Source organism: Heptranchias perlo, chromosome 6, assembly GCF_035084215.1.
Source record: "Heptranchias perlo isolate sHepPer1 chromosome 6, sHepPer1.hap1, whole genome shotgun sequence".
NCBI lineage: Eukaryota > Metazoa > Chordata > Chondrichthyes > Hexanchiformes > Hexanchidae > Heptranchias > Heptranchias perlo.
This window is the reverse complement of record NC_090330.1, coordinates 10,248,139-10,309,086: the sequence shown is the minus strand read 5'-3', so window position 1 is coordinate 10,309,086 and position 60,948 is coordinate 10,248,139. Positions and strand designations below refer to the sequence as shown.

Here is a 60,948-nt window from a genome sequence, read left to right as displayed (position 1 = left end):
GCATTCCACATTCTAAAAACCCTTATGAATAAAAAAATGAAATATTCTAACTTCCCCCTTTATGCTTCTGGTACCAATCCTAAACTTATTCCCCCCCCTTCTCCCCCCCCCCCTCACCTCCCCACATTACTGATTGAGGACGGGTGGCAAGTTGAAAATCTGACACATCATCTGAACAATGACAACGAACACTCCTGGCTCCACATCAAAATTTAAAAATTTTTTTGCTCTGCTCAGGGGCCACAAAATTTCCCAGCAGGGGGTGTGAAACAGATGTTAGGCCTCTCGAAAGCATATATAAGGGCCCAAATGCCTGTTTCAGGCAACTACCTCAGACGCTTTAAAAATGAGCCTACCCAATTCAGGCGTCCTTGAGGCACAGGACGTTGGTCCTGGAATTTGGCAAGGTCCAATTACTATCCGAACATTGCTGTTTCAGATTGTGGGCAATACTGTGGGTTTCCTTTCCCAGACAGTGATCGAGTCAATGAAAAGTGAACAGCACAGTTCTCTCAACAAGCCGTGAACAGCAATTAGAACTGGGAAGGCAAAGCTAGCTGATTACTCAGCAAATTACTGGAGTAAGGAAGGAAGGAAGGAAGGAATTAATCAACAAGTAAAGTCTGCTTGACAAACTAAGAGTTGCAAAAGCCTTATTCAAGGACTCAAAGAGGAAAGGCACACAATTTAGGGACTGATGTTTAACATTACCCCAAAGCAGCAGCTACACCGGACATGGAAAGAGGTCCTTAAAGCAGGTAACATTAGCCAACCAGTCAACTCAGACGTGGCTAACTCACAATCCACAGCCCAGAGGTCTAGGGCAGCAAAATCCCAGCAGGCTGTCAGTGAATCCCCGAAGCCAGCCACACATTTATTCCTTTGACAAGGAAATCATTTAAAAGGTGCAATAGGCTAACTGTCATACATCTGAAGCAAAGCACAAGAATTAAGGGGCAGCACCGCACAAAAAGATGGGCAGTGATGGTAGTGAAGGAAGTGCTGAAGATAGTTTTGCTGATGATGTTTTGGGCTAATTTCTTTGGTACATATGGGTAGTAGGGTTCATTAAAGGGGCAGCTTAAGCAATAGCTAAATGTACCTCTTCACAATGCTTGGCACACCAGTGATGCAGGCTGCACTTGTGTTTCTGGAACTAGTGCAGGGGAGTTCGCCCCAGTGTCCTGGCCAATATTTATCCCTCAACAAACATCACTAAATCAGATGATCTGGTCATTATCACACTGATTTTGTGGGACCTTGCTGTGCGCAAAATTGGCTGCTGTGTTTCCTACGTTACAATGGTGACTACGCTTGAAAAGGTACTTCATTGGCTGTGAAGCACTTTGAGATGTTCAGAGATCATGAAAGGCGCTATATAAATGCAAGTTTTTGCATTCTTTTGTTCCTTATTTTCATTGATTCCCTCTTATTCTGGGATGCCTTCTGGTTTCTGCTGCTCTATCTTCATGGTTAGGTACCTTTGCAGGGCAAAACTGTGGAGCATGCTGCACGTAACAATGATGATCTTGGAGATTCTCAGAAGGATGTATTGTAACATGCCCTCGGTTCTGTCCAGACATCTGAACATTGCTTCAGCATACCAATGGTATTGATCCTGCTGGTTGCATAGGCATTGTATGTCTACACTCTGCTTCCAGTCATGACTGCTGTAAGGATATCATTAGTCAGCACTGAAGAGGGTAACTTTAATATCCCAAGGGCCATCCTTACACTCTACCTTCCCCTTCAAATAAGAGTCGTAAAGATGTTGCAAAATTGATGCATGGTGGGTGTTACCAGGGAACTGGGCATTAACCAGCACTGTTCTGGTGGTTTTTGACTAGCTGGGCATTGAGAGTGTAGGACACCATTCTGATGTTACCATTCTGGAGCCTGGACTGTTATGGACAGGGGCTGAAAGGATTACATGGGTGCAATCAATCACTCCTTTTACCCATGGAAAACCATGCAATTGTATCTCACATTGCTGTTGCTAGTCAGTGGTGATGGGATGTACTCACTGACACTTCTGACTTACCTAATGCATCTTTTAGTATCAAACTGGGTAACATTGCAGTATTAGCTTGGAAGGAGTTGGAAACGTTGAGCGCTAAATTGGGCCGTGTAGCGCTCGTTGTTTTGGCGCTACACTGCCTGTCCGACATCCAAGATGGCGTCTTGGATGCGCACGCATGTTTCCTCTGTGATGTGCGCCGGAGGCCATCTTGGTATAGGAGTTAGCGCAGGCGCAGATAACGAACGCTGGAATCATGTAAAGTAGGGAGAAAATGGCTTCAATCAGTGTGCAACGCTGATTTAAAGTGATCGACACCATTTTGGGACTTAACGCTCAACTCAATGCGCAGTCTTAACCACGACCATCTGAACATATCTTAGAGTGCCTGGAGGACCCCCCACCAGCGCTATTTAAAGAGACCATGCGGGATTTACAGGTTAGTGGCTGGATTATTGCTTCTGGCTGCCGAGACATTTTAACTGTTTTTGGAGATCTCCTCGGCTTGAATACTAAGACGCGGGGACATAGCCTAACATTTAGAGCCAGGACGTGCAGGAGTGAAGTTAGGAAATGTTTCTACATACAAAAGGTGGGAGACGTTTGGAACGCTCTTCTGCAGACGTCAGTTGATGCTAGCTCACTTGTGAATGTTAAATCTGAGATTGATAGATTTCTGTGAACCAAGGGTATTAAGGGATATGGGGCGAAGGCGGGTATATGGAGTTAGGTCACAGGTCCACCATGATCTCATTGAATGGTGGAACAGGCTCGAGGGGCTAAATGTTATTGCCACCTTCTCCTGCAAGAAAGCAGGACACGTGTCTGGGTGATGTGCCTGTCATGGTTGAATATCTAGTTTGTGTGGACTGTGAGTTGTGGATGGACGGCTTGAAACAGTGGTAATGTGTAAGGGTGAGAGGAAGCATCTGGTTGGAAGAGCTGAGTACTGATGGAAAGAGTGAGTTTGTTGGTATGTGGGTGATGGGGGGTATAGTGTGTGGTGCAGTTGGTAGGAGACGCCACTTGACAGTTGACCTCACTCACCATAACCACTCATGTCAAAGCATTGAACTTCTTCCTGCACTGCATCCATGTTCATGATGCTGTGCGGCCTGGCATTGACTTCGTCCCCCGCTGCCTCCCACTGCCTTTTGAGTATATGTCTGGAGGGCCTCTTGCCCCTCCTCCCCCGGGGGATATAGGATGTCCCTCCTTCTGTCCACCTCTTGCACCAAGGTCTCTAGTGCATCAGCAGAGAGCCTTGGTGCATGCACTCTCGCAGGCCTGGTACCAACTCAGATCGGCAGATTGGTGAGATCTGGTGTGCAGGTGGAAGGATGTGGGATTTAGTAGTGCGCAATCTTTATTCAATGTTTTAACATAACTCATCAGTAAACATAGGGATGGGGCCTGCATCTGCGTTTTACGTGTGCGATGTCTGACCTCCGTTTAGACGTTGTGCAGACAGTAGACTGTTATTTTCAGCAAATAACAGGTACCAGATACCTTTAAGAGATTTCTAAGAAACATTCTCCCTTTAAGAGATTGAGCTCCCTCTGGTGGTGGAAAGTGCGAATTGCTTTGATTCCACATACAAGGCCTGGAATGGAGCGCTGATTGCAGGTGTGTCCGGGGTCTGGCCGAAACTTGCGTCCTGCTTGCGCAATGGGTCATTGGGCGCGGGGTAATAGCGCATCGTGCTACCTACGCCCAAAAACGGCTCCTATCCAATTTTCCCCCATAAACTTTGAGGGCTGTGGTGACTTTGACTGCCGCTGGCAGGAGTTGGATGGAGACCTTCCCTGCTGCCTTAAAGAGAGATTGTGCATTTATATAGCACCTTTCATGATTCCAGGAAGCCCCAAAGTGCTTTACAGCCAATGATGAACTTTGAAACTGTTGTAATGTTTGAACTGTTGTAGGAAACGCGGCAGCCAAATTTGCACACAAGCCCCACAAGCATCAATCAGGTAAATGACCAGATAATCTGTTTTAGTGATGCTGGTTGGGGGATAAATATTGGTTAGAACATGGGGGAGAACTCCCCTGCTCGTCTTCAAAATAGTGCCATGGGATCTTTTATGTCCATCTGTGAGGGTAGACGGGGCCTTAGTTTAACGTCTCATCCAACAGTGCAGCACTGCACTAGGAGTGTGCTACCGACTAAGCCACCGCTGACACCTTGCAGCTGGGGCAGCCTGTTCCTACTCTTACACACCTTCCTCTGCCAAGCTTAGTGCTGAGGGAGCACAGAATGCAATCTTTCACTGTATTGCGATTAAAGAAAAAATGTTTTTGAACAGCTTCTTCCTGGGGGCTTTCCACTGCTGCAGAAATAAATTCTTTCTGGGGACTCCCCACTGCTACAAATGCAGGTTCTGCTCCAATACCCGAATGACAGGCAAGAAATTGCTGTCCTTATAAAGCATTATGTCAGCGATAATTGTGCAGTTCTGGACAATAATGTCTGGAGTTTGTGCGATTCTTGGCTGTCGTATGCCTGTCATTAAATTTCTGTAGGGCATTTAAGACGACAGCGTTGTATGGTGCACAGACTCCATTAGACTTGTTGAGGGTGGGCTCACATAATTGCTGCCTTCATCCATTGCACTGGCTGTGCGCTAATCTCACCCATAAGAAATAGGCATTGGAACTTAGGGGATTCTTGCTGGTCAAGAATCTGAAGGCAACAGCAGCATTGACAATCGTTTTTTTAAAAATTGATTCTTGGGATGTAGGCGTCACTGGCAAGGCTACATTTATTGCTCATCCCTAGTTGCCCTGAGAAGACAACTGAGAGGCTTGCTAGGCCACTTCAGACGGCAGTTAAGAGTCAACCACATTGGTGAAGGATTAGAGTCACATGTAGACCAGACCAGGTAAGAACAGTAGAGTTTCTTTCCCTGAAGTACATTAGTGGATCAGTTGGGTTAGTCTCTTACTGTGTCTTTGTTTCTTCTGTACATCCCACCCATCTGACCAAATAGTTTACACATTGGTCAAGTGACATGTTATTTTCTACCTTCAGAGGCTATCCCACATATTCTCCAGTGAGTGATTTACTGTGAATTGGGGTTAGGTGCAAAATCAAGGCATGCTAACCCATACACAGAGATTAGTGACGCAGATTTCGGTTAATCAGGAACACTAGTTTTTGGACACCAAGGGAATCAAGGGATAGGAGGATAGGGCGGGAAAGTGGAGTTGAGGTAGAAGATCAGCCATGATCTTATTGAATGGCGGAGCAGGCTCGAGGGGCCATATGGCCCACTCCTGTTCCTATTTCTTATGTTCTTATGATCTGCTTATGAAAACTGTTATCTAGGCATGAATACGAATAAAGGCGTTGGAAAAAAGTTTGAACTGGAACAGTGGCCTATTCTCTGAATGGAGGAAGCTTGACTTTCATATTATGCTTGTTCTGCTTCTACAGATATATTATGTAAGACAAGTTTTGTTCCAGTGGATATTTGTACCAGTAGAACAAACATTACCTTGTGTTTAAGGCGCATGTTGCATAGCCAACCCAACACTATTCTCTTGTGGAAAGGTTGTGGGCCTCAGACAGATTTGGTTAAAATGATAACCCCCAAAAACGTGGTAGCTGTGCATCTTTGTCCCATGCCTGCTGTGCCTCTGTGTGGCTGTGGTTGCTGCAGTCTGCAATCAAATTCTCTATTCTTCACCAAACCTCCTTTCTGACTACACGTGCTGTCCTACTTAGCTGCAACACCATTAAACACTGCTGCTTTGTGGTAAGGAGGAGCAGACACCTCTTGGCTGAAGTGGTCAACTCTAAATTTCCAGTTTCACGATAGCAACACTCAACATTTCTCAGGTGCTCCTCATGTTAAAATGAACACCTCAGACACTTATTATTGGGGTGAAGAAGGACACCAAGTGGAAGGAGGAAAGATTTGGGTGGGGAGGGGGGGAGGTGGGGTGGGATGGAAGGGGGAGGCTGAAAGCATTCACTGTAAGAGGTATAATCAAAGAGGAATAACCTGCACCCACAGCTTCAAAACCATTATAGGGGGAATGTTAAAAAAGAAACGGACTTGCAGTTACATTGCAACACCTCTCAGAAACATCTCAAAGCGCTTCACATAAAAGAAAGAATTTGCATTTCTATAGCACCTTTCATGACCTCAGGATGTCCCAAAGTGCTTTACAGCCAATTAAGTACTTTTGAAGTGTAGCCACTGTTGTAATGTAGGAAACGCAGCAGCGAATTTGCACACAGCAAGATCCCACAAACAGCAATGTGATAATGACCGGATAATCTGTTTTTATTTAGTGATGTTGGTTTGAGGGATAAATACTGGCCAGGGCACCGGGGAGAACTCCCCTGCTCTTCTTTGAAATAGTGCCATGGGATCTTTTATGTCCTGGGCAACATAAGAATTTCAAAACAGAAGCTCCTTCCTTCACTATGTGGAAGAAGTTGTACATACTCTTCATGTTAATTTGCTGGTCCCGTTTGTGTATATTTTCTCTCCTGCTCTTTTTATAGTAGGTTGATTTTGTCGACTCTCTGTAGGAGCAGAGCAATCAGAAATGAGAATCAACCACACAAAGACTTCATACTAAATCTGACATTTTGAGTCACAGCTTATACATCTCTAAGGAAAAAATGGCATTTCTTTGCATTGGAAGGGTAGACGGGGCCTCGGTTTAACATCTTATCTGAAAGACGAGACCTCTGATAATGCAGTGCTCCCTCAGTACTGCTCCGGAGTGTCAGCCTAGAGCATGTGCTCAAGCCTTGGAGTGGGATTTAAACCTATAACCTTCTGCCTCTGAGACAAGAGCGCCAACTCCTGCGCCAAGTGGACTCAATTTTACATGGATAGTAAAAGTAAATCGAACCAGAGTGTCATTTCTTTAATTGAATTTTTTGGGAAGAATTAAAGTTTTAAAAAAAAATCACACAGCACCAAGATTTATTTGAGTTATTACTCAGTGTTTATACTTCATAGGATACAGACCTTTTATATAAAAATAATTTCAAAGTGTGTAAATCTGACTGGAGTTGTTATAAATTTGCATGTGAACAGCCATCATCAGGTAATGAATTAGTTAAAAAAATCTTTAACAGTCCTCACGTACATAGATATAAACAAATTCTGACAAAGTTTTCTTTTGGTAAAAATAAAGGTGCATCTTCCAATTATCAAAAGAAAATACAAATGGCAGGAGACCCTGTATTTGCTTTGAACCAAGTTTTTTGATGTAAAAAGCTTGACACCTTTTTTTGAGACCTTGTAGAACCCAGTTACTAATAGTGAATTTAACACATTAATCTTTGGCATTTTAGAGCATAAGAAACTCACCCATCTCCTTCCCACGCATCATATCATGCTGCATGTGTTAGAATCGGCAAGAGGACTTCACCTGTATAAAAGAAATCTGGAAATGTCTATCATTTAGTAAGGGTTAAGAACACGCACAAATAGTAAAGTATAAATAATTGTACAATATAAAAATACACATTCAGAAACATGAATTGTACGGTATAAACAAACAAATTGAGAAACAGAAACTGTGCAACATGAAAATGCAATTCCCAAGTGTGATTTGTACAGTATAAAAACACATTCAGAAGCACGAATTGTACATTGCAACAATATAAATTGAGAAACATGAATAGTTACAATTTAAAATACACCTTCATAAAGAAAGAATTGTACAATGTACAAATACAAATTCAGAAATAGGAACATCACAATATGAAAAATATGCATTCAGAAACACGAATTGTACAGTATAAAAATATACATTCAGACAGACAACTTGCACAGTATATAAATATACGCACATAGGAACTTAAATGACACAATTTAAAACAGAAATGTGAATTTTGCAATCCAATAAATCTGATATAAATAGACACACAAACATAAACTGTACATAATAAAAATATACATATTCAGAAACATGAATTATACAGTATAAAACCATTCAGAAACACAAATTGCACTGTTTAAAATACTCTATCAAGAACAGAAATTGCACAGTAGTTAAAACACATTCAGAAAGATGAATTGTGCAGTATTTGTTCAATCATAAATGTTAATCATACAATCCATTATAAATATATGCACAAACATGATCTGTATGGTAATAAAAATATACATTCAGAAACACAGATTGTAGAATGTAAAATATACATTTGGAAACAGGAATTATACAATATAAATATACACATTTAGAAATGTGAACTGTACAGTATTAAAAAGCACATTCAGAAAAATGAATTGTACAGTATAAAAATACACAGATTCAGAAACATAAATTGTGTGAGTTGCAAGCTTCATGGTAGGTTTTTAAGGGATAAATCTGCAATGATATTTGGAGAATGACTACAGCCCAATCCATATATTAACCAAACTGAAATTCGGTTGCATTTATTAGAATAATGGTGCAATTGCCAAACAAATTAATATGTGCAAAATATTTTTAAAAATCCACTGGAAAGTTGTTTCCAGTTTTGACTGAAAAAACACCTAATAACAAATATAATTATTTTTTCCATCTATCTAGTCACAGGAAGACTATTGAATGGTGACAATTACCACACCAACCATCAAAATATTTCAGTGCCTACAAACTACTGTACTGCTTCCATTGGAAACATAAAGCTCTGTGTGTGTTTCTCTAATAGTGAGAGAGATCAGCAAATATTTTCTTACCATGAGCAATAAGTGTGACACACTGCAACAAAATGTTCTTAAGTTGGTTAAACTCTTCAGTACAGTATGTGCTTCTCAGAAGCTCATTCATGATTATAGTGGGTAAAAGATGTTAAGAATTTCAACAAAGCTTGACTTACACATGTGCATTAATTCAGGTAAATGCATGAATACATATTTTCAATGTAAATATTTCCCACCTCTGAATCTGATTACATTTATCATCGTACACTGCCATTTGAACTGCTGAACAATCCACCCACTTGTTCTGACTGATTGATTTTATCCGTCATTCAGTACTTTTTCACCTCTTTACTTCTTTTTAAAAACCTACTCACTTGTTACTATATGACAGGAATCAGCACTCTTAGTTTTTGAATTTTACTTGTTGTTCCCCCTCCCAGTTTTGTTCAGTCCCATAAAAGTCCCAGTTTCCAGTTCTGATGAATGGGTCTGCCAAAAATGTCAACCTGTCTTTTTACAAGTACTGAGAGAGCTCTTGTTTAGTTCCAGCATTTTCTGTTATTATTTCAGATGCCCATAATTTGCAGTTTTTCTTACAACAACTTGCATTTATATAGCACCTTTAACATAAGAAAAAGGCATAAACTAAGTACATAGACAACAAAGGAGAGGATGACAAAAACGAACACGAAAAGGTTAGGAAAGAAGTTGAAAAAACAATTAGGAAGATAAAGAGAAACTATGACATTAAATTATCAAGGAATATAAATCTTTATCGCCAATGGTTTTTTAAAACTATTTATTAGAATTTTACAGCAAGAACCCAGACATTGCATATAAATTACAAATTCAAAGAGAAAACAGTCAAACATTTAACAGACAAGATACCAACATTTAGATATGAATCGTTTACATATCTTACCAGTCAATCTGGAGCACTCAGAGGATGCAGAATGTTGCAGGACACAATATTCACAAGAAAGGTTACAGAGAACTCCTCATGGGAGATTTTAACTATCCCCAAATAAAGTGGCAAGAAGAGGTGGAAAGAGAGGTACAGGGAATGGAGTTTTTACAAAGTGTGCAGGACTCCTTTCTTACCCAGTATGTAAAAAAAAACAAGAAGGAAGCATTGCTGGGTTTAGTACTGAACTAGAACAGATACGAGAAGTAAGCATAGGGGAACATCTAGGCAATACCGGTTACAACATAATAAGGTTTAAGATAAAGATTGAGAAGGACAGAAGTAAGACAAAGACTAAAGTAATAAATTGGAAAAAAATCTGGTTTACAGGGGATGAAAATGGAACTAGGGAAAATAAACTGGAAAAAATTACTGATTAACAAAGAACTAGAGCAACAGTGAGACACATTTAAAATGGTGATCAATAAAGTCCAGGAGAAATATATCCCACTAAAAAGCACGAACAGACTAGCCAGTAATGATACACCATGGATGAATAAAGAAATAAGAGCAAAATTAAAACTAAAGAAAAAAGGCATAAACTAAGTACATAGACAACAAAGGAGAGGATGACAAAAACGAACACGAAAAGGTTAGGAAAGAAGTTGAAAAAACAATTAGGAAGGCAAAGAGAAACTATGAAATTAAATTATCAAGGAATATAAAAAGAAATAGTAAAGTATTCTACAGACACATAAATAACAAAAGAAAAATCAGGATAGAGATAGGGCCATCAGGGACACTCATAATAAACTCACAGTAATGACAGCAAAATTGCAGAAATTTTAAATAATTACTTTGCCTCAGTATTTACCAGAGAGACTAACATGGTGGGCATGACATTAGAAGAAGAGATCAGAAAGTATTAAGACATTTAAAATAGAAAGGGGGGAGATAATTGATAAATTAATCAAATTTAGAGAGGATAAATCTGGATGGATTGCATCCATGCATATTAAAAGAAGTTAGGGGAGAGATAGCAGAGGCACTATTACATATATATAAAAATTCATTCGAAAAGGGAATAGTGCCAGAGGACTGGTGGACAGCTAATGTGATTCTTATATTTAAAATGGGAGATACAACCAGTCCAGAGAACTATAGACCTGTTAACTTAACATAGTGGTAGGAAATATAATGGAATCCTTACTCAAAGATGTAATAGAAAAACATCTAGAAACTGAAAAAATAATAAAGAATAGTCAGCACAGATTTCAAAAGGGAAAGTTATGTTTGATCAACCTTATTGAATTCTTTGAAGAATTAACAGAAAGAGTAGACAAGGGTAATGTAGTAGATGTAATATATTTGGATTTTCAAAAGGCCTTTGATTAGGTATCACATAGTAGACCCATGACTAAGGTCAGAGCATGAGGAGTCATGGGACAAATAGCAGAATGGATAGCAAGCTGGCTACAGAACAGAAAACAGAGAGTGGGGGTTAAAGGTAGTTACTCAGACTGGCAAAAGGTGGGAAGTGGTGTTCCACAGGGATCGATGCAGGATCTGCTGTTGTTCACAATTTACATTAACGATTTGGACTCGGGAATCGTAAGTACAATTTCAAAATTTGCAGACAACACCAAACTGGGGGCGATAGTTAATACAGAGGATTGCGACAAAATACAGGAAGACATTAATAAACTTGTAGAATGGGCATGCGATTGGCAAAACAATTTCAATATAGATAAGTGTGAGGTATTACATTTTGGTAGGAAGAATAAGGAGGCCACATACTGCTTGGATAATATGTCTAAATAGGGTAGAGGAGCAGAGGGATCTGGGGGTACAGATACACAAATCACTAAAAATAGCACCACAGGTTAATAAGGCCATAAAAAAGCAAACCAAACACTGGAGTTCATTTCTAGAAGGATAGAATTGAAAAGCAGAGATGTTACATTAAACTCGTATAGAACCTTGGTTATACTACACTTGGAGTACTGTGAACAGTTCAGGTCTCCATATTATAAAAAGGATATAGAAGCATTGGAGAAGGTGGTAAAAAGATTTACTAGGATGATACCAGAACTGAGAGGTTATACCTATCAGGAAAGATTGAACAGGCTGGGGCTCTTTTCTCTAGAAAAGAGAAAACTGAGGGGTGACCTGATAGAGGTGTTTAAGATTATGAAAGGATTTGTAAGGGTAGACGTAGAGAAGGTGTTTCCACTTGTGGAGAAGACCAGAACTAAGGGCCATAAATATGAGATAGTCACTAATAAATCCAATAGGGAACTCAGGAGAAACTTCTTTACCCAGAGAGTGGTTAGAATGTGGAACTCGCTACCACAAGGTGTAGTTGAGGCGACTAGTATAGATGCATTTAAGAGGAAACTAGATAAACACATGAGGGGGAAAGGAATAGAAGGATTTGCTGATGGGATTAGATGAAGTAGGGAGGCTCGTGTAGAAACACCAAAATGGACCTGTTGGGCCGAATGGCCTGTTTCTGTGCTCTACATTCTATGTAATTCTATGTAACTAAAGAAGCACCTGAAAGATAAAGTAACAGATCCGGTGTCAAAATGGGGAGAGCAGAGCCTTATCATCATAGGGAAGACAGCCTCCTTTATTTTAAACTAATTCAGAGGAGCTGGTGGAATTATTTTGGGAGATCGATCATGAAGTGAATATCTCCCATGATCTGCCCCATTATTCTTTGAATTAAACAAAACCTTTAGAAGATTTAAACACACGGCAAAACAAAGATAAATGATTTTATGAACATTTTTATTAAATATCATAAATAAATCTTAGAGGAAATATGAACAATCTTTCCCTGAAATGTCACTTTTTTAATGTTAAAAATATCACCTGCAAATAGTCAACTGCGAACTAGAATCACAGTGTGATTTAAAATGACTGTGTTTCTGGTAATCTCAAAACCTAAATATTGCAAATACATCTGGCTTGTAGGCAAATAAAGCACACTTCAGATTGTTGCATCTAAAGATTAAATTAAATTTTTTAAAATTAAAACATAACCTGAGTGAGTACAGTTTCACTTGCATCAATGTGAATCAATGCATCATTAATGTGGCAGATTTACTTTGTTTTTTTTCACTTTCAATCCTAGTCGATAAATTTGGGAATCTTATATTTTGAACTGAATTGTTGTTAGGGAAGGTTTAGTATAAATCAATCTGTGAACATACATTTCACTAGTTTTAAGTTTTGCACATGCAATGCAAATACGCTCTTAGAAATCATTTTTTTTTCATCTTCTGTCTTTAAATTGTCCAAAAATTACGTATATAAGTTTTGTACCAATACATCTTGTATGTATCTTACCTCACTATTATCACTTTGACTTTCTTGGTTTCTCAGAATGTTTAGTCAGTCTACTACAATAATAACGACAACAACTTGAATTTATATAGCGCCTTTAACATAGTAAAACGTCCCAAGGCGATTCACAGGAGCGTTATCAAACAAAATACTACAGTTCCACATAAATGCCACAAACAATTGAAAAAAAATCAATATACATTCAGTACTTGGCTTTGCAAAAAGTAGAAAACAATAAAATACTGAGTCTCCTGGGAGGCATCTGTAGCTAAATTAGCAATAACTGATTTGAACCACTTTGGGTATAAAACCAACAAGCTTGTTGTAAGATGGGATCCAGCTGCAGTTCCAACTGAATGTCCTACTTTTTACTAGCTAGTTCTTCACAAGAACCATTCATGCTGTTTAGTGACTCATTGCAAAACCACATGCAGAAGTTTGTTATATTCTTGTCTTACAAAGATGCTAAAACACCAGCCTTTTCTGTTTTACCTCCTCCCTGCATTTTCCTTGTGCTGAAATCAAGACTCATTACACTCTCTCCTGCTTTCATCCTTTCCCCAGAACTTACCCCTCAATATTCCCTTCAATTAACAGTCCACTTCTTGATTCATTTTATTTTCTCTCCCTCTGTCTTCTCCCCTTGGTGGGATCCAAAACTATGGACATTTGTCCTTCACCAATAAAAATACAGCACAACTCATGCTGTTGATTCCTGCACATTTGTCACATGAATATTAACAGATATGAAAGAAAGTACTTGCTTTTATATAGCGCTTTTCATGGCCTCAGGGCGACCCAAAGTGCTTTTCAGCCACTTTTTGTTGGTCCTACCTCATATTATCACTTTGACTCTCTGGGTTTCTCAGAATGTTTAGTCAGTTTACAGATGAAGTAAGTGATGTGTAGTCACTGTTTTGATATATTCAGTATGTGATTTGATATAATATACATTGTCAGTATGTGTGTAAATTTTTTAAATTTGCATTTAATGCTTTATTTTGGGCTGTTGCATTTTGATAGATAAGAGAAAATCGCCCCTTCAACTGCTCTTTGCACAGAGGACCTATATATTGGGGCTCAGCGGTTTACCAGAGTAAACCACCAAGTATTATCAGGTATCCAGCTCATGAGCCCAAAGGCTTCAGTGAATCAATGGTTTCATTAATGTAAACCACCAAGTCCCTTCCTGTACCTTGTTTCTATGCTGCATCGACTGATGTTGAATTTATATAAATGTTTTTTAAGCAATGAGCCAAAAGAATCGTTTTGTTCTGTAGAGACTTACCCTGATGAAAGGCTGGTGTATGCTCCTTGATACACAGTCACTGTTGCGATGAAGCCATTTGGCAGTCGGTGGGTACAGTGCAGTGGTGGGATGGGCAGCTCCCCACACGGCAAAACAGCAGTAAGCAGCAGTCCCAGTTTTCACCTTAGGTCTTCGGATGACAGCATGTCTTCCAGAAGTGGGTGTTTTAACAAAGATTGCAACTTTTGGTGTGAGAGAGGCTGGTTTAAGTCTGTTTCATTGGGGTTTACACATTGTGGCATGCAGGGAACATACTCCAGCACGAGTCCACACCTCCAGGCAGGAAAGAATAAAATGTGGGAAAGATATTGTTCAGTATCTACACACACAATTCAGGACTTACATGATGCATCAGATGATTTCAGGAGATGGGAAAGAAATGCTGGCTTGAGAACCAATCCACCGCAAATAAAAAATAAATCTGATATTCATTTCAGACGATGAGTAATCTGAAGTGCCTGATAAAATATCTGATCTTGCTTAAATTAGAGCTTAATTGGCAAGAGACAATACTCTTTTTTTTCTCAGTAATCTACCAGCAACATTTATCCAGAAACACCATCAACTGGGCTATTAAATGCAAACCCACGATATGTAAAGTAAAACGCCCATTCATTTTACAGACGGCATTGTCAAACATTTTCCACTGGTATGAGTTGAAGCTTTTGTTCAAGGTAACTATTATTTATTAAGCAAGTGTAAATTCATTTACATTTTTTGATCTCCCACACATGAGGCGAAATGTACCAGATGCTGTGGGACTGTTTCAGCTAAGTAACTGAATTATTTGCTCTTGCATAGAGCTGGCATGGACTCAATGGGCCGAATGACCTCCTTCTGTGCTGTAACCCTCTTATGATTGTTCAAGCCATCCAGTCCTACTTTGTGTTATTCGCAAACCATAGATAGTTTCCATTTTAATAACAGATTTTATTTTTCATAACTGCATTGATTTATCTAGTTATTACAAGTACATGAAACTATCAGGATGTCAGCACACATTAGTGTACAGGACCTTCTGAACTTTCAATCTGATTTTTTTTCAATCACTTAGCGATGCATTAAATAGTCCAGAGTTTCAATGTTCCTTTACATCACTCACACCAACAGTGTTTCCATTTCTCTTGATGTATAGTCTGGTTATCATTTAACTCCTAGTATGCTTGTACTGGTCTGACTAACTCAGGGTAATGTAGGAGGACAATGTCTGCAGTGCACAAAACAAAATCGTGAAGACCCCCCATTTTGACAAAAATGACAACAACAAAAAAAAAGTCGATTGAGTGCTCCCTGGGTCTTGACCAAGCTCTAGGTTTTGATGTTGTGTCTATGGCTGCTGCCTATCTCCTTCTTTCGAATTGTGGCTACTGATTGAAGAATTGGATATCTACTTGTAAAGGAAGAACTTGTAGGGCTATGGGAGAAAGACTAAATAGATAGCTCTTTCAAAGAGTCAGCACAGGCACGATGGGCCAAATGTCCTCCATCTGTGCTGTAAGATTCTATTTAAATTTGATTTCTCACAGCATGGTGACTAGTTTCTCAAGATATTGCTATCATCGTACAGGAACTACCATTGTATTTTGCCTATACCTGCCACGAGAATTGCTTTTCGGCACTTTTACATTTGGAGCCTTTTTAGTTCAGATTGCTGGAGAACGAAGTCCTTGCACTCACTCCCCATGTTTAGTTTGCTCAAACCGCCTCTCTCATCCCAATAGCAGAATTGTAGACACATAAATATTTGGGCCTAAAACTCTGCTCTGGTAATAAGGGAGATGGTTTCTACAATGTAAGTGGGGGAGCCAGTGCGTGGGCATTACACCCAGACAGTCCAAATTAAACTAGTGCCAAGTGTGAAAGTGCGTCTTGTTCCTTACTTTAAGGTATTTCCTCCCATTCCTATCACTGGGGTCTTGTGCCACGCAACATTGGGCGAGCAAGTGACAAACTCCCAGACTTTTGCCAGTGATGCCATGAAATCTTCACCAGATGTGGCCATGAAGGCAGCATGCGGTGACTCTTCTTCCAACTTTATTTCCCTCCCTGCTAGTCAAACTAGAATGATTAGAAACATAGAAACATAGAAAATAGGAGCAGGAGTAGGCCATTCGGCCCTCCGAGCCTGCTCCGCCATTCAATATGATCATGGCTGATCCTCTATCTCAATGCCATATTCCCACTCTCTCCCCATACCCCTTGATGCCTTTTGTGTCTAGAAATCTATCTAGCTCCTTCTTAAATATATTCAGTGACTTGGCCTCCACAGCCTTCTGTGGTAGAGAATTCCTCAGGTTCACCACCCTCTGAGTGAAGAAATTTCTCCTCATCTCAGTCCTAAATGTCCTACCCCGTATCCTGAGACTGTGACCCCTCGATCTGGACCTCCCAGCCAGGGGAAACATCCTCCCTGCATCCAGCCTGTCTGGCCCCGTCAGAATTTTATATGTTTCAATGAGATCCCCTCTCATTCTTCTAAACTCGAGTGAATGTAGGCCGAGTCGACCCAATCTCTCCTCATAAGACAGCCCTGCCATCCCAGGGATCAGTCTGGTGAACCTTTGCTGCACTCCCTCTATGGCAAGTATATCCTTTCTTAGGTAAGGAGACCAAAACTGCACATAATACTCCAGGTGTGGTCTCACCAAGGCCCTGTATAACTGCAGTAAGGCATCCTTGCTCCTGCACTCAAATCCTCTTGCAATGAAGGCCAACATACCATTTGCCTTCCGAACTGCTTGCTGCACCTGCATGTTTGCTTTCACTGATTGGTGTACAAAGACAACCAGGTTCCTTTGTACCAATCTCTCACCATTTAAATAATACTCTGCCTTTCTGTTTTTCCTTCTGAAGTGGATAACTTCACATATATCCACATTATACTGCATCTGCCATATATTTGCCCACTCACTCAACTTGCCTAAATCGCCTTGACGCCTCTTTGCATCCTCTTCACAACTCACAATCCCACCTACTTTGTGTCGTCAGCAAACTTGGAAATATTACATTTGGTTCCCTGATCCAAATCATTGATATATATTGTGAATAGCTGGGGCCCAAGCACTGATCCCTGCGGTACCCCACTAGTCACTGCCTGCCACCCGTAAAAGACCCATTCATTCCAACTCTCTGTTTCCTCTCTGTTAACCAATTTTCAATCCATGCCAGTATATTACCCCCAATCCCATGTGCAGATTGAAAGTTCAGAAGGTCCTTTACACTAATGCGTGCTGACGTCTTGATAGTTTCATGTATTTGGACACTAAGGGAATCAAGGGATATGAGGATAGGGCGGAAAAGTAGAGTTGAGGTCAAAGATCAGCCATGATCTTATTGAATGGCGGAGCAGGCTTGAGGGGCCCTATGGCCTACTCCTGTTACTATTTGTTATGTTCTTATGTTCTTAAACTGCATTCATTAACTCTATGGCAGAAGGGTGGTAGAAGATTGGAACTCTCTTCCGCAAACGGCAGTTGATTCTAGCTCAATTGTTAATTTTAAATCTGAGATTGATAGATTTTTGTTAACCAAAGGTATTAAGGGATATTGGGGCGAAGGCGGATATATGGAGTGAGGTCACAGATCAGCCATGTTCTCATTGAATGGTGGAACAGGCTCGAGGGGCTGAATGGCCTACTCCTGTTCCTAAGGCACGCCATAGAGCTAATTATCCAATCAGATTTAAAATGTCTTGTGCTCCTAACACTCACAGGCACATTTGTGGAGATAGAGGGAAGACTGCCTCACCAGATTCTGTGGAGTCAGATCATTTACCCAATTTTACTAAGTATCTGTGTGTATTGTTTATGTTCACAGCAGATTTGGAGCAAGGAACAACGTGCAGCAGTGCTTAAAGGGCTGTTGCGTTTACAGTGAGGAGGACCCTGTTTAGATGGAGGCTGACTGCTATTCAAAGAAGATGGCTTCAAGAACTGCTCCCTTTGAGGAAGACAGCCTGGAGGTCTACTCTAGATGGCAATGACATTTCTGGAGCCGAGGAGAACCTTCCTAATAGAGTATGTGCGTATTAGGCATAGCAGAATGTAGTGAACAGAGCGAATACATTCTCCCATGTTCATCGATCATGGGAGCAAATGCACAAAAGTTCTTGGCACCGAGGAAAAGTGCCAATATTATGAAGGGTTTTTGATAGAGTGAATAGGACAAGACTATTTTCCATGTTTGGGGATTCAGTGACAAGAGGTCATCAATTTTAAATTTTCACTAAGAGAATGAAGAGACAAGCGAAGAGAAATTTCTTTACACAGCTGGTTGTTGGTGCATGGGATGCTTTGAAACAGGGAAGGGTTGAGGCAGAGACTATTGCAACTTTTTAAAGGGAAATTGTATAAACATTTGAAGCAGAGGAAGATACAGAGCTACAGGGAGAGAGCGGGTCAGTGGGGTCAGTTTTGGATTGCTCGGTCAAAGATCCCATTTATGGCCCTGGACTGGCCGCCTTCTCCATGATGACCTGTGCCTGGGTCATGTGGTATTGTACAGATGCAGGTTGTGAACTCCTCCATTGATGCCCCCAAATTGTACAGACCTCTTGGCAGACTCTCAAGTGACTCCATGAAGTAAGTTTGTCGGTAAGCACTCTGAGGTTCAAATCACTGGGCTCAGCGGCAAAAGGAACCCTCGAGCTCACCCTCACCATCTGACTAGCAGGTTGCATCTCTTGCAATTGCACCTGAACTTGCTCTTCCTCACTTGTGTTCTTTTGTTACCGAATGTTTCTTAGTACATCTCAGTGGAAGGGGGTCTTCACTAGCACATTAAGGTTGGATTAATTTTCATTCGGGGCATCCAGTTGGGGACTAACTAAACAGACAATGTGATTTCCATGGCTTGTACACCAAGGCGGAAGATTTCATAATTCAAGGTGGCAAACTTCATTCGCAACTTGGCAAGCCAATCATTGACACAGAGACATAGAAAGGCTTGCATTTATACAACGCCTTTTATGACCTCAGGACATCCCAAAGCGCTTTACAGCCAATGAAGTACTTTTGAAGTGTAGTCACTATTGCAATGTAGGAAACGTGGCAGCCAATTTGTGCACAGCAAGGTCCCACAGTCAGCAATGTGATAATGACCAGATAGTATGTTTTATTGAGGTTGGTTGAGGGATAAATATTGGCCAGGACACAGGGGAGAACTCCCGTGCTCGTCTTCGAAATAGTACGATTGGATCTTTTATGTCCACCTGAGAGGGCAGACAGGGCCTTGACGGTACCTCTAACAATGCAGCACTCCCTCAAGTACCGCACTGAAGCTCAGATTTTGTGCTCAAGTTTCTGAAGTGGGACCTGAACCCACACCCTTCTGACTCAGAGGTGAGAGCAGTACCACTGATCCACAGGGGTGAAACTTTGTCATTCTCTTTGGAAAAGGCAATCTCAAGAGAGTCTAAAACAATCAGAGCGATATATGAAAGTTTTTTGTTCCCAGATTAGTGGCAGTCAGTTCAGGGAATTCTTAGTTAGTTATTTGATGCTGTGGATTTTACTATCCCATTCAAGATGTTATTTTATGTTCTCAGGTCTCTCTTGAGATAATTTTATGACTTTCTTCAGCCAGGTGCTGGTTGACTTGCACCCCATTTCTCTCTGGAAAGCCTCTCACCTCTGCTCAGCACCTTGGCCAGCATGGCCTGCCTGAGAGTGAGAACTCTTCTCTTTAGAACCTGCTGATGATATTGCTAGAAATAGAGAACAGTGAATCTTCACAAACACATTTACAATGTTGCTACATAGAGGAATTCTTCCCCACCCTCTCTGTGGGCAATCTCCATGGCACACCAAGACACACCATCTAGTGTTTTAAATAAATGTTATTGCTTGTTAACACCATTAAAACTCCACTACAATTGGACACTATCATATGAAAATCCAAGAATAACACATTACAATAAAATATAGCATTGAACTTCCATTAAAAACATTTATTACACAAATATTAATGCACCCTTAATAAAACTTGCAAACTCAGGGGTTCTGGCTCATTTACAATGAGTAGCAAGCGAAATCTGTAAACAACACATACAGATGCAGATACAGCAGATACAGCAAGCACAGCAGATACAACAAGCACTGCAGATACAGTAAGCACTGGGTGAAGGGAGAAGGGTTATGCAATCATTTGTTTTTTCACAGTAATTCAAGCTGATTACAGATGGCTGCAATGGAACAGTAGAGTCATTATCAAAGGGTAAGTTACATAGAATTACATAGTATTTACAGCACAGAAACAGGCCATTTGGCCCAACTGGTCTATGCTGGTGTTTATGCTGTACACGAGCCTCCTCCCACCCCTCTTCATCTAACCCTTGACTTGTAGCAGCTCAGACCTTGAATGTTTAATGCAGACTGTGACTAGTGGGATCGGTGCTTGGGCCCCAGCTATTCACTATCTATATCAATGATTTGGATGAGGGGACCAAATGTAATATTTCCAAGTTTGCTGATGACACAAAACTAGGTGGGAATGTGAGTTGTGAGGAGGATGCAAAAAGGCTTCAAGGGGATATAGACAGGCTAAGTGGGCAAGAACATGGCAGATGGGATATAATGTGGAAAAATGTGAAGTTATCCACTTTGGTAGGAAAAACAGAAATGCAGAGTATTTTTTAAATGCTGAGAGATTGGGAAATGTTGATGTTCAAAGGGACCTGGGTGTCCTTGTACACCATTCACTGAAAGCTAACATGCAGGTGCAGCAAGCAATTAGGAAGGCACATGGTATGTTGGCCTTTATTACAAGAGGATTTGAGTACAGGAGTAAAGATGCCTTACTGCAATTATATAGGGCCTTGGTGAGACCGCACCTGGAGTATTGTGTGCAATTTTGGTCCCCTTACCTAAGAAAGGATATACTTGCCAGAGAGGGAGTGCAACAAAGGTTCACCAGACTGATTCCTGGGATGGCAGGATTGTCATATGAGGAGAGATTGACAAGACTAGACCTGTATTCTCTAGAGTTTAGAAGAATGAGAGGTGATCTCATTGAAACATACAAAATTCTTACAGGACTCGACAGGGTAGATGCAGGAAGGATGTTTCCCCTGGCTGGGGTGTCTAGGACCAGGGCTCACAGTCTCAGAATAAGGGGTAGGCCATTTAGGACTGAGATGAGGAGAAATTTCTTCATAGAAGGTGGTGAATCTTTAGAATTCTCTACTCCAGAGGTTGTGGAGGCTCAGTCATTGAGTACATTCAAAACAAAAATCGATAGATTTCTAGATATTTAAGGCATCAAGTGGTATGGGGATGGTGCAGGAAAATGGCATTGAAGTAGGAGATCAGCCACGATCTTGTTGAATGGCGGAGCAGGCTCGAGGGGCCGGATGGCTTATTCCTGCTCCTATTTTTTATGTCCTTATAAAATACATCCCATCATTTTTGTTTCCATTGTCTTTCTCCATACAAGTTGCCCCAACAAGCCCATCCTTCTTGACAGATCGCAACCACTAATTATGCACATTCGCACTATATCCCTTAATTCCTTCTCTTTGAACCCACCTGAGTTGGCTGCCCAGGTAATTTATCTCACAGCAGTGTTATCTGTGACAACATTCTACCTGACTTCCCTTCTTAGTCCCAAATTCCTAATTTTTTACTTGTATTCCCTGGTATGTGAAATTTTAACCATAGTCAATGATTTACTTGCAATGATTTTGTCAATTCCCTCCATAATCTTGGAAATTTTAATTGGGCTACCTTGAAAGAATACACAAAGAAACATCATTTACTTCTAAACTGAATTTTATCCTTCATTTCTGCAATATTTTGTGATAGGTCTCTCGCCCCCTTCCCTCGAAACTCTGACTGGAAGGTTAGAGAGTGACGTCTCTCCGACCTCCATTAATGCCGTTCTATGGTCAGTCAGTGGTGGCTGTACCTTGACCGATGCAGTTCTAAGGCCATTTATTCAGATGTCTTTCTCTCTCAGGGAAGTGCGTCACTTCTGGTTGATAGTTATCCCACTGAGGAGTAAAAATCCTGCCTCTTTTTTCCCACCCTAGCCCTCTGGAGTTGAAGCCAGTTATAGTGCCCCTACTGACATCCCAGCTGAGATGAACTTTCTGAATATAGACCAGGCATCAAACCAAGGTCCTTCCTAGTCTTCATGGCCCAGTTACAGGTAGTCTTGACCAACTAAGTCATTAGGGGAGGTCTTTTTGTTTTCTTTAGGTTTCCTGAATGCTAGATTCGGCTGCTTGATTCACCCAGTCGTTTTACTAACTCCTAAGGGCGACCAACCTTGTCATTTGAAATGCTAGTGTGTCCCTCTGACCGGGCGATTGCCTCCGACCTATTAAACGGTAGAACCGTTTGTTAAATTCTGCAGAAGCAAAACAGAAAACAAATGGGTTGAGACAACTGTTCAAACAGCTTAGTGACAAGGTCACCTTGTAAGCTGTGTAGCACCCCGTGTTGTACAAAAGTCTCAGTATAATGTGAATTAAGAGAGTGATGTTGTTGGGCGCAAAGCATGTGACAAAAACCAAGAGCACAATAGCGGCTAAATAAACTGCTCTTTTTTTCTGCTCATTGTCTGCCGTGTGAGAAGTTTGGGAAAGCTTTAGTATCACTAGCGTGTAGCAGACGACGGTAATGGTAAACGGGATCAGGAAGAGGAGGACAAATAGTGTGAAGAGGAACAATCCCCATGCATTCTGGTTGGGAAGCATACTTTTTTTAAGAACATCAAAGCAAGTAGTAATTTTGAGCTCCTTGACTCCAAACGTTAAATCGCTGTATTCCAAGGGCAATAAGACAATTATTAGAATCGCCCACATCCCCAAACAAGCAGTCACAGCATGCTTTCTTTTCCACCTTCCAGTATACCATATTGGATATGCCACCCCGACATAGCGCTCAACGCTGATGCAAGTCATCGTCAAAATGGAGCAATACATGTTGGCATAAAACAAGGTAGTGACGAATGTACAGAGGCTCTTGCCAAAGATCCAGTCATTGTGGTTCAAGTGATATGCAATCTGAAAGGGGAGAAAAAAGGCAAGAAGGAGATCAGTGATGGTCAGGTTAATCATGAAGATGACTAAGGGGGTCTTTGGTCGGGTATGGAAGCAAAGCAGCCAGAAGGAGATGCCGTTGCCAGGTACACCGATGAAGATGACTGCTGAATAAACTGTGGGAAGGGTGATTCTGATTGCACTGCTGGTCAGCATCTCCAGGGTCTCGTTGTCCAATTTTGTTGTGTTCATGTCCATGATTTTGTCACTGCGTGTCTCACTGGTCACTCGAGGAACCACAATGGACTATTTTCTAACTGGAGTAAGTAAAAACCGAATTAGTTTCACTAAGTAGCTGAATATGAAGTCAACACAGTTAAATCACACTTATTATCAATAGTTTAGTTCAACAAAATCATGCACATCAAATATGCCAAGCCTATTTGCTAAGGTGCTGACTGATACTTATGTATGGTCCTACAAACACTGGCTGTTCTTCAGTAAAATGTGCAAATCACCGTTCTTCAGTATAAGCCTAGATAATGAATGTCGGCAGGCTGTTGGGAGTATCATAACCCAATCCTACTCTTACTGAACAATCGGAGGATCAGTGGGCTGTGCTGAAGAATCAAATTCCTCGCCAATTTTCTCCTGACTTGCCAGAGACCAATTGCAGCAGCCTAACAGTAGACCTGTTCTGGCATCAGCCTAATACAGCGTAGGAAAGGGATCAAACCTGGGACTTTCCTGGGCTGCATGTCTGAGTTGCACAGTGGGGAAGGTGTTTGCCAACTGAGCAATGGGTAAGCCGTCTTGTGAATAGTTTCAATGATCCTCCCATTTTTTTTTACCGAGTTCTCATATGTATCTCCCAGAGTAGCCACAGAAGAGAAGGAGCAAATAAAATGCTCACTCCATGATGTATTTTATTTGCTCCTTCTCTTCTGTGGCTACTCTGGGAGATACACCATACTCTGAGTCAGAAGGTTGCGAGTTCAAGTCCCTCTCCAGATACTTGAGCACATAATCCAGGTTGACACTCCAGTGCAGTGCTGAGAGAGTGCTGCACCATCAGAAGTGCCGTCTTTTGGATGAGACATTAAACTGAGGCCCTGTCCGCCCTCTCAGATGGATGTAAAAGATCTCATTGCACTACTCGAAGAAGGAAATGCGTCTATGCCAGATTCATCAGCCGCACTCGGAAGACAGTCCAGAATGTCACCCGAGCACAACGCAACGCCATCAAAGCTCTCAAGACCAACCGCAACATCGTCATCAAACCAGCGGACAAAGGAGGAGCCATCGTCATACAGAACAGAACGGACTATTGCAAAGAAGCATACCGACAACTGGACAACCAGGAACACTACAGACGGTTACCCGCAGACCCGACCAAAGAACACACCCATCAGCTCAACAAACTGATCAAGACCTTCGATCCAGACCTTCAAAACATCCTACGCACTCTCATCCCACGTACTCCCCGCGTGGGAGACTTCTACTGCCTCCCAAAGATACACAAAGCCAACACACCCAGACGTCCTATCGTATCAGGCAATGGAACCCTGTGTGAGAACCTCTCTGGATACATCGAGGGCATCCTGAAACCCATCGTGCAGGGAAGCCCCAGCTTCTGTCACGACACTACAGACTTTCTACAAAAACTCAGTACCCACGGACCTGTTGAACCAGGAACACTTCTCACCACGATGGACGTCTCGGCACTATACACCAGTATCTCCCACGATGACGGCATCGCTGCGACAGCATCAATACTCAACACCAACAACAGCCAATCTCCAGACGCCATCCTACAACTCATCCACTTCATCCTGGATCACAATGTCTTCACCTTCAATAACCAGTTCTTTACCCAAACACACGGAACAGCCATGGGGACCAAATTCGCACCCCAATATGCCAACATTTTCATGCACAAGTTCGAGCAGGACTTCTTCACTGCACAGGACCTCCAACCAACACTATACACCAGATACATCGATGACATTTTCTTTCTATGGACCCACGGTGAGGAATCACTAAAGAGACTACACGATAACATCAACAAGTTCCATCCCACCATCAAGCTCACCATGGACTACTCATCAGAATCAGTTTCTTTCTTGGACACACGAATCTCCATCAAAGACGGGCACCTCAGCACCTCACTCTACCGCAAGCCCACGGACAATCTCACAATGCTCCACTTTTCCAGCTTCCACCCTAACCACGTCAAAGAGGCCATCCCCTATGGACAGGCCCTGCGAATACACAGGGTCTGCTCAGACGAGGAGGAACGCGATGGACACCTACAGACGCTGAAAGATGCCCTAGTAAGAACGGGATATGATGCTCGACTCATCGATCGACAGTTCCGACGGGCCACAGCGAAAAATCGCGTAGACCTCCTCAGAAGACTAACACGGGACGCAACCAACAGAGTACCCTTCGTCGTCTAGTACTTCCCCGGAGCGGAGAAACTACGCCATGTTCTCCGCAGCCTTCAACATGTCATCAATGATGACGAACACCTCGCTATGGCCATCCCCACACCTCCACTACTCGCCTGTAAACAGCCACCCAACCTCAAACAAACCATCGTTCGCAGCAAATTACCCAGCCTTCAGGAGAACAGCGTCCACGACACCACACAACCCTGCCACGGTAACCTCTGCAAGACATGCCAGATCATCGACACAGATACCACCATCACACGAGAGGACACCACCCACCAGGTGCATGGTTCATACTCCTGTGACTCGGCCAACGTTGTCTACCTCATACGTTGCAGGAAAGGATGCCCCAGAGCATGGTACATTGGCGAGACCATGCAGACGCTGCGACAACGGATGAACGGACACCGCGCAACAATCGCCAAACAGGAGGGTTCCCTCCCAGTCGGGGAACACTTCAGCAGTCATGGACATTCAGCCACCGACCTTCGGGTAAGCATACTCCAAGGCGGCCTTCGAGACACACGACAACGCAAAATCGTCGAGCAGAAATTGATAGCCAAGTTCCGCACCCATGAGGACAGCCTCAACCGGGATCTTGGGTTCATGTCACACTACACGTAACCCCACCAGCGAACAAATGTTATCTGTTTTTAATATAACGGGTCATTGACTGTCTTCCTTATCTCTCTCTCTCTCTTTTTTTTGGGGGTTTGTATATTCGGTGGCCTTTTTAGGTGACACCTTTCTGTCTGCTCACTGTGATTGCCTTGGCAACGGGCAGTAATCACCAGGCATTGTTATGTGATCTTAAAATGCGAAGGATTCGAAAATGTCATTTCCACACCGCCTGAGGAAGGGGAGAGCCCCCGAAAGCTTGTGGGATTAAAAATAAAATTGTTGGACTATAACTTGGTGTTGTAAAATTGTTTACAATTATTCGAAGAAGAGCAGGGGAGTTCTCCCTGGTGTCCTGGCCAATATTTATCCCTCAACCAACATCACTAAAAAAACATATTATCTAGTCTTTATTTTGTTGCTGTTAACGAGACCTTGCTGTGCACAAATTGGCTGCAGCATTTCCTACATTATAACAGTGACTACACTTCAAAAGTACTGTAAAGCCCTTTGGGATGTCCTGAGGTCGCACAAGATGCTATTTCAATGAAAGTCTTTATTTTCTTTAAAGGTGTAAGGCAGCTGACCTGCTCCAATGCATCTAGCTATTGACATTCTTGAGTCAGTAACTAGGACACACACATAGAATCATAGAAAATTTACGGCACAGAAGGAGGCCATTCGGCCCATTGTGTCCGCGCCAGATATGTACATCAAGGTGACTGCTTCACACTCACTTCCCTGTAATAGATGCCGTCACCAAAAATGTTGCCAAATTAAATGGCAGCACCAAGGGATCCACTCCTGCCATTAGAAAAAGAAATTACAAGGTAAATATTTAATTTGTTTTCATTCAAGGTGCCAAGACCTACAATAAAATCACATGAATGACAGAAAGTGCCTGTGTCCTATACTTTCCTTCCTCTTTAAAGAATAACTTCTTCACAGTTAAAAGTTGTCTTATTAGGGTAGATTTTACAAATTCTCCTACCGGTGCGACAGGGCAAAATATCCCAAATCCCAATACGGACATGAGTTTCTGCGCCACATGACCAAATTCGTAAAATCTGCCCTCTAGAACAGTTTGTGATATGCTGCAGCCAACATTTCTTTACCCGATTTTCTCTCCATTTTCCCCCTTAACTGAATGTATTGACTTCGGCCAAGATATGCTTCCAGCTGGCCACACCAAGGAGCCATTATTTTCCTGCATAACAACTGTCCCTGCACTTCAAAATTCAGTGTAAGTGCTTTGAGATGTTTTCATGTGATAACTGCAAGATTTTTGATGTGTGAGGCAAATGTTGGATGGCTTTTTGACTATGCCTGTCGTTACAGCCAAGGCTGATCCTGTCCTCCAGCAGTACGCAATGGATGGCAATCTGGAGCAGAAACCTAGCCCAATTTTTCCTTTCCACAGCCCAGGGCCACTGAAACAAATGTCGAGGCTCTGGGGGAGGGTAACTTTCTCAGTATTGTGCAGGTGGTGGAGAACCTCACCATCACGCAACACGGTTGGTGTGCTTGCAATTTTTGCAATATGTGCTACCAGTGGGGGAGGTTTCCTGTCACTAGATTATTATCGGACTTCATTCCCTCTATCTCCACCCTGGCTGAGATCAACCAACTCAGCGTGGATCAGAACTATGTTCCTTTTAAAATTGCCAACTTCGACCCCTCAGTTGATACATTTTCTGAGCCGTCGAGGGAAGCTTATTGCAGATATCTAAAGTCACCACTATTTTTCTTCCTTCCTTGTTTAAATTTCATTGCCAGTGCCCAGTCACCTCAAACATATAACAGCAGATGAACACAGCACAGCTGTGCACCATGATAAATACACAGAAGCAAACAATGTCAGCATGACTCCTGGGGATTTGAACCAAGCTGACTTGGCAATATAACCGAACATCCTGTTTCCTTTTTTGATTGTTCCCTGGCATGATAAATGACCAGTCATCTAACACAAAAAGTTTGTCTCCTTGACTTATTCTGACCAGGATGTGGAGATGCCGGTGATGGACTGGGGTTGACAATTGTAAACAATTTTACAACACCAAGTTATAGTCCAGCAATTTTATTTTAAATTCACAAGCTTTTGGAGGCTTCCTCCTTCGTCAGGTGAACGATGTGAAAAAAAAAAATGACCGGTACCTAGGATCATGTATTGGCAGCGAGAGGTTATTATTTCTTTATAAATCACATGAGTGGTATGTACACTGCTGGTTTATGCCTCTAACAAACGGCAGCTGGAATTTCTTTTCCTTTCTCACATAAATATCAAAGGCACCACAACCAATAACATGCACGTAGTTTGCAACATCAAATTGTGCCATAAATCGATCACCAATTCATAATGCACCATTCAGTAATAACTGAATTTCTAACATCCCTTGGAAAGGCTGCAAAGGAGATTTGCTAGAATAATGGAATAGTTATGTGGAGAGATTGGAGAAGCTGGGCTTGTTCTTCTTAGAGCAGAGAAGCTTATGGGGAGATTTGATAGAGGTGTTCAAAATCATGAAAGATTTTGATAGAGTAATTACGGAGACAAAGGGCTAGAAGTTGGGCCATGTAGTGCCCGTTGTTTCGGTGCTACGCAGCCTCCCGAAGTGCCAAGATGGCGTCTTGGCTGCGCACGCACGTTTCCAGCGTGACGTGCGCTGGATGCCATCTTAGTATAGGTATTAATGCAGGTGCAAATACGGAACGCCAGCTGCATGTAAAGTAGGGAGAAAATGGATACAATCAGTGTGCAACACTGATTTAAAGTGATAGACACGATTTTGGGACTTAACGCTCAACTCAACACACAGTCTTAACCACGACCATCTGAACATGTCTTAGAGTGCCTGGAGGACCCCCCCGGAGGCGCTATTTAAAGGGACCATGCAGAATTTACAGGTTAGTGGCTGGATTATTGCTTCTGGCTGCTGATGCATTTGTAACTCTTTTTGGAGGTCTCCTATACTTGAATACTAGGACATGGGGACATAGCCTAACATTTAGAGCCAACGTGCAGGAGTGAAGTTAGGAAATGCTTCTACATGCAAGGGATGGGAGAAGTTTGGAACGCTTTTCTGCAAACGACAGCTGATGCTAGGTCACTTGTGAATTCTAAATCTGAGATTTATAGATTTCTGTGAACCAAGGGTATTAAGGGATATGGGGCTAAGGCGGGTATATGGAGTTAGGTCACAGATCAACCATGATCTCATTGAATGGTGGAACAGGCTTGAGGGGCTAAATGCCACTGCCACTTGCTGCACCTGTTATGCGCCACCTTCTCCTGCAAGAAAGCAGAGCGTGTGTCTGGGTGATGTGCCTGTCATGGTTGAATTGCTGTCAGGGTGGGTGGCCTGTGAGTTGTGGGCGGGCGGCTTACAACAGTGGTAATGTGTAAGGGTGAGAGGAAGCATCTGATTGGAAGAGTTGAGTATTGATGGAAGAGTTTATTGGCATATGGGTGATGGAGGGTGTAGTGTGTGGTGCAGTGGATGCGGCTAGTGGTGCAGTTGGTGTGAGACGCCACTTGACAGTTGACCTCAGTCACCTTCACTACTCGTGTCAAAGCATTGAACTTCTTCCTGCACTGCAACCTTTATTCAATGTTTTAACATAGTTCATCAGTTTGTAATCAAAGGGATGGGACCTGCATCTGTGTTTTGCATGTGCGATGTCTGATCTCTGTTCAGACTCCGTGCAGACAGCAGACTGTTATTTTTATCAAATGACAGGTACCAGCTACCTTTAAGAGATTTTAAGAGCCATCCTCCCTTTAAGAGATTGGGGCTTCCTTTGCTGGTGGAAAGTGCGCATTTACTTCAATCCTCGCAGAAGGTCAAGATTTCAACGTTGCTTGACGGTGAGTACTGAGGCCGGACAAAGTTCTCGTCCTGCCTGCGCAGGGGCCATTGGGCGTGGGTTAATAGTGGATCGCACTATCTACGCCCATTAATAGGCCTTATTGAATTTTTCCCCCAAAGTTTCCAGTGGCAGGAGGGTCGGTAACTAGAGGTGAGATGAGGTAATTGTCCAAAGAACCAGAGGTGAGATGAGGGGAAATTGTTTTATGCAATGGGTTGTTATGATCTGGAATGCATTGCCTAAAGCAGATTCAATAGTAACTATCGAAAGGGGATTGGATAAATACGTGAAAAGGAAACATTTTTTTCACTAATTGGTATAGTCATACTGAATGCAATTCATGCTCAAGTAAAACTTTCATTATTTATCATTAGACTGTTTTCAGATCTATTTTCAGCAGTCTAACTCCATCATTGGCAGAGATTTAATTTGCTCCTCTCTGAATTACATAGAATCTACAACTCAGAAACTGGCCATTTGGCCCAACTGCTCAATGCCGATGTTTAAACTCCACATGAGCCTCTTCCTACTTTAATTACCTCATCTCACCCTGCCCCTGTAACCCTCTATTTCTTTCTCTCTCATGTATGCAACAAGCTGCTCCTTAAATATATCAGTTCTAACTCCTTCAACCACTCTATGTGGCAGTGAGTTCCACATTCTCACCATTCCCCATGCAAATAAATTCCTCCTAAATTCTTTATTTGATATGTTAGTGGCTATCTTATATTTATGCCCCCTTGTTCTGGACTTACCCACAAATGGAAACAGTTTACCCACATCCACCCTATCGAACCCCTTCATAATTTTAAAGATCGCTATCAGGTCTCCTCTTAGTCTTCTCTTTTCCAGAGGAAAGGGCTCCAGCCTGCTCAATCTTTTCTCTCAATTCTGGTACCAACCTTGTAAATCTTTTCTGCACTTTCTCAAGTGCTTCAATATCCATTTTGTAATATGAAGGCCAGATCTGCACACAGTACTCCAAGTGTGGTCTAACCAAGATTCTATACAAATTTAACATTACCTTCTTGCTATTCTTCTAGAAATGCACCCCAGTACTTTGTTTATACTCTTTAAGGCTTTATCAATTTTTAACAATTTATCTACCTGTATTCCCAGACCTCATTCCAGCTCAACCATCAAGGTATTAGCTGTGGCTCAGTGGTAGCACTCCTGCCTCTGAGTTCGTAGGCTGTAGGTTCATAGTCCCACTCTGGAGACTTGAGCACATAATCCAGGCTGATATTTCATTGTAATACTGAGGGAATGCGGTGCTGTCTATGAGATGTTAAACTGAGGCTCTGTCTACCTCTCAGGTGGGCTAAGAAAGATCCCATTACCCTATTTGAAGAAGAGCAGAGGACTTCTCCTGGCTAATATTTATTCCTCAACCAACATCATTAAAACAGATTATCTAGTCATTATCTCATTGCTGTTTGTGGGACCCTGCTCTGTGCAATTTGGCTACCATGTTTCCTACATTATAACAGTGACTACATTTCAAAAAAAGTACTCAATTGTCTGTCAAGCCCTTTGGAACATCCTGAGGTCATGAAAGGCGCTATATAAATGTAAGTCTCTCTTTTCTGAACGATTTCAAAGAAGGAAACTAAATGTGTTTCATGGTTAACCCTTTGAGGTTTCAAAGATACTGAAAGTTCTATTTGTTTCCTTATTAGTGTTTTCTAACATTTTATTTTTCTCTTTGGATTTCATTGAAAGTTTAAATTATCTTATAGACTTCTGACTATCCTTTTATAGGCCATAAAGTTCCACATGTTTCAGAAAATATGAAAGATACCTGCACAACTGCAAAGAACTTCACTCTGATCTCTTTTTGTAAATGAAATAATAATTATAAACAATTTTTAAATGATTTTTCAATGCCTCTTGTTCTATGCAATTGTGCACTTCATATGCACATGCTCATTGGGGAAAATCATTCCAATGTTTTTAAATTAAGCTCTTTGAATAGTAACAATTTTTTTTGGCTGCTATTTTAATGACGACACTGACACGTTTAAAAATAGAATAGTAACGACAACAACCTATATTTATAAAGCAGTTTTAACATAGTAAAATGTTCCAATAGCACCTCGGTTAACAAAGCAGAAAAAGGAATCCTATATAAAAGCATTCACTTGCTTACATTTCAAGAGTCTAATCTCAAGGCATGTGTCCTTCCTCATCTGCAAAGTTCATTTGTCTTTTTTCTTTCAGGAATAAAAACAAAAAATGCTGGAAACACTCAGCAGATCAGCCAGCATCTGCGGAGAGAGAAACAGAATTAACGTTTCTGGTTGGACATTTGTGGGGGGGTTGGGAGTCGGATGTGGTTCGATCGTGGGGGTGGGGGGTGTCCGATCACAGGGGGAGGGGGTCAGCCGAACGAGGCTGTCCAATCATGGGGTGATTTACAGGTAAGCTCGGTGGGCTGCGGGGAAGCACTCCTGCTCCTCTTGGCCCACGACCAGTGCAATAAAGGCACTCACCTCATGGATCCGGCCCTTCCCGCCTGCTTTCACCTGACATGAAAAGGAAGCGATGGGAAACCCAAACAGAGAAGGTTCAATTCATTTAAGTTCTCCACTCCACAAAGAATTATGAAACCTCAAGTATCTCAATGAGTTACATTTCCCCTTTAAGTATCAGCCCACCGGCTTTAAGTAGGGGCGGGACTTCCTGGTGTCTGTTGTGCACATGCAGACAAACTTGCCTGGGTTAAACCCAAAAGTGGGCGAGTTGGAGCCGGGATGCGGCCCCGCTCCAAAAAGCTGTTATTTTAACCTCCCACCCACCCCCAAACCACCCGCACAGACCAGTTGGGCCAAATGGCCTGTTTCTGTGCTGTAAAATCCTATTTAATTACCCCCAAAATCTTAGACACGCAGGTTAGTCGCCTACCCCCCAACCTGCCTCCAATAAAATCAGAAGTGGATGCGCTGGAAACGGGTTGGGGTGGGGTTGCCCATTCTTTTTAATTTTAACCCAACCTCCCCCCCCCCCCCCCCCCACTTTATGTTTTTATTTCATATTATCAGCAACTGCAGTATTTTGCCTTTCTTTTTCTTTCGAGTGCTGGCTGACTTGCTGTTGTACCCAGATCGTGCCGGAGGTTTTCGAAAACGTGAGGGCTGCACTTCTCAGAAGAAATATCCAAGATGGCAGCCTAGTTTGATGGACTGGTAATCATAGAATTACATAGGATTTTACAGCATGGAAACAGGCCATTTGGCCCAACTGGTCTGCGCCGGTATTTATGCTCCACACGAACCACCTCCCACTTTACTTCATCTCATCCGATCAACATATCCTTCTATTCCTTTCTCCCTCATGTACTTATCTAGCTTCCCCTTAAATGCATCTACGCTAATCGCCTCAACTACTCCTTGTGGTAGCACATTCCACATTCTAACCACTCTCTGAGTAAAGAAGTTTCTCCTGAATTCCTTATTGGATTTACTAATGACTATCTTATATTGATGACCCCTAGTATTGGACTCTCCCACAAGTGGAAACATCTTCTCTACGTCTACCCTATCAAACCCCTTCATAATTTCAAGGAACTCTATTAGGTCACCTCTCAGCCTTCTCTTTAAAGAGAAGAGCCCCAGCCTGTTCAGTTTTTCCTAATGTTTGTAACCTCTCAGTTCTGGTATCATCCTTATAAATCATTTTTTACCCTTTCTCCAGTACTTCCATATCTTTTTTGTAACATGGAGACCAGAACTGTGCTCAATAATCTAAGTGTCGTCTAAGTCATGTATACAACTAACAGAAAATATTTCCGAATAAACATTTATTCAAAAACCCAAAATGGGCTGCATCACACCTGAACCAGTTAGATACTGGTTCGTTTGTCATCTAGTTGTAAAGACTCTTTGGAGTTAATGGACCATCCAGAGAAAAAAGCAAGCAGATAAACAAAGTTACAACTTAAAAAATTTGCATTTTGATATTTTCCTATTTGCCTTTGTGCTCTCCAGTTGCTGTTGTTAAATCGCTCATACTGGATTTTGCCCTAAGCAAAAGTGAAAAGAGACCAGTCATTTCTCAGAGATAGTTTTGAAAATATAAATAACTATTAACAGCAAGTTTTCAGCCATTATAGTATAGTAATAATGCTACTTACCTAATTGCATACCACTCCAAACAAGCCGTTTGCTGATGGCATGTGCTGTTTGGAACAAGAAGGGATGCGTCTTAGAACAGAAAACCCACAGGAAATGATTGTGCAAGCCACGCAACTTTCCTCATTGTGAGGTCAGTATATTAAAGAAGCAGTCAACTCTAGCCCATTGCAGTGAATTAAATGTTAAATCATTTTTGTCTTAAATCTATACTTTAGTTCTCTAGAGGGAGCCTTTGAGATCAAAGTTTTAAAAATTACTTTAAAAATATGCTTACACCTAAAAACAACACATGCAGTATGAAAGGTCACACTGCCATATGTACTATGCATGCCCAGTGTGCAAGATAGAATCATACAGCATGGAAGGAGGCCATTCGGCCCAACGAGCCTGTGCAGGCGCTTTGAAAGAGGTATCTGATTCATCCCACTTCCCTGTTCTTTCCCTGTAGCCATGCAATTTCTTCCCCTTCAAATATTTATCCAGTTCCCTTTTGAAAGTTATTATTAAATCTGCTTCCACCATCGTTTCAGGGAGTGCATTCCGGATCATAACAACTCGCTGCTTAAAAAATATTCTCCTTATCTCATCTCTGGTTCTTTTGCCAACTACCTTAAATCTGCGTCCTCTGGTTACCTCCTGCCAATCGAAACAGTTTCTCCCTATTTACTCTATCAAAACACCTCATAATTTTGAACACCTCTATTCAATCTCCTCTTAACCTTCTCTGCTCTAAGGAGAACAATCTCAGTTTCTCTAGTCTCTCCACCTAACTGAAGTCCCTCATCCAGGCTACCATTCTAGTAATTCTCCTCTGCACCTCTTCCAAGGCCTTGACATGGCCTCCTTCTGTCCTGTATGATTCTATGAAATGGTCTGTTGACACTTTCTGGTGAAACTTCTCTATTTTTTCACTAACATGCCCATATGGCATAACAACAACAAAAACTTGCATTTATATAGCGCTTTTAACATTGTGAAACAAGGTGCTTCAGAGGAGTGTAATCAGACAAAAGTTGACACCGAGCCAAAGAAGGAGATATTAGGATAGGTGACCAAATGCTTGGTCAAAGAGGTAGAGATAGAGGTAAAGGCAGATTGGGTGATCGCTTTGCTGAACACTCCGCTCAGTCCGCAAGCATGACCCTGACCTGCCGGTCACTTGCCATTTTAATTCTCCGTCTCACTCCCACCCTGACCTCTCTGTCCTCGGCCTCCTACACTGTTCCAATGAAGCTCAACGGTAGCTCGAGGAACAGCATCTTTTGATTAGACACTTTACAACCTTCCGGACTCAACATTGATTTCAATAACTTCAGATCATAACCACTGCTCCCATTTTTTGGGTCTACAGGTGATGGTAATGGATCTGCTGTTGCCATTTACAGCTCCTCTAGACCAATCTTTTTTTTCTTAACCTGTCCCATTACCACCCTCCTTGCCTTGCACCATCATCCCTTTTGTCATTTAATCACCCCTGCCCTCCACCCTATCACAGACCTTCCCTTTTGTTATTTCCTCCCCTCCCTTTCCTCCCTCCTCTTTCCCTGGCTCTGCACTTGCTTAAAAACTATTAAATCTTTAACTTCTTCCAGTTCTGACGAAAGGTTAACGACCTGAAACGTTAACTCTGTTTCTTTCTTCACAGTTGCTGCCTGACTTACTGAGTATTTCTAGCATTTTCTGTTTTTATTTCAGATTTCCAGCATCCACGGTATTTTGCTTTTGAGGTAGAGATAGAGGTGAAGAGGTTTGGGAAGGGAATTCCAGAGCTTAGAGCCTAGACAGCTGAAGGTATGGTCACCACTGGTGGGGCAAAGGAAGTGGGGGGTGCACAAGAGGCCTGAGTTGGAGGAACGCAGAGTTCTCAGAGGATTGGAGGAGGTTACAGAGATAGGGAGGGGCAAGGCCATGGAGGAATTTGAACACGAGGATGAGAGTTTTAAAATCAAGGTGTTGGTGGACCGGGAGCCAATGTAGGTCAGCGAGCACTGGGGGTGATGGGTGAACAGGACTTGGTGCATGTTAGGATATGGGCAGCAGAGTTTTGGATGAACTCAAATTTATGGAGGGTGGAAGATGGGAGGCTAGCCAGGCAAGCATTGGAGTTGAGTCTAATTGACTCTGAACTCTGACTAATTTACTCAGCGAGTCCATGAGGATGGCAGGTGTTGGGGCAGAGAAATGCCACAGTGACGCAGTAGGGGTTAAAGCACATTACTGGGGTAGAATAGAAAGAGTTTTTACCCTCTCTCTAGCTTAGGCTATACTAGGCCTGGTAGAATCCAACAATTCTGGCATTGAGTGTAAAGTGGAAAATTCTTCCATTCCCCAGCACTGGCATGTCTCACAAAAAAAGATAAAATGGGATATGATGACTCGAGGCAGATGCCTGCTGATTAAACCTGAGCCTGCAAATTAACTAAGTTAACAAAGTTAACTAAGATTTATACTTTAATTGGTAATGAAAGGTTGCATTTATTGGTAGACTGTGGCAGTGACTGATTTTGAAATTCAAGTTTCAATCATTCAGTGATTTTTCTTGTAATTAAAATATGACTCATGACACATTTGAGTGCTCAGTAATATTTTATTTCCTGTAAAACACACGACTTATTCTTTGAGATTTGATCAGTCAGTTCATGGCTTTTTAAATCATTTTGTCATGCACCCCCTCACCCCTTACGCCCACCCACTACCATTAGACTTCTGATAGAGTCTGTAACTTAGGAGCATCAGAACATGGAAACAGGAGTAGGCCATTCAGCCCCTTGAGCCTGTTCCGCCATTCAATTAGATCATGGCTGATCTGTAGCTTAACTCCATCTACTTGCCTGTTAATATCCTTGCTTAGCAAAAATCTATCAATCTCAGTTTTTACAGTTTCAATTGACCCCCAGCCTCAACTGCTTTTTGGGGGAGTTCCAGATTTCCACTCCTCTTTGTGTGAAGAAGTGTTTCTTGACATCACCCTGAACGGCCCAGCTCTAATTTTAAGATTATGGCTCCTTGTTCTGGACTCCCCCACCAGAAGAAATAGTTACGTCCTATCTACCCTATCAACCCCTTTAATCATCTTAAACACCTCAATTAGATCACCCTTTAATCTTCTATACTCAAAGGAATACAAGCCCAGGCAATGCAATTTAACTAATTAACTTGATCCTTACTGTACCTCAGAATGCCCACAGGGACATAAGGAAGTGACACTGTCTGATTCTGTCCTGCAGAGGGATATCCAAGTATAAAAGTTTGCGGGAACATCAGGGGCAATTCTGGGATTTGGAGCAAACATTTTTTTTTGGGAGGGAGGTGCGCGGGGAAGGGCACATATTGTAATATTGATTAAATTTAATCCCACACAATGTGTAAGAAATATCATGTGAAAATTCCAATATGTATCCCAGATAGGTTGAATTACCTCAGATCAATCTGCCTTTTTCTCGCAAATCCACATCAGGAAATTGGTTTGGTATGTACCATTCTTGCCTAGGGTTTATAAAATGCCTTGGATTGTCCCACATTCCTCAGTTTGAAGGACAGTGATGGTTAAACAAGCCCTTTCAATCAACAGTAGGACCCACAGTACAACAGTGAGTGAAAAATAACTTGACTCTTTCTGATCAGAGGCATCAAAGACATAGTTGGACACAGAGGTATATTGCTGACTCTACTTTATTTAACACCATCTACGATAACATGATTATTACCATCATAAGATTAAATATAGACGATTATAGTGAATAGATACATAGTAACAATCAAAAGTCTAACACGTTATAGATGCATCGCAATCTCTCAGCTGTGGCCATTGCTTAGCAACAATAGAACAAAGTTAGAGTATCTGCCTAAGACAGTATTGTCTTAGCAAGGTTAAGTTTACAGAATGTGCTCAATGTATCATTGGTAGGGCTGTCCTTTGTGATATAAACATAACATTATACAACTTCTACTCTGTAGTAGGCTGGCTGTTGTGGCATTGGGCAATTTTGCCATCCTCTGGGATGCTCTGGTTTCACCTTTTGGAATACCTATAGTGAGTCGCTTCCAAGGCTGTTGTCATCTTTCTTTGGTCACCTTCTCTCCCTACCTTTAGCTTTTTGCACATATTATATTTCTCTGTTGCTTTTATATTGTACTTTCTCCCTGTGAATAGAAACAAACAATCAAATCAGTTTTTGTGATACACTTTACAATCTGTCCTTCTGTTGGGACTGAATAGTTAACCTTACTTAAACTTTCTAACTTTCCGTTCTTAAGCACTCTCTATCTTTTTGAAAACCTGCTTTGAAATTTCTCTGCAACTTTGTTAACCGTCTACAACCCAGCCTTTCTGATTTACGTGAACGTGTCTTGTTGAATACTTCAGAATATCATAAAGGACCCACTGAGGGGACATATGACCAATTGTGACCAAGCAAGGTGATCAACTTCAACCACATGGATCTCTCTCACAAATGTCATTCAATTGAACAGACATATCAGAAACTATAATTGCCAGATTTTAATTAGTTAATAAAAATAGACCCCCTTCCCTGTGTTTAAATCATAATAAGAGGACATCCCCTCTGACACCATTTATTTTTCCAAGGTTTGCTTGGCTACCTTGCTCAAGCAACATAGCACATCAACCAATCTGTCGTTCCATAACTCTGGCAGGCCAATATCAAGTGTGGTGCCAGTGTGCTGATTAGACACTTCTGGTTATGTGTGAATGCTTTGTCTGTGTTCAAAGGATCTCCCAGAATCCTATCTTTTAAATGCAGGCATCTCAAATGCATATAGTATTCCTGTAATGCTTCTTCAATACCAGCCCCCACCACCAATAATTGCACCTTTATCATCTTGCATTTCTCTTGACGTTTCATCTATGTTATAATTCTGGCTATTTATATCGTCCAAAATTGTCTTGCTCCATATGTCTCTCAGTCTACCAGGACACTTTAGGGATCATTTTAACTGCCAAGAGCAGGTTGTTTGGAGGCGGGTGGAAGGTAAAAATTGTAGCATTTTAAATCACGACCACAACCCGGTTCCATCTTCCGGGTTTAGCGTGGGCACGTTTGGATGCGCATGCGCAGCTGAATCCCAGAAGTCACGTCCCCAATTACTGCCAGCGGGCGGATCGTTAAAGGGGCAGTTTACCTAGTTGAGATAGTTAAGGTAGGTTTTTTACTATTACATCGAATGTACAGCACAGAAACAGGCCATTCGGCCCAACAGGTCCATGCTGGAATTATTTAATGTTACTCACCTTTAAATTTAACAGCTCCAGTACGGCTTTCCCGGGGCTCATGAATCTCGTCAGGTGAAAGGAAGCGAGAAGGGTTGGTTCATCAGGTGGGTGCCTTTATTGCACTGCTTGTGGGCCAGGAGGAGGCAGGAGTGTTTCCTCCAGGCCCAACTAGCTTGCCTGCCGCAATCAGACCCCCGCGATCAGCCGACTCTCCACCAATGGGCGACCCCCCCAATAGGAGACCCCTCTCGATGGGAGAACATCTGCCGATGGGAGACCCCCTGATGGCCGACCCCCCACCAATGGGAGCCCCCCCCCAATGGCTGACCCCTCTGATGGGAAACACCCCCAAAGGGAGACCTCCCCAATAGGACAACCCTCCCGATGGGAGACCCCCCGATGACCACCTCCCCCTCCGATGGCTGACCCCCCCCAATGGAAACCCCTCCCAACGATGGCCGACCTCCCTCCATAACTCCGACTCTTCCCGACCTCCAACTCCTCCCAACCTTCTGACCTGCCGACCTCTGGTCTTCTGCCGACCTCTGATCTTTGGCCGAGCTGATCACCTCCTGGCCTGCGATCTTCTCCATGGCTTCACCCCCTCCCTGATGTCCTCCACGGCCCATGATCTCTCCCTCCCTCCCTCCTCTCCAATCCATGGCCTTCCCGCCCGACAGCCAGCCAGCCTGTCAAACTGGCTGGTTGTTGTGTGGGAAACCCGGAAGAAAAATAATTGCCTTTAATTGAGTTGCGATCGCAGATTCCGATGCAGTCACTTCACTTCTGGGTTTCCCACACAAAAATCTACCCATCCACTCTCTTCCCGGCTCCAGGTCAAAATCATGCCCCTTGTTCATGGAGTACCCAGACCACAGCTGGTTTCAGTAGATTTCTATCTCAGTTCATGGACCACAGAATGCCATTGACGGCATCTCATATTCCCCATTGTTGATGGTTGCCCACTTTCACCTCAGAGTTTGTAAAGTGGATTAAAACAGAAAATATCTGAACTACTCCACTGGTCTGTTGGGATCTGGAAAACAGGTTGACGTTTCAGTTGAGACTTTTTTAAAAGAACTCTCGAAAGTTATTGAGAGGAGCCAGCAAAAGTTGGGTGAACCAACCCCTGACAAAAGTTCCCACCAGAAACATTAACCTGTTTATATTCTCTTTCCAGGTGCTCATGTATCTCCTACGTGTTTTTAGCATTATCTGTTTTTATTTCAGATGTCCACTGTTTGCGGTTTTCATTTGTTTTTATCTTTGTGGAATGACTAATTTCTGAACCTTACTCAAAATTACATTACAGGATTGAAAACATTGCTTAAGCATAACCATCCATGTTTTTTCTTGGTCAACTGAATATCTGCCTTATGCAGAAAACTATTACCATGCTTCAATGTTTCAGCCCTGGCTCAGTGGTAGCACTCTCCCCTCTGAGTCAGAAGATGTGGGTTTAAGTCCCACCCCAGAGACATGAGCACAAAATCTAGGCTGATACTCCAGTGCAGTACTGAGGGAGTGCTGCAGTGTAGGAGGTGCCATCTTTCGGACGACACGAGTCTCAGTCTGCCCTCTCAGGTGGACGTAAAAGATGCCATGGCACTATTTCGAAGAATTGCAAGGGAGTTCCCCCAATGTCCTGGCCAATACTTATCCATCAACCAACATCATTTAAAAAAAAAGCAGATTATCTGGTCATTATCACATTGCTATTTGTGGGAGTTTGCTGTGCACAAATTGGCTGTCGTGTTTCCTACACTGCAATGGTGACTACACTTCAAAAGTACTTCATTGGATGTAAAGCGCTTTGGGACGTCCAAAGGTCGTGAAAGGCGCTATATAAATGCAAGTGTTATTTTTCAACTTCTTCTTCCCTCCCCAATTTTCTCTCCTCCTTTGCTGAAGGTGTTGACTCCTACTGGGGTACAGTTCTCCAGGTGCCAGCAGAGACTCTGGTACCTGGTCCAAAAGACTGGTCTTCATGTATCAGCCTAGGTAGTGAACGTGGGCAGGCTGATGCTCCATCAGCAGCACAGACCAGCCCAACCTTGTTCTCACTGAATGCACTCCTCATATCAGGGGTCACTAAACAGCAATCTGGAACGAAGATCCTGGCTGATTTTGTTTCCCCTGATCTAGTCCAGAGACATAGAGGCCCAAATGTGATTGTCAAGACTGAGATCAGCCAATGAAGCACAGGCCATACATTCATGGAAACGATGGCACATAGCTCATTGTGCCTGTGCCAGTGCTAACTCTTCAACTGAAGGTATCTATTCAAATCCCCATTTCCCTGCCTTTTCCTCCTTTTCTTTTACATTCATCTTTTTAAAATACTTATCCGGGGTCCCTTTAAATGATGTAAAATCTCAGTATTTGCTTGGGTAAAACATTCCATTGTTCTAATAACATTCTGTGTGAAAAAAAAACTTTTCTAGTTTCCACTTGAACATGGAACTTTCTGACTTAATGTTACGTTGTCTGGTGCTTTTACTGCTGGCCGATCACGGGAGCAGGCTACTTCCCTATTCTACTTTAAGAATTAGCAATTGCAAGGGTTTTGGGGAAAGAGCGAGGAGCGGGACTATTTGGATAGCTCTTTCAAAGAGCCAGCACAGGCATGATGGGCTGAATGGCTTTCTTCTGTGGTCTATGATTCTTTGATAATGGAACAGTATTAAAAGCAATTCTAAAAGGCTCGCATCAGGTGGAATAGTGGATAAAATAGAATGGTTTTTGATGTGAACTTAACAATTACCTTGTACAATTATCTTGATGTTATTCTGTTTTCCTTTTGATATGGGGCACTTTATGGATAAGCTTCCCTCTCCGTTCTATAATTTTTTTCCCCTTTATTTCTTTATCTGCCTAACTAGACACTTCTGCAGCTGGGACAGTGGGCACATGGCCTACTCCCTCCCCATCACTGCCCCTTGAAAGCGACCACCAGGATGGCTCAGGGCATCCCTGGCATAACTTGACAGCTGACACGGCTCAGATCAAAAAAGGATGGGGAGTGGATCGTAGCTGCCTCATGAATTCACCAGCCCAATCTTATTCATTACTGTGTACATCCAAACATACGAATTAAGAGTAGGAGTAGGCCATTCGGCCCCTTGAGCCTGCTCTGCCATTTGATAAGATCATTGCTGATCTGATTGTGACTTCAACCCTACTTTCCCGTCTATCTACTATAACCTTTGACTCCCATGTTAACCAGGAATCTATCTAACTCAGCCTTAAAAAATATTCAATGACCCTGCCTCCACCGTTCTCTGGGGAAGGGAGTTCCACAGACTCAGGACCCTCTGGGAGAAAAAAATTCTCCTCATCTCCGTCTTAAATGGGAGACCCCTTATTTTTAAACTGTGGCCCCTAGTTCTAGTCTCTCCCACAAGGGGACACACCTCAGCATCTCCCCCTTCTAGACCCCTCAGGATCTTATATGTTTCAATAAGATCACCTCTCATTCTTCTAAACTCCAGTGTAAACAGGCCCAACTTGTCCAACCTTTCCTCATAAGATAACCCGCTCATCCCAGGAATCAGTCGAGTGAACCTTCTCTGAACCGCCTCCAAAGCAATTATGTCCTTTCTTAAATAAGGAGACCAAAACTGCACACAGTATTCTAGGTGTGATCTCACCAATGCCAGTGTGGAAAGTTATATCTTATTAAAAATCTTGTAATTGTGGGCACTTTCTTTCTGCAAAACCTTACTTCCTGTTATCGTAATTTTTATATGCACTTTTGCGCCATCTCTTACCATAATAAATTCCTTTGTCTGCATTTAAATGGAAAAGCCTTATGTTGACTGGCTGCTTTTACTATGTAATTACAGGCTATGGCCAATTGGTGGCACTGTATTATGTTTTTCCCACAAATCACTCAACATGGTCTGAAAATTTTTCATTCAATCACTATCTAATTAGTATGTGACTAGTAGCAATAAATTCTGCAGGTGAATGCCCACTTTGCTGATAACTATCATCTTGCAGCAGTCTAGTCTGCTAGTTCTTTCTGGCAAACACATGAAAGGAAGACTAGTATTTGTGTGTAGTGCCTTTCAGAACCTCAGGATGTCCCAAAGCGCTTTACAGCCAATGAAGTACTTTTGAAGTGTAGTCACTGTCGTAGTATAGGAAATGCTGCAGCCAATTTGTGCACAGCAAGGCCCCACAAACAGCAATGAGATAATGACCAGATAATCTGTTTCAGTGATGTTGGCCGAGGGCCAGGACACCAGGGAGAGCTCCCCTGCTCTTCTTCAAACGGTGCTATGGAATCTTTTACATCCATCTGAGAGGGCAGACAGGGCCTTAGTTTAACATCTCATCTGAAGGACGGCACCTCTGACAGTGCAGCACTCCCTCAGTATTGAACTGGAGTGTCAGCCTAGATTTTATGTTCAAGTCTCTAAAAGTGAGACAAACCCACTACCTTCTAACTCAGAGACGAGAGTGCTACCACTGAGACACAGCTGTCTGGATGGCTCCTTAAGAATAATGCTTACCTTTTGCTTCCCTGACTGATGATACTATTGCAAGTGGCCACCTCTGCAGCAGAACTTCAGTATAAGGCACAAGCAGCCACCCAAGTCATAGAGAGCAGAGTTGAGGTATTGAAGTGTCACTTCAGGTACCTGGATTTGTCTGTAAGTTCACGCAATACAATCCTGAGCTGGTTTTGTGCGTTGTGCTGGCTTTCTGTGCACTACACAACTTTGCCTCCAAAAAGAACTGAAACTGGAAGCTCGATGTGACTAAAGAGCAAGAAAAGTTGGAACTGGAGGAGCCAGCAGACCAGGTTGCCAAAGAAATCATCAGGGAGACTTGCATAAATTGACATCACCCTCCTACCTATACTGCCCTCACTACATCCTCCCATCGTTCTTGACACCTTTGCACTCTATAAAGAAAGAACTTGTATTAATGTAACGGCTTTCACTTCCTCAGGACTTGCAAAGGTGCTTCACAGACAATAATGTACTTTGGAAGTATTGTCACTGTTGTGATGTAGGCAAACATGGCAGCCAATTTGCACACAGCAACAACCCACAAACAGTCATGAGATAATTGACTAGGTAATCTGTTTTTGTGATGTTGCTTGAGGTTTAAGTGTTGGCCAGGACACCAAGTGAACTCCCCTTCACTTCTTTGAATATTGCCACAGGATGTTATGCATTCACCTAAGGGGCCAGACAGGGTTGGGTTAGTGTCTCATCTGAAATACAGCATGTCTGGCAGTGAAGCAGTCCCTGAGTACTGCACTGATTATTTGCTCAAGTCTCTGGAATGGGAATATGAACCCATGACCTTCTGAATTAGAGGTAAGAGAGTTACCATTGAGCCAAGGATCACCCAAGACTGACCTTTGCCTACAACTTCAGAACTAAGGCCTCTGATAACACAAAAGCCACATCGCCCAACGAACGCCACAATGATGCAAGGACATGAATGAACTCCACAACCATTTCACAAACCAAATGAGGTTTAATGCTATGTTCCCCTTTCTCTGCAATCCTAGCTAAAACGTATTACTGTGCTTCCCTGGATGCCATGGCATGCTTTGCTATGGCCTATTTTATTGCTCCTTCCAGGTGCCAGTGTTGCAAGAGGTGGTTGACTGTACTCAGGTGGCCCTTGTCTCATGTTAGCAGGGTCCTGAATTGAACCTGCTGCAGACTGCATCTCTGTTGCTGCTGTGTAAAGCCAGAGTTATGCCCAGCCTGCCCACCAATTTGCAAATCAGCTGACCCTGCAAATCCTGATGAGGCCAGCTGCACATGTCATCAGTAGGTGGAAGTCCCATTCTGCCAGCATTACAATGGGCCCATGGGCCCTGAGGAAATTCAGGCTACTGGGTGTCTTTCCTCATCCTAATTTTAGTTTATCTTCCAAAAAAAAATGATGTTGAATTTTGAAGAAAACGGAAAGGTTCTAATGGCTCTTTTTGAGTTTTCTTTGACAGTTAGAAATATAAACATTCAAATTATGACACTTTTGAGGAAGAGGCAGACAGAGTATCTTTCCTCATCCTAATTTCATTTCAAAAAGAAATGTAAGTCAAATTTTGGAAAGCAAACAAAACCCTTTTAAGGAAAATGGATTGACGGGTAAGATAGGAGGAAACAGGTTTCGGGTGAGAGTGAGGGATCCTTTTCTGGTTCTGTACATTCCTTTGAGGTGTGAGTTAGTAATTTCCTGCATTAAGGCTTTACGATATCTGAGTTGGGTTGATTGTAGAATGTTCAGTGGAGTGGGTGCAAAGGAAGGGGAACAAAGGGATATGCATTAGTAGATTCCTAGCTGCAGACAAGCCCATGCAGTATTCACACTGCCTGACAGATATCCCAGAGTTGTCTGATTTTTTCTTGGTCTTCTAGGGATTTGCTCTTAACTCTGAGGGTTGTGTAATAACAGAACCAGTGATGGGAAAACATCATCACACTCTAACCTGGAGCAAGCCTTTGCTTAGTGGTAGCATTCCTGCCTCGGCCAGAGGAAGAAGGGTTTAAAAGCCACTCCAAACAGTCCTGGTAACTGTAGACCAGAACTCCGGCTCTGAATTCTGGGTTGACATCCAGCGAGACACTCATGACTGGTGGACATGGGTGCTCCCCGCCTCATTGTATGGGTTGTGAGAACCCATTAAGCCCTCCTGCCTCGTGGGATTAACCACCCTATCGGCTGGTATGACAATGGTTACGGCCATGGCAGGAGGGTTCATATTGAGGCCTATCAGACTGATAATCAGCTTGTGAGCCCTTCCACTATTCTCCAAGGGAAGATTGAGAAGATACAAAAAGAACATCAAACTCTAATGGTGTCTACTACTACTTTTTAAAAATTATATATTTTTTCTTTCTCTTTGTTCCCTCCTCCCCTAAAATTGCTGACTTTCACTGAGGCATAATTCCACAGGAGAAGGCAGCCCTCTGTTACGTCACTCAACTGGTCACTCTTCAAGTCTGTGCTTAAGAATATCATGGCCAAGCCTGATCCTATCCTTACCTGGTATCAACCATCAAACATTCACTCCCTTCACCACTGACGCACCATGGCTGTAGGATGTGTACGATCTACAGGATGCACTGCAACAACTTGCCAAGGCTTCTTCAACAGCACCTCCCAAACACGCGACCTCTACCAGTGCTGTGAAGCACCATGGGACATTTTACAACGTTAAAGGCGTTACATAAATACAAGTTGTTGTTCTTATCATTTCAGATTTCGGACAGTCACGGTTTTGATTTCATCTTGTAATTCTCTGATCATTATTCTCACATGATTGGTGTGGGTGAAATATAAATACTGTGGCTACAAGATCAGGTCAGAGGCTGGGTATTCTGTGGCGAGTGACTCGCCTCCTGACTCCCCAAAGCCTTTCCACCATCTACAAGGCACAAGTCAGGAGTGTGATGGAATACTCTCCACTTGCCTGGATGAGTGCAGCTCCAACAACACTCAAGAAGCACGACACCATCCAGGACAAAGCAACCCGCTTGATTGGCGCCCCATCCACCAACCTAAACATTCACTCCCTTCACCATCGGTGCACAGTGGCTGCAGTGTGTACCATCCACAGGATGCACTGCAGCAATTCGCCAAGGCTTCTTCGACAGCACCTCCCAAACTCGCGACCTCTACCACCGAGAAGGACAAGAGCAGCAGGCACATGGGAACAACACCACCTGCACGTTCCCCTCCAAGTCACACACCATCCCGACTTGGAAATATATCGCCGTTCCTTCATCGTCGCTGGGTCAAAATCCTGGAACTCCCTTCCTAACAGCACTGTGGGAGAACCCTTCACCACACGGACTGCAGCAGTTCAAAAAGGCGGCTCACCACCACCTTCTCGAGGGCAATTAGGGATGGGCAATAAATGTTGGCCTCACCAAGCGACGCCCACATCCCATGAACGAATAATAAAAAAAGAAATGCTCAACTCATCTCACACCTGCTGTAAAACCTCCGGCCTAACAGAGTTTCATAGTGTTGGCCAACGGTTGCAGGTCGCTGCTGTAGCAGATGCTGTAGCTGTTGCCGTGGGAAGCTGTGTGATGTTATTTTCAGATTTGTATCTTAGTTTTTAATCACAACTTAACTGACCACAAAAGTGTAGAAGTTGTGGTGCTATAATTGACATCACAGCCCCGGACTAGTGAGAGGACAAATCAGCCAATAACCTATTTCTGATGAGCATGGACTTGTTATGGGTAAGTCATGTTCGACTAATCCAGCTGAATTTTTTGAGGCGATCACTAGCATGGTGGATACTGGTGTGTCCATGGATGAGGTCTGTGTGGACTTCCAGAAGACATTTGGTGAGGTTCTGCACAAGAGGTTATTCACAAACATGAGAGTGAACGGAATTGGAAGTAACTTTGAGACGTGGGTCGGTAATTAGTTGGGAGGTAGGAGACAGAGAGTAGGATAAAGGGTGCGTTCTCTGATTAGTGGGATGTGACAAGTAGTGTTCCCTAAGGATCTGTACGGAGGCCTCGGCTTTTCACCATATATATATATTCTGGTTCACTAATGTACTTTAGGAAAGGAAACCTGCCGTCCTTACCCAGTCTGGCCTATATGTGACTCCAGACCCAGAACAATGTGATCGCCCTCTGAAATGGCCTGGCAAGCCAATCAGTTGTACAATGTCGCTACAGAAAGTCACAATAAGAATAAAATCAGTAGGACCACCTGGCATCGGACCACTAGGCACTGGACACGACAAAGGCAAACCAAGCCCAGTCAACCATGCAAAGTCCTCTGGGGACTTGTGCCAAAATTGGGAGAGCTGTCCCACAGATTAGTCAAGCAACAGCCTGAAATAGCTATACTCACAGAATCATACCTTTCAGCCAACGTCCCAGATACTTCCATCACCATCCCTGGGTATGTCCTGTCCCACCGGCAGGATAGACCCACCAGAGGTGATGGTACAGTGATATACAGTCAGGAGAGAGTGGCCCTGGGAATCAACCCTGGTTCAATGAGGAGTGTAGAAGAGCATGCCAGGAGCAGCACCAGGCGTACCTAAAAATGAGGTGCCAACCTGGTGAAGCTACAACTCAGGATTACATGCATGTTAAACAGCGGAAGCAACATGCTATAGACAGAGCTAAGCGATTCCACAACCAACGGATCAGATCAAAGCTCTGTAGTCCTGCCACATCCAGCCATGAATGGTGGTGGACAATTAAAGATCTAACGGGAGGGGGAGGCTCCATGAACATCCAAATCCTCAATGTGTCCAGCAGATGTGTGCAAATGACAAGGCTGAAGCGTTTGCAACCATCTTCAGCCAGAAGTGCCGAGTGGAAGATTCATCTCGGCCTCCTCCCGATATCCCCACCATCACAGAAGCCAGTCTTCAGCTAATTCAGTTTGCTCCAAATGATATCAAGAAACGGCTGAGTGCACTGAATACAATAAAGGCTATGGGCCCCGACAACATCCCAGCTGTAGTGCTGATGACTTGTGCTCCAGAACTAGCTACGCCTCTAGCCAAGCTGTTCCAGTACAGCTACAACACTGGCATCTACCTGACAATGTGGAAAATTGCCCAGGTATGTCCTGTCCACAAAAGCAGGACAAATCCAATCCAGCCAATTACGGCCCATCAGTCTACTCTTAATCATCAGCAAAGTGATGGAAGGTGTCGTCAACAGTGCTATCAAGCGGCACTTACTCACCAATAACCTGCTCACCGATGCTCAGTTTGGGTTCTGCCGGGACCACTCGGCTCCAGACCTCATTACAGCCTTGGTCCAAACATGGACAAAAGAGCTGAATTCCAGAGGTGAGGTGAGAGTGACTGCCCTTGACATCAAGGCAGCATTTGACCGAGTGTGGCACCAAGGAGCCCTAGTAAAATTGAAGTCAATTGGAATCAGGGGGAAAACTCTCCAGTGGCTGGAGTCATACCCAGCACAAAGGCAGATGGTAGTGGTTGTTGGAGGGCAATTATCTCAGCCCCAGGACATTGCTGCAGGAGTTCCTCAGGGCAGTGTCCTAGGCCCAACGATCTTCAGCTGCTTCATCAATGACCTTCCCTCCATCATAAGGTCAGAAATGGGGATGTTTGCTGATGATTGCACCGCGTTCAGTTCCATCCACAACCCCTCAAATAATGAAGCAGCCCGAGCCAGCATGCAGCAAGACCTTGACAACATCCAAGCTTGGGCTGATAAGTGGCAGGTAACATTCGCGCCAGACAAGTGCCAGGCAATGACCATCTCCAACAAGAGAGAGTCTAACCACCTCCCCTTGACTTTCAAGCATCACCATCACTGAATCCCCCACCATCAACATCCTGGGGGACACCATTGACCAGAAATTTAACTGGACCAGTCATATAAATACTGTGGCTACAAGAGGAGGTCAGAGACTGGGTATTCTACGGCGAGGAACTGTGGAGAAGCAAAGGGCTTTGGGTGTCCAGGTTCACAAATTAATAAAAGCCAGTGCACAGGTACAAAATGTAATCAAAAAAGGCGAATGGAATGTTGGCTTTTATCTCAAGGAAGTTGAAATTGAGAAAGTGATGCTTCAGTTATACAGAGCTTTGGCCAGACCCCATCTGTGATCTAACTCCATATACCTGCCTTTGGCCCATATCCCTTAATACCTTTGGTTGCCAAAAAGCTATCTATCTCAGATTTAAATTTAGCAATTGAGCTAGTATCAATTGCCGTTTGCGGAAGAGAGTTCCAAACTTCTACCACCCTTTGTGTGTAGAAATGTTTTCTAATCTCACTCCTGAAAGGTCTGGCTCTAATTTTTAGACTGTGCCCCCTACTCCTAGAATCCCCAACCAGTGGAAATAGTTTCTCTCTATCCACCCTATCTGCTCCCCTTAATATCTTATAAACTTCGATCAGATCATCCCTTAACCTTTGAAACTCTAGCGAATACAACCCCAATTTGTGTAATCTCTCCTCGTAACTTAACCCTTGAAGTCCGGGTATCATTCTAGTAAACCTGCGCTGCACTCCCTCCAAGGCCAATATGTCCTTCCGAAGGTGCGGTGCCCAGAACTGCTCACAGTGCTCTAGGTGCGGTCTATCCAGGGTTTTGTATAACTGCAGCATAACTTCTGCCCCCTTGTACTCTAGTCCTCTAGATATAAAGGACAGCATTCCATTACCCTTATTGATTATTTTCTGCACCTGTTCATGACACTTCAATGATCTATGTACCTGAATCCCTAAGTCCCTTTGGACATCCACTGTTTTTAACTTTTTACCATTTAGAAAGTACCCTGTTCTATCCTTTTTTGATCCAAAGTGGCTGACCTCACATTTGTCTACATTGAATTCCATTTGCCACAGTTTTGCCCATCCACCTAATCTATCAATATCGCTTTGTAATTTTATGTTTTCATCTACATTGCTTACAATGCCACCAATCTTTGTGTCATCGGCAAACTTAGATATGAGACTTTCTATGCCTTCATCTAAGTCGTTAATAAATATTGTGAACAATTGAGGCCCCAAGACAGATCCCTGTGGGACCCCACTAGTCACATCCTGCCAATGTGAGTACTTACCCATTATCCCTACTCTCTGTCGCCTTTCGCTCAGCCAATTTCTTAACCAAGTCCGTACTTTTCCCTCGATTCCATGGGCTTCTATCTTAGCTAACAATCTCTTATGTGGGACCTTATCAAATACCTTCTGGAAGTCCATATAAATAACATCCATTGACATTCCCCTGTCCACTACTTTAGTCACCTCTTCAAAAAATTCAATCAGGTTTGTCAGGCACGACCTACCTTTCACAAATCCATGCTGGTTCTCTCTGATTAACTGAAAATTCTCGAGGTGTTCAGTCACCCTATCTTTAGTTATAGACTCCAGCATTTTCCCCACAACAGATGTTAGGTTAACTGGTCTATAATTCCCCGGTTTCCCTCTCTCTCCTTTCTTAAAAAGCGGAGTGACTCACTGTATAAAAAAGTTTTTCATCATGTCACCTTTGGTTCTTTTGCCAATCACCTTAAATTTATGTCCTCTGGTCCTTGACCCTTCCACCAATGGAAACAGTTTCTTTCTATCTACTCTGTCTGGACCCTTCATGATTTTGAATACCTCTATCAAATCTCCTCACAACCGTCTCTGTTCCAAGGAGAACAACTCCAGCTTCTCCAGTCCAGATTTACTGGTATCTTTCTAGTAAATCCCTTCTGCACCCTCTCTAAGGCCTTCACATCTTTCCTGAAGTGCGGTGCCCAGAACTGAACACAATACTCCAGTTGTGGCTGAATCAGTGTTTCATAAAGGTTCATCATGACTTCCATACTTTTGTATTCTGTGCCTCTATTTATAAAGCCCAGGATCCCGTATGCTTTTTTAACTACTTTTTCATCCCGCCCTGCCACCTTCAACAATTTGTGCACATATACCCCCAGATTTCTCTGTTCCAGTATCCCTTTTAGAGTTGCGCCCTCTAGTTTATATTGCCTCTCCTCGTTCTTCCTACCGAAATGTATCACTTCGCATTTTTCTGCGTTAAATTTCATCTGCCACGTGTCCGCCCATTCCACCAGCCTGTCTTTATCGTCTTGAAGTCTAACACTATCCTCCTCACTGTTCACTACACGTCCAAGTTTTATGTCATCTGCAAATTTTGAAATTGTGCCCTGTACACCCAAGTCCAAGTCATTAATATATATCAAGAAATGCAGTGGTCCCAGCACCGACCCCTAGGGAACACCACTGTACACCTCACTCCAGTCTGAAAAACAACGGTTAACCACTACGCTCCGTTTCCTGTCCCTTAGCCAATTCTGTGTCTATGTTGCTACTGCCCCCTTTATTCTGTGGGCCACAATCTTGATGATAAGCCTACCGTGCGACACTTTATCAAACGCCTTTTGGAAGTCCATATACACTACATCAACTGCATTGCCCTCATCTACCCTCTCTGTTACCTCATAAAAAAACTCTATCAGGTTAGTTAAACACATTTTTCCTTTAACAAATCTGTTCTGGCTTTCCCTAATCAATCCATGCTCATCCAAGTGACTGTTAATTCTGTCCCTGATAATCATTTCTAAAAGTTCTCCCACCACTGAGGTTAAACTGACTGGCCTATATTTGCTGGGTTTATCCTTACACCCTTTTTTGAACAAGGGTGTAACATTTGCAATTCTCCAGTCCTCTGGCATCATCCCCGTATCTATGGATGTTTGGAAGATTTTGGACAGTACCTCCGCAATTTCCACCCTTACTTCCCTCAGCAACCTAGGATGCATCCCATCCAGACCGGGTAACTTATCTACTTTAAGCACAGCTTGCCTTTCAAGTACCTCTTCTTTATCAATTTTTAGCCCATTCAGTGGTAAAGACAGATGCAAAATACTCATTTAGTACCTTAGCCATCCCCTCTGCCTCCATGAGTAAATCTCCTTTCTGGTCCCTAATCGGCCCCATGTCTCCTCTTACTACCCGTTTACTGTTTACATGCCTGTAGAAGATTTTTGGACTCCCTTTTATGTTGGCTACAAGTCTTTTCTCATACTCTCTCTTTGACCTTCTTAATTCCTTTTTCACTTCCCTTTTGAACTTTCTATATTCTGCCTTGTGCAATGCAGAATCACCAGAATGATACCTAACTTAAAGGGTTAAATTATATGGTCAAATTGCACAAACTTGACTTGTGTTCCCTTAAGTTTAGAAGGTTGAGGGGTGATCTAATTGCGATGTTTCAAATGATAAAGCGATGCGATAGGGTAGATACAGAGAAATTATCTCCTCTGATCGGTGAATCCAGAACAAGAGGGCATAATCTTAAACTAAGAGCTAGGCCATTAAGGAGTGAAATCAGGAAGCACTTTTTCATGCGAAGGCTAGTGGACATCTGGAACTCGCTCCCCCAAAAGGCTGTGGATGCCAGGTCAATTGAAAATTTCAAGACTGAGATCGATAGACTTTTGTTGGGTAAGGGTATCAAGGGATATGGAGCAAAGGTGGGTAAATGGAATTGAGGTACAGATCAGCTACGATCTATCTGAATGTCAGGACAGGCTCGAGGAGCTGAGTGGCCTACTCCTGTTGCTATGTTCCCTTTCAGTGACCCTTATTGATAAGTATATGTTTTTTTTATTCATTCCTGGGATGTGGTCGACGCTGGAAAGGCCAGCATTTATTGTCCATCCCTAATTGCCCTTGAGAAGGTGGTGGTGAGCCACCTTCTTGAACCGCTGCAGTGGTGAAGGTTGTCCCACAGTGCTGTTAGGAAGGAAGTTCCAGGATTTTGACCCAGTGACGATGAAGGAACAGCGATATATTTCCAAGTCAGGATGGTGTGTGACTTGGAGGGGAACGTGCAGGTGGTGTTGTTCCCATGTGCCTGCTGCCCTCATCCTTCTAGGTGATAGAGATCGCGGGTTTGGGAGGTGCTGTCGAAGAAGCCTTGGCGAGTTGCTGCAGTGCATCTTGTGAATGGTGCACACTGCAGCCACTGTGCGCCGGTGGTGAAGTGAGTGAATGTTTAGGGTGGTGGATGGGGTGCCAATCAAGCGGGCTGCTTTGTCTTGGATGGTGTCGAGCTTCTTGAGTGTTAGAACTGCACTCATTCAGGCGGAGAGTATTCAAAGAAAAATTAGTGTAGAACCGGCGGCCAAACACCTACCGTTGGTCTCCTGCCACTACCGAAAGTTAAAATCAGCCCTGTTGTCTCCATTACAGAATTTCTTTTCCAGAGATGTGAACATGCACAAGAGGGCAGTGTTAAGCCGATAAGGATTTGTGTGCAGAAAGCTTGCTCATTAGAAAGTGGAGTTTAAGGGCCGAATGCTTGCTGAATGCAGGGGTTGGGGGGTTGAGGGTGGAAAACTTGTTCAGTTGGAGTGGGGGGAGGTTGTTGGGCAAAAACTTGTTCGGTAGGGAGCGGGGGTGGGGGGCAGGCATTGAAGGCTGATACTTGCCCTTTGGGGAGATTTTGCTTAGTATGGATAAGAGGTTGAGGAGCAGAATCTTGTTCAGTGGTGGGATGGTGGTTGTGGTCGGAAATCTTGCTCAAAGGGGTTGAGGCTTGCTGGAAGGCAGAGATTGTGGTCACACAATGTTATGGTCACAGCACCAATCTACAGATGCAATACCATTAGAAACTTGAGACCACACACCATGATTAATATCATAATATCATAGTATGTTACAAGGAGGCCATTCAGCCCATCGTGCCCATGCCGGCTCTTTGAAAGTGCTATCCAAATAGTCCCATTCTCCTGCTCTTTCCCCATAGCTCCGTAAATATTTTGCCTTCAAGTATTTATCCAATTCCCTTTTTGAAATTCACTGTTGAAACAGCTTCCACCGCCCTTTCAGGCAATGCATTCCAGATCAGAACAACTCTGCGTAAAACAATGTTTCCTCATGTTGCCTCTGGGTCTTTTGCCAATCACCTTAAATCTGCGTCCTCTGGTTACCGACCCTTCTGCCATTGGAAACAGTTTCTCCTTATTTATTCTATCAACACCATTCATGATTTTGAACACCTCTATCAAATTTCCTCTTAACCTTCTCTGCTTTCCTGGCTGGTCTCCCATCTTCCCTCCTCCATAAACTTGAGCTCATCCAAACTCTGCTGTCCGTATGCCAACTCGCACCAAGTCCTGTTCATCCATCACCCCTACGCTCGCTGACCTACATTGGCTCCCGCTCGGGAGTGCCTCGATTTAAAAATTCTAATCCTAGTTTTCAAATCCCTCCATGGCCTAGCCCCTCCCTATCTCTGTAACCTTCTCCAGCCCTACAATCCTCCAAGATCTCTGTGCTCCTCCAATTCTTGCCTCGTAAGCATCCCCGATTTTAATCGCCCCACCCTTGGCGGCCGTGCCTTCAGCTGCCTAGGCCCTAAGCTCTGGAATTCCCTCCCTAAACCTCACCACCTCTTTACCTCTCTCTCCTACTTTAAGACGTTCCTTAAAATCTACATCTTTGAGTATGCATTTAGTCATCTGTCCTAATATCTCCTTATGTGGCTCAGTTTCAAATTTTGTTTGATAACGCTCCTGTGAAGCACCTTGGGATGTTATACTACGTTGAAGACGCTATATAAATGCAAGTTGTTGTTGTTACTCTAAGGAGAACAACCCCAGCTTCTTCAGTCTCTCTACATAACTAAAGTGCCTCATCCCTGGTACCATTCTAGTAAATCTCTTCTGCACCCTCTCTAAGGCCTTGACATCCTTCCTAAAGTGTGGTGCCCAGAATTGAACGTAATACTCAAACTGAGGCCTAACCAGTGTTTTATAAAGATTTAGCATAACTTCCTTGCTTTTGCACTCTATGCCTCTATTAATAAAGCCCAGGATCCCATATGCTTTTTTAACAGCCTTCTCAACTTGTCCTGCCAACTTCAAAGATTTGTGTATATATACCCCCAGGTCTATTTGTTCCTGAACTCCCTTTAAATTGTACCATTTAGTTTATATTGCCTCTCCTCATGCTTCCTACCAAAACGGATCACTTCACACTTCTCTATGTTAAATTTCATCTGCCATGTGTCTCCCATTTCACTAATCTGTCTATGTCTTCCTGAAGTCTGTTATTGTCCTCCACATTGTTTACTACATTTTTGAGTTTCATGTCATCTGAAAACTATGAAATTATACCCTCTGTACCCAAGTCCAGGTCATTAATATATATTAAAAAGAGCAGTGGGCCTAATACCGACCCCTGGGGAACACCACTGTATATTTCTCTCTAGTGTGAAAAACTACCGTTTACCACTACTCTCTGCTTTCTGTCCCTTAGCCAATTTTATGTCTACTCTACCACTGTCCCTTCAATCCCATGGGCTTTAATTTTGATTACAAGTCTATTATGTGGTACTTTATCAAATGCCTTTTGAAAGTCCATATACACAACATCAACCACTGCAATTTCTACCCTTACTTCTCTCAGTAACCTAGGATGCATCCCATCTGGACCAGGTGACTTTTCTACTTTGAGTACTGCCAATCTTTTAAATATCTCCTCTTTATCTATTTTTATCCTATCCAATATTGCTACTATCTCCTCTTTACTGCTACATTGGCAGCATTCTCTTCTCTAGTGAAGACAGAGGCAAAGTATTTATTTCGTACCTCAGCCATACCTTATGCCTACACAAGACGATTTCCTTTTTTGTTCCTAATGGGCTCCACCCTTCGATTTACTCCTCTATTTCCTTCCCACTATTTGATGGCCTATAGTATACATCGAGAAACATAATAACTCCTCTATTGTTCCTTAATTCTTACCAAATAGATTCGATCTTTAATCCCTCAACTACACCTTCCCTTTCCAGCGCTATAATAGTTTCTTTAATCAATACTGCCACCTCCCCCCTCCTTTCTTTCCTTCTCTATCTTTCCTGAATATCTTGTAGCCAGATTCGATTTGATTCCAATTGGATATAGTGATACTTTATTAATTTCACACAAGGATCAACGCATGTAAGTATCTAAGCGATAGTTATCAGTACAGAACAAAAATTATATTACCCGTTCCGTTCTGGGTAGAAGGTGGTCCGTTTCTTGCTCCTCTTAGTTTTACACTAACAAAATCTCAGATTCCTCCAGTTATATCTCAAAAGAATGGAACTGCAGCAAAATACATCCAATCATGTACTCCCCAAAACAACACCTACTTGTCCAGATGGGACAGGACCTGTAACCCTCTTATCTCTCCTTGTTCTTAGCACAATATTCCTTTGTTCCGGCAGTTGATGGATCATCCTATAGGCCTTGAAGCTAATGGGAGTTATGGCTAGCTTTAGCATTCTAGTATGTCTGAAGGAGTGAAGGTACCATTATGTTCTTCCCCCCTAGTTTGCAATAACAGGATGTTCATGGCTGTTAGCCATCCTGCAGCCTTAGTAAGTTAAATCAAAAGCAGTCTATTTGGTGACACAGCAATTTCAGCTAAAGCTTGAGGCCGAGAGAGTCTGGCTCTCAAATCCTCACACCAATCCTATTTTCCTCTAAGCAAAGCTGTGGTTTCTATGGTCTGCTGTCTACGGTTGACTTTCTTCAGGGTCCGCTTCATACATATTAGTAGTATGATTAAAACAATTGTCATGATCCCCTGGATGAGCACAAAGCCTTTTGAGAGTAGTCTTACCCATGGATTCTGTCCGCCATTATACACTGTTTCCCATCATTTATGATTTGAAAGGGTAGATGTCCCCTTTTCATTGTCAATATTGCGCTGTTTCATTATCCAATGTTCTCATCCTGTCAGCATCACATACCTATCTGAGCCATTTGCTCTTCTGGCCTAAGTGGGCGGTGGACTTTCAACCATCTCAAGAGCTCTAATTTTTGGTGCAGAGTGCCCTATCTTCATAGTATTCGGCTGTCGAGGTTGCACACACTCATCTCTGGTCTTATCTTCTAGTCGTAAATCATCCCACTCCCATGCTGGTTCCGTGTTAAACAACTTCAGATGAACTGCACCAAGTAGCATAACAACCTCATCCTTTATCTCCTGACTTACAAGCTGCTTTTGTTCACAGAGACAGCAACTTTGCCTCCCCCAGCACTGCCCTCTTGCTAAATACCTTGACACTATGTGAGATGGGATACATTACTATGCTCAGTTGAACCTGAATGAAACCTCTCTGTGTCAATTTTCACCTTACCCGTAACTTTCTTCCCAGTCTTGCCTAAGATCACCTTGAGTTACATTTTATTACATAAACACACCTAGAAATATACATATTGCTTCTCAGTTTAGGAACATAAGAACATAAGAAATAGGAGCAGGAGTAGACCAATCGGCCCCTCGAGCCTGCTCCGCCATTCAGTAAGATCATGGCTGATCTGATCCTAACCTCAAATTTAAATTCATGTCCAATTTCCTGCCCGCTCCCCACTATCCTGTAAGAGCAGCTGCTCCGTTTCCTTTAGTTAATATAACGCATCGTGATATAGAAAAAAAATCATAATACACTGTACAGAAAACCACAGTGTACCATATTATCAAGAAATCATGGACATAAAAGATTCTCCAGCTCTCCTTTTATTAATATCCATCTTGTGGATATTTTTCCTCAGTTGTCCCAATTTCATTGTTAACTCGAAGGAACCGAACTCTGTATTTTGGAAATCCAAATTTTTATGTCCCTCTTTACTTTAATTTCAATCCCTCTGATTGGAACCAGTGTTTCCTGATTGTTTCATTAATTAGTTGGATTCTCTGTGGAGCATGAGTCAGTGCCTTGTTTAAAAATTTTCTCACTCTCCTGAGCCACATTAACCATTTCATGTCGTGCTGTTGTCGAGTAACTGAGCATGTCTGTGACCCATTCTTCAGTGCATCTTCATCAGGCATTTCCGCATATGAGTTGCCTCACACGCCACATATCACAGGTAAATATTAACTTTCTGCTGGCCAGTCTCTTTTTCCTCATAGTAATTCCGAACGTGTTTTCCATGATACACGTCATATGTCCAGTAAGATTCAATCCTGTAAGAGCAGCTGCTCTGTTTGAAGAGTGGTTCCAATAGCTCACCAGGCCATTGGCCTTTGTAATCAAGTTCTTCATCCTGGTCTCCGTTTCCAATTGATGGCAACATACATTTGTATCTTTCATGTCCACTGTAGCCATTCTTGGGCTTTCAGGTTATCTTATCAAAAGATCGGGGGGGTATCTGGAGATCTTTGCTTATCGCCCCCTGTATGGTCCCAATGTCTCAGGTAGTGGCCAGGCAACCAAATGCAGTTTTCTCATCGTTCAGTATAGGCAAGGACACATAAATCACCTGTACTAAAGATATCAGATTGATATCTTTAGTACAGGTGATTTATGTTGTTCATGGATGCACTCACACATCTTTCCCTAACCCCTTGGGTTTAGTTCCTGAAATTCACCCATAATCACCCAGGGTGATGACCTTAGGGAAATTCCCATTTGGTGGTGTAATTTCCCTGTTTCTATCTTATGTTCTCAATCACTTCCTCTCTTCCAATTTTACACATCCCATTATGTTACCATTTCATCTCCTTCATGTGCCCTGGAGGAACTTTACTTTCCAGTACAATATTTACAGTCTGATCCAATACCCCAATACTTTTATTTGTTTATTTTACTTAAATTCTTCTTTTACCCACTTTTCATTATCCCAATTCGAGAGCAGTATTGTTAGACTGACAGGACTTGTCAATGTACAATTTTATTTCCCCCCAAAATACTTTCTTCCTTGATACACAGCATTGGATAGAAACCATTTCGACTGGACTTCTTATATTTTATAATATAGTTTGATTATCCCCTTAAACTACAGGTAAATTTTCCCCCCTCGAGTGCTTGAACAGCAACTCGTCAATTTATGTTATCAATTCCAATTTCAGAAACAAATTATTCCAGTCTTGGTGGTTTTACAGTAGAGACAGAAGTGTTTGTAATTATTTTAGGATGTAACTTCCATATCTCCCCACCCCCCACTCGAGTACTCTGTCTCAAAAGACAATAAATAACCCTGAATGGGTTAAAGCCAAGCCTTTGAGAGGCAAAGTCTCAGTCCAAATCGTCACCATGCTGTGATATTGGATTTCTGCCAATGTCTGCTGATAAGGTCTTAAATTCTTCAGACCACTGGATCATTTCCTGCACCAACATTTCTCCTGCAAAGATTGCTCCGTAACTTTGTGAAGCCACTTGTATGTCAAAGAACTACTCTTGGTAATCCTGCACTATCAACATTTATGGGGTCCCGAAAAACAATATTTTCTTACATAATCCTCCCCTTCTTTGAGTCAGGTCTCTGTTATTGCCACTATATCATAGTCCCATTTGGTGACTGGTGCCTGCTCACCAACCTTATTTACCATGCGATGTGCATTTGCGCATGTGCTCGCCAATCTCATCTTAGACTTCCTCGCATTTGCCCTGATTGATACCTCCTATTTCTGAACTATTCTTTACTCTAGCGCTATTTATCTCTCCCAGTCCTCCATACACCATGTTTCTCCTTTCTAATGTTTCATTCTGGTGCCCATTCTCCTGCCAAATTAGTTTAAATCCTCCCCCACAGCACTAGTTAACCTCCCCACTAGGACATTGGTCCCAGCTCTGTTGGGGTGCAACCCATCTGGATTGTACAGGTCCCTCCTGCCCCAGAACTGGTCCCAATGCCCCAGGAATCTGAAGCCCTCCCTCCTGCACCAATTCTCCAGCCACGCATTAACCTGACTTATCCTACTATTCCTATACTCATTAGCATGTGGCAGTGGGAGTAATCCGGAGGCTATTACCTTTGAGCTCCTGCTTTTTAACTTCCTCCCTAGCTCCTGAAACTCTGACTGCAGGACCTCGACCCTTTTCCTTCCTATGTCATTGGTTCCCACATGGACCATGACTTATGGCCATCTGCACCCTCTCAGTGATGTCCTTTACCCTGGCACCAGGGAAGGAACAAACC

The 60,948-nt window shown here is 42.8% G+C and overlaps 1 protein-coding gene and 1 long non-coding RNA gene across 3 annotated transcripts; both read right to left on the bottom strand.

Annotated features, from left to right (window-relative positions):
- Window positions 1–6,298: 6,298 nt before the first annotated feature.
- On the bottom strand, window positions 6,299–14,377 carry LOC137322448 (uncharacterized). 2 transcript variants are annotated; one of them, XR_010963127.1, is made up of 3 exons: window positions 14,220–14,377; window positions 7,354–7,414; window positions 6,299–6,554 (listed from the first exon to the last, which is right to left on the bottom strand). It is a non-coding gene; the product is annotated as an uncharacterized lncRNA (long non-coding RNA). The 2 variants fall into 2 exon arrangements; XR_010963126.1 differs by lacking the exon at window positions 14,220–14,377 and adding an exon at window positions 9,599–9,833.
- A 5,834-nt stretch (window positions 14,378–20,211) lies between these two features.
- LOC137322447 (P2Y purinoceptor 8-like) lies at window positions 20,212–34,369 on the bottom strand. Its single transcript, XM_067985369.1, has 3 exons — window positions 34,291–34,369; window positions 32,308–32,425; window positions 20,212–23,537 (listed from the first exon to the last, which is right to left on the bottom strand). Exon 3 carries the CDS (start codon window positions 23,476–23,478, stop codon window positions 22,483–22,485), a length of 996 nt encoding a protein of 331 aa, XP_067841470.1. The 5' UTR covers window positions 23,479–23,537; window positions 32,308–32,425; window positions 34,291–34,369; the 3' UTR covers window positions 20,212–22,482.
- Window positions 34,370–60,948: the final 26,579 nt, after the last annotated feature.

What these genes read in the sequence shown, in the direction of transcription:
- LOC137322447 (XM_067985369.1), bottom strand. Translation starts at nt 23,478, where the DNA reads ATGGACATGAACACAACAAAATTGGACAACGAGACCCTGGAGATGCTG.